This window comes from Taudactylus pleione, unplaced genomic scaffold (assembly GCF_031769625.1).
Source record: "Taudactylus pleione unplaced genomic scaffold, aTauple2 ptg000089l, whole genome shotgun sequence".
Taxonomy (NCBI): Eukaryota; Metazoa; Chordata; class Amphibia; order Anura; family Myobatrachidae; genus Taudactylus; species Taudactylus pleione.
The window spans coordinates 10039007-10111095 of NW_028284491.1; the positions used below are offsets into that span (position 1 = coordinate 10039007).

The window sequence follows — 72089 nt, forward strand, 5'->3', positions numbered from 1 at the left end:
TATAGTTGTATTATTTTACTTCTGTAAAATCTACAAATAAATTTGTTAAAAAATAAATAAATTAATTATTCTAAATCTGTAGCTATGAGTTTGACCGCCCCTCCTTCTTTGGTAAATTCTTTGAAACAATCCTTCTCCTTTACCTGGAGACTTAAATATCTCAGAGTCTTCCTGACTAAAGATCTATCCCAACTGTTCTCGAATAATTTTTTACCATTATTACAAACTATCTGCACTGACTTAGCCAAATGGCGTACCACTCGTTTATCCTGGATCGGCAGGATTAACGTAATCAAAATGAATTCCTAGCCAAAAATTCTATATTTAATGCAAACCCTCCCAATCCACATACCCCCGGCATGGTTTGCGGAAATGGAACGCCTTATTCGTAGGTTCGTCTGGAACACCTCTACACCACGCTTTAAACATGTTATCCTTTACCGCCGTAAACAAGACGGAGGTCTGCAACTTCCCCACATTACTAGCTATTATCAGGCCATAATGCTTAATCGTGTTCTTGAATGGACTCAAGTGAAGGGTTTCAAACAATGCATCATGTTGGAGGAGAGCAGCCTGGCTCAACCCATAGAAATTGCTCCATGGGTTCCCAAACTGCCATCTGTTCGACTTCCCACTATAACACCTACACTACGCGCTTGGCGGAATTGCAAAGTCTCCCCCACATTTCATCTAATGTTTCCCCTCTCTCTTCCTTCCTTGGGAGTCCGGACTTCCTTCCTGGGCTCTCAATGATGCCCTTCAAAAACTGGATGAGCAATGGTCACTTTCGACTGGGTCAGATGGTTTGTTCGTCGGGGTGCATCCGTTTACAGAACTCCAGGAATCCTGGCACCTCCCTAATTCCGAATTTTGGAAATACCTCCAAATACGACACTTTATCACCACTTCTTGCAAGCTCCCTGACCTCACCAGGACACTTACCTTATTTCAGTCTTTGTGTTCTTCCTCTCAGGCTCCATCCCATGCTATATCCAAATTGTATTCACTAATTATTGGAAATTTGTATAATCTTCCCCCTCAATTTACTGTGGTTTGGGAGAAGGAACTTCAGGATACAGTACAGGATATTGATTGGTAGATTGTTTTTGCTAACACCTTTGCCAGTTCTTCCTGTATAGCTACTCTTGAAACCCTCTACAAAGTTTTAACATGCTTGTATAGATATCCAGTACTATTAAATAAAATGTATCCGCAGGTTCCAAAAGTCTGCTGGAGATGTAATTCTGCACCAGATAGCCTTCTCCACATATGGTGGGATTGCCCCTCCCTGGCTAATTTTTGGTTGAATGTATTTGAATGTTCCAAGATAATTCTTGGGGGAGAGGTAACTAGAGATCCTGGCTTTTGGCTTTTAAACATAACCTCTTCTCAAACGGCTTCATACAAGAATTCATTGCTGAGGCACTTAAACAATGCAGCTAAAGCAGTAATCCCTGTGTTATGGAAGTCCACCTCTCCTACCTCCATTAAAGATTGGTTCAAGAGGATCGATTATTACATGGATATGGAGGATATCATATCCTTCTCTAAAGGTAGTCCCACCAACTTTACTGTTTTATGGTCCCCTTGGCTGTTATTCAAGGGATCTACACAATATTCCATGTTTAATGGTTCCAACCCAGTACCCGTATCTGTCTCTTCTTGATTCTGATATAATCTATTTGAGATTATGTATTTTGCCCCACAGATCACCCCCCCCTCCATTCCCCACTAGCTTCCTTCTTCCTCTCTGACCTCCCACCCCCTGAACTTTCCCCTTATATTGTTTATTGGTTGTCTATTTTATTACTATTGTCTACTGTTTATTTTATTTTATTGTATAACTTGCAATGCGATTTATTTATATTATATTAGAAATTTGATTGTATTATTTAAAATGGAATTTTCAATTGTCAATTGTTTGAATCTATACGCTTTTTCCATTCTGATATATCTAAAAGTGTTTGATTTTCTTTTCAATAAAAACAGTTTGTGTAAAAAAAAATATGCTCCATGTTCAACTCTGCATTAGCTTCTATTTCATACACAGCTACTTCCCCGAAACGTCAGGGAGACTCCCGGATTTCTGATGAGCCCCTCAGATGAGTAGGTGTCCTGCATCCCGCTTACTTACTACTAGAATGAGCGGAATGGAGAGCATAAAGACAAATTCATGGAGCCATGGGGAGGGGGTGGGGCCTAGTGAGACCCACGATTTACCACATTATGCTGTGATGGGGTGGTGCCTAATGGCACAATGTGCCTGGCCCTGCACACACCAGCTGACAGCTGCACCTTACATTACCTCAGGACTTCTCCTCGAGGGGAGAAATAAAAAGTTGGCAAGTACGTATGTTCTTATTACTTATATTACTTTTTTGTTTTTTAACTGTTACCATCACTTGGTTATATTGAGCTGCAGCGATATCAAAATAATACATTTCAGTCAGCTACAGTTTTGGCAGATTAACCAAAAGGACAGAAGTTAAAACAATAGATTTATTGGCTAATTGATGGTTAGGACTGCTAGGTTATTTCAGATAATTTCTTCAGATAAATATAGCCTATGATTTTGACGCCATTTTCTCATCTGTTGAAGGTATCTCTGTGGTTCTAAAAACTCATGAACAAACATTAATTTCTATGTTTATGATGTCTGTGATCCAGCGGTAGATACCACAAACTGCAAGCTTTGCATGTTATAATTTACTCTAAAATAAAGTTTGCAGGATGCGGAGTGATTTCCTTTTTTAAACTGCAAAGTGCAGTTGTAAAAGTAATTGCTTTCAGGCACTTAGAAATGTAATGTGACCAAAGTACATTATATATATTTGTCTTTTTTTAATCCCTCATATAAAATATTATATTTCAAAGACTCTAACTGGAAAACATAAGCAAATACATGGAGCATGAAAAACAAATTAAGAACTTTACCCTGGAACCTCTACTTCTATTAAAATCACGTAAATTTACTAAAAATCGATTTTAATCGATTTAAATCGATGTTGTATTTCAGGGTATATTCACACATTTACTAACAGAGTATTTTGCGTGATTTTATGGGGATGTAGTTAAAATACCGGCAGAAGGGATTCTGGTCGCCGATATACCGGCGCTGGCATCCAACCGTAGGCAAAATGCAGATGCTGCTATCCCGAATGGGATCAGGATGCCGGCGTCGGCATCCCGAATGATGGAATCCCGAACATCCAGATGGCGGTGAGTATGGTACAGACCCGGGGATGGGGGGTTTAGGATTAGGCACCCCCAGGGAGGGTTAGGGTGCAGGGAGGGGGTGTTAGGCACCACTGGGGGGATGTTAGGGTAAGGCACCCCCGGGGAGACTTAGGTTTAGGGTGCGGGCAGTGGGGGTTAGGTTTAGGCACCATTGTGGAGAGGTTAGGGTAAAGCACCCCCCAGGGAGGTTAGGGTAGGGAGAGGAGGAGGGTTAGGGTAGTTATCTCTCCTGCCGGGATCTTCACAGTCCGGGTTTCCAGCATCGATATTTGAACTCGTGGCTATTGAGCCGCCAGTATATCATACCCATTCCACATTAAGATGTTATGCACGCCACTCAGGGGGCGGATGCAGCATGTGGCACACTGGCACTCTGCTACGGGGCTGTCTGTTCTCCTAATGGGCCTGATAAACTCTCTATTGTCTGAAACCACTTCGCAATATAGTCACACACCATGCCTTAACTTAAAACTACAAGAAAGACACGTACACAATAATTGCCAGAGAAAGGGTCAGCTTTTTAAGCTTTTTATTAAAATAACCTATTTATTAAACTCTTTATTAAACTATTTAACTTAGATAAGCTAGAATATGGTGGTGGGGATATGAAAGGCCTAGCAGAAGCATAAATAACATGGAAAATAAATAACATTAAAATAATAAACCCGGGCCCAAACAGCCCACAAAGTGACAAGCATAGGGCCGGCTGCCCATCCTTATCTCACAACTCCCTTACGGGGACTATTAAAAATGAACAGAGGCCATCTGTCTCTTGCTTACAACTTGAGAAGCCATCCATGCAGCCGGGAAGGACAGGATCCACTAGGACTGGTGGTGTCCCTTACCACCCCTGAGCTCATGCCTTACACCAACCCCGCTGCATGTGCAACAACCCAGGGCAAACCCTAACTTAAAACCTGAGGACGTTCAGAACCAGGCTGCCAACCCTAAAACAGCCGACACCAACAACTGAAAACCCAAACAATGGATGGGGGGGTGGTCAACCTCAGAAAAAGAAAGACCGCCTAATCATTCCTCTCCAGCTAGAAACACTAAATCGCAACCCCTTAGCCTGTTCCCCCATACAACTATTGGCTAACCACAAGTTATAACCCCTCCCCATTTCTACACTAACCCTTTGTGTCCCTGAACCTGCGGAGTGCCAGATTGGAGATTTATAACACTACTGTCCTCCGTGTCCTTTCTGAGACACCTGCAAATCCAAGTGTAGCTGCATCTAGCGGTTTTTAGTATACTGCGCATTTAGCGCAAACTGCACACGTATCTTTGTGATTCAGTTTCATACCCATCTCAGTTATTTCTATTCTTAATCATGTGTATGCAAAGAGGATGCAAAATTCATACAGATCTCCTGCTGCCAGCATGGAGTAGATGTAAGTGCCTATGATAATGATGACAGCCAGGGGCGCCGAGAGGGGGGGGGAGCGGGTATTATTTAGCCGGGCCCGGGCTTGCTAGAGGGGCTCGGCGGGGGCCCAGGTCCGGCAACGCTCTCCCCCTCCCTCCCTCACTCCTCCCACCCGCACAGCAGCCCGTGGGCTGCAGTGGGAGACTGCTTGCGGCTGCTGAGCAGCAGCCGAAGCAGTCTCTTGTGCCTGTGGGGGGGAGCGATCACACTGATCGCGCCCCCCTCTGGCTTTGCGCCGGGCTGAGGGGCTCACAGCACCACCCTCCCAGCTCTGCAAAAGTGCTTTATTTTCCCTTTAGCTCAAGGGAGTGTGGCCACGCCTCCCATAATTAGGCCACACCCCCTTCCCCTGAGCTCTCTGCGCCCCTGATGACAGCTACTCTCGTGGACGGAACAGTGGGGTGAATGCATAAATGTGTACGATTCAAAATACTAATGGTATAGTCATATTAGTATTCTGTTTGCTTCAGCTGCCTGTTATTATCTACAACCCAGAATCAGGCCTAATAATTTTATGCCCAATTAGATCTACAAATGAGAAAATCTCCTTTGATTTAGCTTCTGGGGATATGATTAATTAAAGCTTAGTACAGCATTGTGATCTTCTGACCACGAAACCATGGTGTTCATAGTGAGTGAATGGCAAATGATGTTCTGCTGTAGCACCATGCAGCACTCTGACAGTGGAATCACTATGGTGACATGGGAACAGAGTTCCCTATTCACTTTAATGATATGCCGAGTACATTACCGCTTCTGAACACTTCTGTTTCCAGTTCAGAAAGTTGCGGCTTTCTAAAGCTATCATCTGAAAGGGCCATAAAGCAAGCAGGTTGGATACCTTTAGCCGACCAATGTCAGAAGGTGGAGAGAATGGTATGTTCTTCTGCATTAACCCACCAGGTTTTAAGGCCTCATTTATCAACGAATGATATTCTTGTTATCACTCATTAGTAATCTTTAATAGTGCTCCAACCAATCAGCTCCTGTCATGTGCTGGAAAAATGACAGTTATAGAAGGAGCCGTTTAGTTGGATCACCAGTAACGAGTGATAACAAGAATAGTAGGCACTATAGGCTCGATTCAATTCAATGCGAATTGAAAAGTGCCGGTAGGGAGCTCCCGGAGCTATTCAATTCAGTGTGCTGTATTGTCGGAGAATGCCGGTTCTAGCACCCCACACAGTGTTTAGTCGCGAGAACTAGCATTCTCTGACTAAACTGCCCAGCGCGATGCTGTTTTCGCGGCGCTAAGGGCAGAAAACAGCATCACGTCTGGAGTTTTGTCAGATTTCTTCTCGCGCCCCAGGAGGGATTTGAGAAGAAATCCTTAGCAGCGCGCTGAATTGAATAGCTCTAGGGGCTCCTTCCCAGCGCTATTCAATTCGCGTTGAATTGAATTGAGCCCTATGCGTACCTAAATATGTGAAAATAATATAATCCTAAACTGGGATCAGGGAACTTCAACACTGGGAGTGCCAGATACATAAGCACAACCCCAAAATGAATTATTATTACTATGCGTGAGTCCTTATAAATTAGTAAAGGTCAGTGATACATTTTAACAAACTTTAGATGACTGTGGAACACAACAGCATCTATAACAGCATCTATAACTATAAAGCTAGCCAAATATGCTTAGCCAAAGTATCGAAACACATTAAGCGATGTGGATGGAAGAGCGCCATTATCACTACCTGAGATTCAACATCTGTGAAGGAGGGTCCAACAACACCTGGGGAAGTCAGGGACTGAGCCATGTTTGCCCTCATTCCTTTTCACTCTGGTACGCAACCAAAAAAATCTGTAATATGTTTACACTTTGTTTAGAATATGTAAGTGCATTTCTATCAATATAAAAAAAACTATACAGTGTTCCACTAGAAATCTTTTATTTTTCTCCTTTCACATACATGGCAAATAGATACGCGGTGTTCGAAAACACAAGAAGAAAGATATGTTGAAATACTCACATTATTACAATCTAAAATAAGGGTATTTATTCTACATAAAAGGGTCTGTGATGTTGGACTTTTGGATCTAATAATTGAAAGAAGAGCTTCACCTAATTTTTACATTTCTGTACACATGGTTGTTACCTAAAATTGGCCCAGATTTATCAACGAGCGATATTCTTGTTATCACTCATTACTAATCTTTAATAGTGCTCCAACCAATCAGCTCCTAACTGTCATTTTTCAAACACATGACAGCTAAGAGCTGATTGGTTGGAGCACCATTTAAGATTAGGAATGAGTGGTAACAATACTATCACTCGTTGATAAATCTGGGCAATAAAATTAATGGTAATACTTAATTGTAAAAAGAGATTCCACAATAGTGTATCAATTTGTTTGAGAATAATTGAAAGAAGACTTGTACAAACAGCTCTGAAATAGTAAATATATAATCTTTAGCCAAATATGCTAAATCTTAGATTCCCATACTCCCGTCCCAGGTTGGGCTATTATATAAATTTTCTTGAGTGTGTTTAATGAATTAGCTGTTGTGGGCATTCCCGGGTACCTGAAATCCTTCCTATCGCTGCTACTGATCCACTAATCTCTTGATAGCTATGAAAGTCTCATTAGGCTATAGATTACCCTCAATCAGTTAATGATCACTGCTGAAATAATAACAGGGTTTATGGAAAATACCTGGGTAAGAACCCATTCTGACTTCATTTATAAAAGATAAAAACGTTAATCTGCATGGCACCAACATCTGTATATCCCACTCATAAATGATTTTATTTTTATGTCTTATACTCTTTTATTGCTATCTTTCTCCTTCTGGTTTTCCTTAAACTTCTGCCTTACTCATGTCAATAAGATTTTCATTGCCTTATTAAAAACTCAGATATTATATAAAAAGTTTATTATGTTACTGCGATGACCGGGCTGTCTCTGAGCTCGTGTAAGTGTGGAGTTTAGGAATCAGCCATACCACAATCATTAGTAAGAGCAATTCCATGTTAGGAAAAACACACATAAAAGAACACAGAAACATGGATTGCTGACAGCAGACTAAGGGCCTGACTCAGAGATGGGCGCTAATACGATTTTCACGCAGATGGAACGATTGTGTGCCACTGTGCATATAAGCCGCACTGTGGATGCGCCGCAATTGCACTGCGATTACGGATGCACATCAGAATCCATCGCACAGTGAGTGACAGGTCGTCAGCGTTTGGGGGTTGTGACGGGGGGTGGTCTGAAAACGCAAGGGAGGTCGTCCGTTTGAAACTCCTGGCATTCTTCTGTCTTATAACTAGGGGAGTGCACCGGCCACTTTTCGTGTTTTGATTTTGGATCTGGATCTTTCTTCATGTTTTGGATCTGGATTGGTTTTGCCAAAACCACCCTTCCGTGTTTTGGGTTATGGGTTTTGTGTTTTGGATCTGTATTTTTTTGATAAAAAGCATAAAAATAGCTAAAATCACAGAATTTGTGGGGTTTTCTGCTCGTATGCTATTATTAACCTCAATAACCTTAATTTCCACTCATTTCCAGTCTATTCTGAACACTGAACACCTCACAATAGTGTTTTTATGTCCAAAAGGTTGCACCGAGGTAGCTGGATGACTATGCTAAGCCAGGCTTTCCTACCCTCCCGATTTGGCCGGTAGCCTCCCGATTTTCGGGTGCCGCTCCCGGCCCCCCGGAAAGGCATGCAAGCCTCCCGGAAGCCTCCGACCCTCCCGTCCTCCCCCCTGAAAAGATTAGAAATCCCCACAGCGGGAGAGCCGGTGACCCCGCCCCCTGCTTCACACTGCCGAAAATAACGGCATTGTGAAGAGGGGCGGAGCCATGATGATGCAATCGTGCAGCTCTGCCCCCGGCTCCACCCCCAATGTACCACCTTCTGGCTGGCCCGCCCCCTGCTCCACCCCCAATGACCGCCCCCGCCCCCCCGCTGTTAGCCAACAATCAGCTCCCTCCCGGAAAGCTGGAGCTGATTGTCGGCAAGTATGTGCTAAGCGACACGAGTGGGCGGCACAAACACGTGGCCCATCTAGGAGTGACACTGCAGTGGCAGACAGGATGGCAGTTTGAAAAACTAAGCCCCAAACAGTACATAATGCAAAGAAAAAAAAGAGGTGCAAGATGGAATTGTCCTTGGGCCCTCCCACCCACCCTTATGTTGTATAAACAGGACATGCACACTTTAACAAACCAATCATTTCAGCGTCAGGGTCTGCCACATGACTGTGGCTGAAATGATTGGTTCGTTTGGGCCCCCACAAAACAAGCTGGCAATGAATCTGTCCCTGCACAAACTGGCTCTACGGAGGTAAGATGTCGTCCTCATCCTCCTCATCCACCGATTCCTCACCCTCTTCAGTGTTGTGTACATCCTCATCCTCACAGAGTATTAATTCGTCCCCGCTGGAATCCACCACCACAGGTCCCTCTGTATGTTCTGGAGGCTGGTCTCCCTGGAAGAGTTGATAATTCCTTTTTATGAACATCATCTTCTCCACATTTTGTGGAAGCAACCTCCTACGCCTTTCGCTGACAAGGTTCCCGGCTGCACTAAACACTCTTTCGGAGTGCACACTGGAGGGGGGGCAACTCAGGTAAAATAGAGCCAGTTTGTACAGGGGCCTCCAAATTGCCTCTTTTTCCTGCCAGTACATGTACGGACTGTCTGACATGCCTACTTGGATGCTGTCACCGATGTAATCCTCCACCATTCTGACAGTGGTGACAGTATCATATTCAGTGACAGTAGACATGTCAGAAATTGTTGGCACGTCCTTCAATCCGGACCAGATGTCCAAACCGGCCCTTGACTTATGACACAGGTGCACGCTTGGCGCTGCTGCTGTGTTGATGCACGTGCAGCTACTGCGCATACATTTCGCACACAAACACAGAAAAAAAAGAATTGTTTATTTTTTGTGGAGTGCGCTTTGGGGGTTACACCACCCTTTAACAGACTTATGGGACACAGGCGCATGCTTGGCGCTGCTCCTTTGTTGATGCACGTACAGTGCACACAATTCACAAACACAGAAGAAAATGTTTTATTTTTGTTGGAGTGCACTTTGCAGGTTACACCACCCTTTAACAGACAGACGCACGCTTGTCGCTGCTGCTTTGAGGATGCAGGTGCGGCTACAGCCCTCACAATTCACAAAGACAGAAAAAAAAAGAAGAATTTTTCATTTTTTGTGGAGCGCACTTTGGGGGTTACACCACCCTTTAACTGACAGACGCACGCTTGTCGCTGCTTTGAGAGTGCAGGTGCGGCTACTTCGTATACATTTCACACACAAACACAGAAAAAAAGATTATTTTATTTTGGTTGGAGCGCACTTTGGGGGTTACACCACCCTTTAACAGACAGACGCACGCTTGTCACTGCTGCTTTGAGGATGCAGGTGCGGCTACTATGCATACATTTCACACAAACACAGAAAAAAAAGATTATTTTATTTTGGTTGGAGCGCACTTTGGGGGTTACACCACCCTTTAACAAACAGATGCATGCTTGTCGCTGCTGCTTTGAGGATGCAGGTGCGGCTACAGCCCACACAATTCACAAAGACAGAAAAAAAAAGAATTTTTTATTTTTTGTGGAGCGCACTTTGGGGGTTACACCACCCTTTAACAGACAGACGCACACTTGTCGCTGCTGCTTTGAGGATGTAGGTGCGGCTACAGCCCGCACATTTCACAAAGACAGATAAAAAAGAAGAATTTTTTAATTTTTTTGGAGTGCACTTTGGGGGTTACAGCACCCTTTAACGGACAAGCCAGCCGGCCCTTTACTTATGACACAGGCGCATGCTTGGTGCTTCTCCCTTGTTGATGCACGTGCAGCCACAGTGCACACAATTCACAAACACAGAAAATAATTCCTCCACCATTCTGTAAGTGGTGACAGTATCATATGCAGTGACAGTAGACATGTCAGAAATTGTTGGCACATTCTTCAGTCCGGACCAGATGTCCAAACCGGCCCTTGACTTATGACACAGGCGCACGGTTGGCGCTGCTGCTGTGTTGATGCACGTGTGGCTACTGCACATACATTTCGCACACAAACACAGAAAAAATAAATTGTTTATTTTTTGTGGAGTGCACTTTGGGAGTCACACCACCCTTTAACAGACTTATGGGACACAGGCGCACGCTTGGCACTGCTCCTTTGTTGATGCACGTGCAGCCACAGTGCACACAATTCACAAACACAGAAAATATTTTTTTATTTTGTTTGTAGTGCACTTTGGGGGTTACACCACCCTTTAACAGACGAGCCAGGTGGCCCTTTACTTATGACACAGGCGCACGCTTGACGCTACTTTGTTGATGCACGTGCGGCCACAGTGCACACAATTCACAAACACAGAAAATAATTATTTATTTTGTTTGGAGTGCACTTTGGGGGTTACGGCACCCTTTAACGGTCAAGCCAGCCGGTCCTTTACGTATGACACAGGCGCATGCTTGGCGCTACTTTGTTGATAACCGTGCGGCCACAGTGAACACAATTCACAAACACAGAAAATACTTTTTTATTTTGTTTGGAGTGCACTTTGGGGGTTATAGCACCCTTTAACGGTCAAGCCAGCCGGCCCTTTACTTATGACACAGGCGCACGCTTGATGCTACTTTGTTGATGCACGTGCTGCTACTGTGCACACAATTCACAAAGACAGAAAAAAAAGAATAATTTATTTTTTGTGGAACGCACTTTGGGGGTTACACCACCCTTTAACATACAGATGCATGCTTAGCGCTGCTGCTTTGAGGATGCAGGTGCGGCCACTGAGCATACATTTCACGCACAAACACAGAAAAAAGGAAGATTATTTTATTTTTTTTGGAGCGCACTTTGGGGGTTACACCACCCTTTAACAGACAGACGCACGCTTGGCGCTGCTGCTTTGAGGATGCACGTACAGTGCACACAATTCACAAACACAGAAAAAATATTTTTTTTTGCACTTGGGGGGAGCACCCCTGATGGACAGAGCACCCCCTGGACAACACTACAGCACCCCTTTAGGACTGGGACACTGCACAGGACTTTGGAGGAGTGGACACAGCCCCTATGGACAACAGCAGCACAGCACAACACAGCCAGCCCCTATGGACTTTGGAGGAGTGGACACAGCCCCTATGGACAACAGCAGCACAGCACAACACAGCCAGCCCCTATGGACTTTGGAGGAGTGGACACAGCCCCTATGGACAACAGCAGCACAGCACAACACAGCCAGCCCCTATGGACTTTGGAGGAGTGGACACAGCCCCTATGTACAACAGCAGCACAGCGCAGCACAGCACAACACTACACTGCACTACACTACACTACACAGCCCAGCCAGCCCTAACTCCCACCCTCCCTCTTCACTGTCCACAGCCGAGTGAGAAAATGGCGCCGACGCGGGTACCTTATATAGAATACAAAACCCGCGAGACCCATAAGGCGGGATGATGACGTTTTGCCTCGATTTCAGATCCGAGTCAGGCGGGAAAAGTTGAGCCTGACTTGGATCGGCCTCGAGTCGTGGTGGCTCGGGGAGGGTTCGGATTTCAGAAATCCGAACTCACTCACCCCTACTTATAACGGATATAAATGCCCATAACTGTAGAGGCTGGCACATGACTGATTGGCAGCGTGGGCTGCACAAACCTAATTAATGAGTCCACAGAACTTGAGACAAGACTGAAAGTGAAATATTTGGAGAGAGTACTGCATACAAGCTTATTTTAATCCACAGTTCTAATAACTATAAAGACATACTAATAATCATACTAACGGCTGTGACAAATTATTATCCATTAAGTTTCTTGGGCAGTTTATGAAAGATGCCCATCCCGTAATGCCCACAACAGCTAATTCATTAAACACACTCAAGAAAAGTTATATAATATTGAAGAGAGCTCAGCTTGGACAGCATACAAGACATAGGCTTGAGCTGCGTAAAGACAGCTGTCACAGGATGCATTGTGCTGTTGACTAATTATGTCACATTTAGTCTGATCCGGGAGATTCAGGGTGACTGTATCATGTGCTCTTTTAATTCTCCTTGCTTCACCTCCCATATTTATTATATTTGTATAACATTCACAGCAGTGACCTATTTCTTGAAGTCATGGTTTGTAAAATCTGGTTGCTTGATTGTGAACAAGACACAGCATGCAATTATTTAATAACAACACAGCTCCTGAGCCACTACTTCATTTAGTGCAGAGTTTACCAATCTCTGCCATTACAGTCCATGTTTTAAGGATATCCATGCTTGAGCACAGGGGACTTACAGCCTGATTCATTACGCATCGCTATTGCGATCGCATCTCTGTAATTGCACACAGGTCTAATGAATGCAATCGCAAAGCCATCGCAGACCAACATAAAGACGCCCACTCTCCCTATCTCACATCTGTAATAACTTGCAATCCAGCAAAAACGTTGGTACCATCAAGTAACATCGGAGCCTCACGCACAATTACAACAGGTCAGACCTTGCTCAAAAATTGCTAACCTTTCTGCATACAGTGAGTTCAAAAAGCTGCATATACCGTCGCAGTGGCTACTTTATGCACGCCCATGTAACAGCGTATAAACGGTCAGGCACGCCAACCCCCCCCACACACGGAACCACCACCAAACGCTAACTGCCTGTCAATCACTCGGTGATGGTTCTCTGTGGATTCCGTGATCGCAGTGCGATCGCAAGACCTTCACGCATGTGAACTGTGATGCATACGCAGTACGCAACAATCGTCCGTATGCGTATGATTTAGCAGTTGCGATCCATGCTGAATCAAACCCTTAATTAGTACATCATTCAGTTTGATTTAACTATCTGGATTCAGGCATGGATATCTTTAAAACCTGGACTGTCATGGCAGAGTTTGGGAATCTCTGCTTCAGTGTGATCTCTGATGTGTCTTAAAAGATTAACTTCATCTTGTAAATACAATTTTAAGGTCTGGATTCCTTGAGAAAACGTTGCCATTGCCTATAGCACTGTATTAGGCATCAATGAGGCATGTGAAACACAGTCTATTAGTTCTGCACTCTTCAGGGGCGACTTAAGGGAGGAAAGGGCCTGTGTGCAGCCTCCTTGTGGGCCCCCTCCTTCCTGACAGCGCAATAAACTGTGGCTTGGTCTCTGGGAAAATGTTGCCTGCACCTTATTCCTGGGGACATCTCTACTGCGCATGCGCAAATCACTGGAAAGATGGTCGCTGCGCCATTTCCCTGTGATTTTTGCTGCTCTGGGTGGCCGGCAGACGCAGGACTCCAGAGACTGCTGAGAGGTAAGTATATATATGGGTGGTGGGTGTGCAGTATGCACCCCACACCCATTATAGATACATTATTTGCACTCTTCTTCCTATTGTGTTCACCCATATCCCCTATAGATTGTAAATTTGTAAGAGCAGGGCCTTCTACCCTTTTTCTCCTCTGCAAAATTATGCAATTTTCACACTTTAAGTATCTATCTATATGAATTTATGTACTGTCTGTATTAGTTTGAACATGTTTTTGTTGTCAGTTGTATCCCCTTGTACAGCATTACAGCATGCTTGTGGTCATTTATAAGTTACAGATAATAATAATATTGTGAAAGGAGCTTACCTTCTCTTTAGTCTGATATTTAGCATATACTGAGAATATGTATCAATAATACAAACCAATTTGACCTACCACAATCAGTGGCACAGTCTGTTAGATATTTATTCACATCAGGCTGTAGCAGAGAGGCTAGCCCCATACCCACAGTAAAATGACATAACGTCACTGACATTGACATCAATGACATTATATAGAATAATCAAGTAGCTTTATTAAAATGGGGTAGGAGGATATAGAGGATATAGATCCAGGGAAGGTCACTGTATGAAAAGACCATACATATAACAGGATATTGTACACAAAAGGGAATATAGGAATATCAACACAGTAGTTAGCAATTCAATAGTGAATAGGCAATGGCAATAACCAGTGGCGGATTCAGCCCCAGTAAAATCCACCACCGGCAGGGACTGCCTAGCAGTGGCAGTGACTTCTCATTGGAAGCACTCCCTGCTGATTACAGCCAGACAGGCAGTCCAAAGGGGAGGTGTTTTCTCCCACTGGGACCGAGGGCCTGATTCAGAGCCGGACGCTCTGACAAGAGCGCTCGCTCTGAATCAGGGCCCTCCTACCTAAAATTGGAGCAGCCTCCTGGCCGCTCGCATAGCTGTGGGTGACCACCCACAGCTTATGCGAGCGGCCAAAAAGATGGTCGTGATGGTCAAGACCATCGTGACCATCGGGCTTGCGATGAGACCTTGCGGTAGGGTCTCGCTGCTGCAAGCCCAGGAGTGCTTTTGTCTCTATCAGAGCCACAAGCACTCCCACTGACATCACTAGTGATGTCAGTGGGGCTGGCCCCAGATGGTAGGCATTCCCATGGGAACGCCTCCGTTTGGGGAGCAACGCCCCCGGCACGCCCACCAAAGGGGGCGTGCTGTCACTCACCATCGACAGCACGCCCCCTTTGGTGCGAGATCCATAGCGATGGCTTGGCCGTCACTATGCGGGTCTCGCGAATGCGCACGACGGAGCTCCCTCCGTCGTTCGCATGCGCACTAGGGCACCATCGACCCGCTTGTGAGCGCTCAGCACTCGTGAGCGGGTCTGAATCAGGCCCTGAGTCTGGATTGCAATAGCGAGAGAGTGCTTCCCATGGGAAGCCAGTCCCCTGCTATTACTGCAGCAATATCTGGCTTCTAGAGGCTGCAGCTCATGCTCTAGCCTGTCTGCTAGCAGCCCCAGGCTTAAATCATGCCCCCTCATTTAGGCTCCACCCCTTGTGACTGCCAGACTTAAGCCCGCCTGTGACATCAGCTGTCAATCACCAGGATGACAGGGAGGAGTGGGTTGCATAGGCTGCAGCCTATGATGTGCAGACCACGTGGCCAGACAGGTAAGGAGCTGCCGCTGACAATAACTCTTTCCAATAGTTAAACAGGCTTCTTTATCCTAGCTGCTGCAGCACCTCTTTGGCTATACCTAGGAAGAGGGCAGTTTCTCAGTTATCTCAAAACACTATACAATAAACACACATTACCTTTACAATACATGGTTAGACAGTAATAGCAACTATTACTCAGCAGATTTAGCGAAAAAATCTAATCTGTTCAGTATTTTATTCTAAAGTGCACACAAAGTTCTGTCATTGGAGTATTCTGTTGCTGGATGATCACTGACCTATAACATGCATGTATTTGTAATCCACAATTTGTTTAACAATATGCTTAGCATGTAATGCTGTTCTTTCCTGATTCAAGAAAACAATTGCTTTGGTTTTCCAATGACAAGGCACAATAAACACAGTTCCATTTGCAATATATCCCAGCTGTCTACAGCACTGCACAGTAGCAATAACTTAAGATCTGATTCAAAGATTTATGGAACTTTGACGCTCACACAAATCTCCAAATTTTTTTATCTGGTCCTGCAATTTCAGTCGCAGTGCTCCATAAGCCACAGCATGATTGATGGGACTGTGAAGGGGAGTGTTCCAAAAAATGCAGCTTATTGGCCTCATTTTCTGGGTGTGCAGAAGCCAGTGGCTGTATCCTTGGACACAGTTTCACTGTCCCCGGCAGTGTGGTTTTACTCAGATGTCCGTTGACCCCTTATGGTTACCTAGAGAATCCAATCTTGCGTCTTCAGATGCAGCCAGCAGATCACAGAAACTGGCAGTTTGTGTCTTTTAACACAAGACACCTCCTGCTGCTTTTTAGCACAGCCACAGAGCCTTTATTGTCCACATCTGAATCAGGCCCTCAGTTCCAAAGTGCTCTTAAACTCATCTCAGTATTCACATAAAATGACTGCCACTCTTTACATTGACAAACTCAGGAACTGTTTCTCTAGTAGCTCAAACAAGATGAATATCCAACTGTTTACTCAAATTAGTCTCTTGCACAAGTTAGGATTGCACAATACTGAAAGTATAGCAGATTTCAGGATCTCTTAGCATTTCCTAGTATTTGTTGAAACTTCTCAGTATCTCTCACACACTCTCAAGATAGCTCTGCATCAGTTCTCAGTAGCTCTTAAACAGTAGGAATGTCTCACTTTTACAGCTCTTTTACTCACTCACAGCCTTCAGGTATCTCAACTGCGACTCTCAGTGCTCACACAATGTCTCCGAGTTTCAGCTAGCACTTCTCAAGTGGTCACTCAGTGCACCATCAGCGGGTATTCAGTAGCTTCTGTCAACTCACTACTTCAATGATAATGTCTTGTCTAGTCTCTTGTCCATCACAGCAGACCTGTGGCAGCTCACCCCACTCTGCATCTCCCGGTCTTAACCGCGCAACAACCACAAACACATTGTTCTGTCCCTGATTTGTCTCAGTTTTGGGGTGTAATGGCTCCACCTGGTGACAGCCTCCTATATTTCAACATCCATTGGCTCCTGTCATAGCCATTGATATCACAGGAGGAATGAAGACTCTTTTGTTGGGGTGTCCCAACAAAAGAGTGTTCTTTCCTGCCTTCCAGTTATATTCTATTATATAATGTGCTAAGGTTCCACAGCTCCAACTGTCACTACTAATGCGACACAATGCAGGGAATGGAGACTGTCACTGCAGTCCTGTCCAGGGTTCAGACTGTATTCCCAGAGGGTCTGAGAGACAGATGGTAGGGAGATAGAGATGAGGGGAAAAGAGAGAAAGAAAAGAAGAGGAGGGGATGGCAGTGAGAGAAATCACTAAATAGGGGGGGGAGCTATTGGCAGGACCTATTGATGTTGATAGGTAATGTGTGATGGATGTGAGTCCACACTATGAATATCTTAACCAGTTGGAGGTTTATTAACCTACAGGAACTGGTGCAGGGTATCACAAGATTAAAAAAGTACACAGCAGGTATTCACAGTAACTGGCATGCACTTATAACAGATGCAGGCAGGCGTATGCACAATATATTTTCAATATAGCTAGTGATGGCAGCATTGGGGTCCGGTGCTGTTACAGTCGCAGCCCAGCATCTGTAGTACACTTTGCGGTCTATATACTAAGCCTTGGAGAGAGATAAAGTGGAGAGAAATAGAGTACCAACCAATCAGCTCCAAACTGTAATTTTTCAAAAACAACCTGTAAAGTGACTTTAACTCCATCCACTTTCTCTCTCTCCAAGGTTTAGTACATAGACCCCTTAGAGTGGTATTGAGCTGCATCTGTGATGTAAATAAGATGCAAAATTGAAAGAAAATTTTGGTATACTACACCCCTCGGAGCGTCCCAGTCGCACCGGGTGTCTCACGCCATATGGTGTATTGACACTAGGGGGTAAATTTACTACAGGTCGATTTAAATCAAAATCAGTCAACATCAATGTTCTGTTTAAGGGGCTAAATCACACATCTACTAACAGACACTTTTTTAGATTTTTTTTTGTATACATTTTTAAGTGTTAATAAATGTGCAATTTAACCCCTGTAACACAACATCAATATTGATCGATTTAGATTGTTTTTAATTGACATTTAGTAAAATTAACAGTAGGTGTATGAGGACACATCTTTATAAGCAACTAGTAGCAGAATGTTCCAGTGGCAAACGCAGGATTTCTAGAGGGGGTTTCCAAATGCTTGATTTTAGAGCGAGTGTGGCCAGTCCATGAAGAGAACAGAATTAGTACTCAACCACTTTTACTAAGCTTCATACTAAGTGTATTGTGTGTAATAATTCCAGCACATACAGGACCAGTGATCACAGTAAGTCATAAGATGAATCAGTAGGGCCATCCTGCCTGAACTGAACGTATTTATTTTAGATGTGGTCACCATTTCAGACCATGGGAGCAAGTCCAGGAGTCTGGGAGCAGCAGAAGAACCTAGCACTGCCCTGGACATATATGTACATATTGGGTTCTATAGCAGTGCATCCCTAATAGTGCATGTTTTCCAGATCTCCTAGTTGGTGCACATGTTATTTATTACTGTCTGATACATGTTAAAAGATCCACAGGTGGTGCTAATTATTTCATTTGTGATACTGAGAAGAACATGCAACACTAGCAAAATTCTATTATATTACTATTTCTACTGTGGTCATGTGTGTGCTGGGGAGGGGGTTTTCCAGGCAGACGGAACCCCACACTGCGTTTGGCTATGTGTTCTCTAAAGCTCATCACACCTTGGAATATAATAACTATACAGAGTAAATAGTTTTTTTTCCTTGGACTAGTTTATTGACAATTTGGACAATAATTCTCTAATAATAATCTGAGCAACATTCATTAGGATATGGAATCCTCCAACTTTTTCATAAGCAGAACTTGTCCTCCACAATGAGTTTTTGCTTCTGCCAGTGGCAGTGGTAATCAGCCAGTTCAGCTTCTACGTGTGTAAGCATGTCTGTGAAGTAAGTCGTGTGCACAAGTTTACAAGTGCATACAATGTGTAGATAGGATGCATTGACACCAACGTGTAACATTACTTGACTAGTTTTTTTGTAAATCGATTGAAGTGTTAAACATTAAAATGCAGGTTTCCACTGAAACTGGCAATAAAAAGTGTAATGTGAGGTATAGGGTGAAACAGTGATCTGTGCATTTCATTAATCATTGGCATGATGACCGAATAAGCACATAAAACATAGGTTAAGATACACTGGTTTACATTATCCAGGCTGTTTTAAAGAGATAAACAATGCCAATGGTAATTGTAATCACTGTATACTCTGCGCATAGGGACATGTCTATACTGCTCCTGTGAGTGAGGCAGGACAAAATCGGAATTGTTTAGTTTGAAAACGGCAAACTTGTTATACCAATTATTTTTTTGACAGTGTGGATAGTGCCATCTAGTGTCAATAAATGGTATGGCACATCAATAATGGCTAATGTAATCATTCTCCAAATGCAAGTAAAAAACATAATTTCCATAATACACAAAGGCAAACGCAGGGGGAGTTTCCGGTTGCCTGGAAATGCCCCTCTCCAGCCCACACCATGACCACATTAGTAGTAATATAATAGAATTTTACTAGTGCTGCATGTTCTTCTCAGTATTGCATATGAAATAATCAGAACTACCTGTGGATCTTTTAACATGTGATATAGAAAAAAAAGAGATAGTTGTATAGAGCACCAATCACATTTATATGAACTCATAAAGTATAACTTTTATTAATTTTTAAATAAAAACGTAATCCAAGAAATATGGTGAAATATTTTTATTACTGTTTTAAAACTTATATATAAAAGACCTGTAATGAGGTTTGTGTATTCAATACCCCAGAGATTGAAAATTATATGTTGCAGTAATTTCATGTATCATAACATTACTACCTACATGTTACGTTTCGACAACTTGTTTTGAATACTGCAGATACTCAAAAGATATTTTCTGAAGCCATCCTAAAGGGGCCTATCCATTAGCAGATAAATTTGAACAATGAACGATTTATCGTTCAGTCGTTCAATTTATCTGCTAATGGATAGGCTCTGAACGATGAAAATGCGCACTCCCGCGGCCGACAAATTTTGTCTTTTGTCTCTCCAACATGTTGGTCAATTATCGCTTATCACTGACAGATATTAGACAAATCTGTCATGTACATTACAGATATCTGTCACCGCAGCCCCAGGAATTTTCAAGGGATAATCTTTTATCTTGCATCTTTTGAAAAAGATCTGCTAATGGATAGGCCCCTTTACTCTATTTAGTACAGGGGTTCCCAACCACGGTCCTCAAGGCACACTAACAGTCCAGGTTTTAAGGATAACCATAGATGAGCACAGGTGACTTAATTATTACCTTAGTTATTTTGATTTAACCATCTGTGCTGAAGCATGGATATCACTAAAACCAGGACTGTTAGTGTGCCTTGTGGACCGAGGTTGGGAAACACTGATTTAGTATCTATATAAAATATTGATATAACAAATCTCTGTATTTAACTGCTCGAATAACATGCACATTATTACCCATACCGTGGAATAAAATGTATATTATGTATCATATACATTATCTGTGTCTATTATCTTACTTCCGGATACAGATATGATCTCTTATCACTAAAGTAAATTGTATTTTTGACTCAATTTCTCTATTGTGGAATGATTCAATTGCTCACTTATGGAGAGTCTATTGCAAATGTGACTGTCAATGATATAAATGATGTGGTTACAATTATTTATTGTGCTTATTTATTAACATGTAATATTAACCACTGATTTGCCACATTCAAAACTGTTAGTTGCTCCCATCAGGAGGTTTGCATGAGCACAAAGTAATTTATTGTCACTGTGGATATATTAGGTAATTATTCCTTGATTCAATTTGTATATTATACTTTACAAGTCCTCAGAATAATCCTGGATAATGATCATGCATTTGCTATGATAATTATTTAAGAACCACCAGTCATTCCCTTGTGACTGAATAACTCAGCATAAATACTCATTTATGTTTGCTGCAGCATGCATACAGCTTAATTATGCATTAGACAAATATTCTGATGGATTATTAAACAGCAATTGCTATTACTAATTTGCTACAGCATGCATTCAGCCTGATTGTGCAGTAGATAAATAGAGCTAGTAAATACAAACAAAGGAGATCAAATCAGCATATATTTTATTCATAGAAATGCTTTCACCATCTATGCTGTTTAAACTCAGCCACTGTTTGTAATAACATTGTCAGCCCGTCTAAGCTACAGCAGAAAATCGGCCTGATGTGTGTGGTAGTTTAACAGAGCAGGTGAGTAATCAATGGCACAAATGCATGTGTCAGTAGTTTGTAACATAACATGGAATCTATCACAGGTACACTCCACTGCTTTAAAATTGCATCAATCTTGTTTAAGTCGCGGCATACATCCAGCCAGATAAATGCAATGATAGACAAGATTGATTTAATAATAGACACAGTAAAAATAGGTATAGGGGCAACTGTTAATGCTAGATGAAACACATCCCCAGCTTTCACCTAAGCTTCCTCATGGAGTGAACTAGATGCCTGGGTTCACTGAAGTTTTATTCAGTAAACTCCTCCCATTCACATATGGTAGTCAATCTTAATTAATTACTATATTAGAAATTATTATTATTATTATTATTATTATTATCCTTTATTTATATGGCGCCACAAGTGTTCCGCAGCGCCTTACATAGTACATAGAACTAACAAGTGAACAAGAAACAAGTAACTTACAGTACATTACAGTGCAGGACAAGGACATAATTTATATACACAATAAGCAGCAGGGAGTTGGCAATCATGTGTTAGGTGCCCTAATTTGGAGAAAAGAGTCAAAGAAAATGTATAGAGAAGCACATGAGGGAAGAGGTCCCTGCTCGTGAGAGCTTACATTCTAAAGGAGATAGTACCATTCATAAAAAAAAGAAAAAGGGAAACATGTGTAAAAAGCATTGCGATCAGCAGAAGAATTGTAATACATTGATCTTTACTAAAACCAAACACAAATAGATATTGCTTGACATTATTAACATTAATTATATTTAATCCATATATGTACACATATATAAATTATTATTCACACACATATATCCAAAAAACCCTTAAAATAAAATAGTTAATTGTGTCTTTTTGTATGTCTCATAGTATCATTTGATCATAACAAATTCTATATCATATAAAGATATCACAATATAATTAGGAAAATATATATAAAATATTTGTATAAGTGTTGTAACAATTACTAAACTGTGCTAAAAAATATAATATAACTATATATAAAATAATGAAAATATATTAATGAAAAAAAGTGTACATATATTAATATAATTCTACCATGATGTATTATAAATAATATATTATGTAGCTAATACAAATTAATATCATAACCCACATTAACTACTGAATGTGTTTATGAATAAAGTGATCAGCAAATTATGTGAATATACCACATCATAATTGCAAATATTATGAAAATAATTAATGATCATGGGAAGTGTTCTAAATATTTTTAGTATGTGATAGTAATAAAAATAATGTGTGCAATTACAAGACTTTATTATAAAAGTAATAAAAATAATAATAAAATTAGTCTATTAGTGTGTTGGATATTTAGTTGTCCATAGAGGATTAAAAGTCTCAGAATGTAAATTAATATCAGAACCCATATTAACTACTAAACATAGTACAAAAAAGAAGTTATAACCTTTGTCACTGCACTCCACAAACAGCAAATAAAGGGCCTAATTCAGCCCCGCTCGCAAGCGGGTCGATGATGCCCTAATGCGCATGCGCACGACGGAGGGGACTCTTACAATATTCATGCTATGGATGGTTCCAGAAATCCTTCAGATGTAGAATTTCTTCCAAATGTTGATTCCAATATGTAAAAAACATGAACAAATATACAATGGTGTGATAAGGTTTAGAGTCCCAAATCTTTTACAATCAGATACAAATATCAGATGGCGCTGTCTGACAGCTGCTGGTTCAAGGGGGATGTCACTCTCCTAACTAGCTCCACATTGCATGTGGCTTGTATTCAACAATTGAAAACCTCATTGTGGTTTGTGGATTCCGGACTGGCTTCTTCCATTTTCTCCAACTACGGTGCTTCAGGTTCCTCACCATCTGTGGGTATATCACCTACTCGTCAGGACCTTTGCCTCCCTCCAGTTGGTAATTATTAACTATCATAGCTGGACATTATTCCGGATTCCATCTTTTGAGGAGTAACATTGATATTAACTACTGGCCCATGGACTGAGTTTTCTCATCTCTACATTTGTGACTTTATTTACTTATTATTATTTTTTTTTTCAACTTTTACATTATATGATACTGTTTCATTGAATTATTTGTGCACAATTGTGTTTTTATTGGCATGATACAACATGCATATTAAATTAATACAATTTTTACCGTCAGCCAAGCCTATATATTTATCTATTTATGATTAGTATACATGTCTTTTGTAATTTGAGATCTGTGAAGTTATCTTTTCAATTGACCTGAGTGTAGTGATATATTCATATTTACATCATTGTTTTATCATTTATTATGATTTATGAATGTGATTAATGGATTAAGATATAACCATCTGGTATATACATGATTTAGCGCAGGTTTTTCCAAAGTCTTTTACACCCTTCGTGTTAAATTCTACAGAAAGTGGTGAAATAGTTGACTATTTTGTATGTAACTACTAAACGTGTTTATAAATAAAGTGATCAGTAAATTATGTGAATACACCACATCATAATTGCGAATATTATGAAAATAAATAATTAGTGGGTAGTGTTGTAAATATTTTTAATATGTGATAGTGATAAGAATAATCTTTGTAATTAAAAAACTTTATTATAAAAATAATAAAGACAATAATAAAATTGGTCTATTTGTGTGCTGGATATTTAATTGTCCATAAAGGATTAAAGGTCTCAGAAAGAGGGAGATATGATATCCACAAATCATAGAAATTCTGAGTAGTTATTTCTTTCATTTAAACCGAAAGGTTGGGTACTCCCCATAAGGAAAATCATACGTGCTTCTCTCTTCAATAATTGACTAGTAAAATCTCCACCACGAATATCATTCTTCACCTGTTCCATTATAAAAGCTTTCAGGAATCGTGGGTTGCTTTGATGGCAAGACAAAAAATGTCTCACCACTGTGGTGATGATTTAAAAAAATTTCTGATCAGACTCCGCATTGTGTATGTTTCCCACATGTTCCAGGAGACACTGATGGTCTACTGGTCATTCCAATCTATCTTAAATTACATGGACAAACTAAATAATAAATTACCCCTTGAGATTTGCAATTTACAAAATCTCGAATTGGCCAATTTTGCTTGTATTTATAAAATTATTAGTAATAAACAGTAAAAGGACAAGCCTTACAATGGCCACAACTATGGAAACCTGTAACAGATAATTTCTGCTTTGATTCTGACTTGTAATGACTATGTACTAAGATGTCCTTGATGTTCTTAGATCTCCTCCAGCACATCTGTACTTTTTCTCCCAGCAGATTAGATAAATTTGAGTCCGATCTCAGGATTTGCCAGTGATTCTGTAGAATCTCTTTTATTCTATTTCCTTCTTTGCAGTATGTGCCTATAAATCTGATGGGCTGATTTTCTGATCTATTATCTTTATTTTCCATTTTTGGATAAATCAATGATTCTCTCGTTCTTCCTTTTGCCAGATTATAAGATTTCTTCAATGATCTTTTGCTATAACCTCTCATTGTTAATCTACTATTAAGTTCAGTTGCTCAATTTTCAAAAGTTTAATCCTCTGAACAATTATGTCTAGTCAGGTATTCTCCTTTTGGGATATCTGTAATGACTGGTTGAGGGTGCGAACTAGTCGCATGTAAAATGTTGTTCGTGGCAGTTGGTTTCCTGAAGATATCAGAAATCAGGCATCCATCATTAGTAATTGAGATTGATGAATCAAGGAAATTGATGTTTTTTTGGCTCATTTCCATAGTCAATTTTAAGTTGAGTTGATTAAGATTCAAAGAAGTAATGAATTCCTGGAATAGTTCCTTTGCTCCTTCCCATATAATAAATAGATCATCTATGAATCTTAGCCAAACTAAGACGTATTGTGTATATTGTTCATTGGCTTCTGTGAAGATATGTTCTTTTTCCCACCAACCCATGTACAAGTTTTCATAGGTTGGCGCACATGTACTTCCCATTGCTGTTCCTCTTAACTGCAGGAAGAAAATTCCATTGAATGTAAAATCATTTTTGGTTAGGACGAATTCCAAAAGTTGTAGGAGAAAATGGTTGAAATCATTGTTTGATTCCATTTCCAAAAAATATTCAATCGCCTTCATTCCATTAGTGTGATTAATATTAGTATACAAAGCCTCAACCTCACATGTGGCCAACCAAGTTTTTGATGTTACATGAAGGTCTTCGATTTTTGTAAGTACATCCATTGTATATAGAATAAATAGTAATAACAGTTGCGCAATAAACCAGTATTCTGCAGCAATTAGAACCATACAAGAGTGAACATCAATGCTCCTACATTCATAGAAAATAAAATAGGATGGATACAATTGCGCTGGTTACTGGAAAGATGTACTTAATTTTATTTAAATTCACAATTCAACATGAAATAAAGTGTCACAGTGCATAATCTCATGTGAATAAATAAATAAATATAAAGTGCAAAAAATGGAAATTGGTCCAATATTCCTACTAGCATGAAGGAAGGGACGAGATCATCCAGTTAACATATCTTTAGGATGAAAAAAGGAACATACCAAATGGGAATGGTGGTGTGTGAGAAAGTAGGTGTTGAAGGCATCCAGATGCAGATGCATCCAGATGCAGATGCACTTGAAAAAGGATCAAAATATCTGAAACGCGTTGGGCTTCATGCCTTGCTGTGGTACCTGGACTTCAAAAGGACTTATTGTTGGGCTAAGTTTGATGGTGTGTTGATGAATGGCCTAATTGGATGCCTTCAACACCTACTTTCTCACACACCACCATTCCCATTTGGTATGTTCCTTTTTTCATCCTAAAGATATGTTAACTGGATGATCTCATCCCTTCCTTCATGCTAGTAGGAATATTGGACCAATTTCCATTTTTTGCACTTTATATTTATTTATTTATTCACATGAGATTATGCACTGTGACACTTTATTTCATGTTGAATTGTGAATTTAAATAAAATTAAGTACATCCATTGTGTCACGAAGATAAGATGGAAGACTAGTGACAAATTTCTCAAGTGTTGATCCAAAAAATTACTTGCACTTTATGTTAAGCTGTTAATCCCTGATATTATAGGTCTACCTGGAGGTTTTCTTTAATTTTTGTGAATCTTGGGCAACATATATAATGTTGCCACTCTTGGATGGTCTACTTTAAGGTAATTATAATCACTTTGATTAATAATTCCTTGTGTTAAGGTCTGTTGTAAGAATTCATTATATTGTTTCAAAAAAACTTCTGTTGGATTCAATGGTAGTTTTCTATAACAGGAGGGATCGTGTAATTGTTTATTGGCTTCTTGAATATATAGATCTTTTGGCAATAACACCACGTTCCCCCCTTTAACTGATGGTTTAATCAAGATGTCTTTCCATTCTTGTATTTCAGCCAGTGCAGTATGTTCTTCTTTGCTAATATTGGATCCATAGTAATGTTTTTCTTGAAACAGTTTGTCCATGTCCTTGGAAACTAACTCAGTGAATATTTTAATATGTGGGTTAGTATTGATGTCAGGACATTTTTTTTATTTTTGTCTTTAAAATTGGTCTAGAAAACACAGACTGTGAAGATTCTTGGGTTGTAGAATCCTGTAACTCCTCAAGAATTTCTAGGGCTTCTACTTCATCTGATGTCTCTAATAAATGAGGTATAAGGAATCTCTAAATTCCTATTGGAGCTATATCCATATGATTAGGAGGTTTTGTCTTATCTTTATCCATAAAGAATTTTTTAAGAAATAATTTTCTAGCAAATAATTGGATATCTTTCTCAAATTCAAATCTATTGAGATATTGTGTGGGGGAGAAAGATAGACCCCAACTTAATATAATCTTTTGATGATCAGTCAAAATGTGATTAGATAAATTGATTATTTGTAGATTCATTTGATTTTCATTCAATATTTCCTCTTGTAAGTATTGGGTTTCTACCGTCTTCCTCCTACATCTCGTTTTCTTAGATTTTTGACCCCCTCTTCTGATCCTTTTATGTAGCTGATAGTGTCATCTCTGCTTCTGCCTAAAGAATCTCTATGATGTGGAGTTGGTCTCCTTGTTGTTATTGAACTATTAAAGTCATCCGAATCAGAAGATTCAATTTCAGAAGTAACATAACCATCACTGATGTTTCTAGTTCCTAATTTCCTCCACTTGTACACTTTGTTTTCAGCATAGTAATTTCTATCCCGCTGGAATTTTCTTTTTTTCCTTTCAATTATTTTTTGTTCCATATCTTCCACCTCCTGAATGTATTTAGTATAAGTTCTTTGAAAATTGTCAAGGCTTTCAAATGTTTTTAATTTTTCACTGATATGTGCAATTTCTTTATTACATTGTTTTGAGTATCTGTGCAGTATTCGAAACAAGTTGTCGAAACTTAACATGTAGTTAGTAATGTTATGATACATGAAATTACTGCAACATATAATTTTCAATCTCTGGGGTATTGAATACACAAACCTCATTACAGGTCTTTTATATATAAGATTTAAAACAGTAATACAAATATTTCACCATATTTTTTGGAATAAGTTTTTATTTAAAAATTAATAAACATTATATTTTATTTCCATTATTTCTTGGATTACGTTTTTATTTAAAAATAATAAAAGTTATACTTTATGAGTTCATATAAATGTGATTGGTGCTCCATACAACTATCTCTTTTTTCTATATCAGATACTAAACCATAGTGGGTAGCACCCCTCCTATTTGCAATAATAAATAATAGAAATAAATATTTCTGGAGGGTATATCACAGACTGGTGCGGTTGCTTTCTTTATCTACATTTTGTATGATCTTTTAACATGTGTCAGCCAATAATGAATACACGTGTGTACCAACTAGGAGATCTTGAAAACATGCACTGTTAGTGGTGCACTGCTAGAAACCAGTATAAATATATGTGTCCAGGGCAGCTATATGTTCTTCTCCTTCTCCCCCAGTCTCCCAGACTTGCTCCAATGCTCTGTAATGGTGCCCACATCTGAAATAAAAAACATTCAACTCAGGCAGGATGGCCCTGCTGCATTTAATGGTTTACTGTGATCCCTGGTCCTGTATATGCTAGCATTATGACCAGTGGGATATCTATAAATTTTGCTCCCCCCTGCCAAAAATGTTTCTGACGCCCCCCCCCCCATAATGATTGGTAAAATCATTACAGGGCCAATTTGGCTCCCAGTGCAAAAGTTAAAAATGTGCCCCCACCCCCCCTAGACAGTTTACAGTATTTTTTCTTCTTGTAATTATTCCCATTACACATTATGCCGCACAACGTAATGCCCCTTACACATTACTCCACACACCATAATGCCCATTAAACTTTATGCCGCACACTGTAATGCCTATTACCAAAGTGCCACTTACATATTTGCCCCCTGACACCATTTTATGCCCCACAGTAAGGTTTCTAATTACTTTTAAATTACCTGCTCGTTGTCATGAGTCTTATACAGTGCCCCCAGTAGTGCCCCTTATGCAGTGCCCCAGTAGTGGTCCCCCTATGCAGTGCCCCACGTAGTGGTCCCCCTATGCAGTGCCCCTTACATAATGCCCCAAGTAGTAGTCCCCCTTATATAGTGCCCCCAGTCCTAACACCCCAGCAGTGACCCCAGTAGTAGTCACCCCCAGCTGAGCCTCCAGTAGTAGTCCTCCCCCAGCAATGCCCCCAGTAGTAGTTCCCCACCTATGCACTGCCCCCAGCAGTAATCCCCACCTATGCAGTGCCCCCAGCAGTAATCCTCACATATGCAGTGCCCTCAGTTGTGGTCCCACCAGTGCAGTGCCCCCAGTAGTGGTCCCACCAGTGCAGTGCCCCCAGTAATAGTCCCCTCTCCCCCGCAATGCCTCCAGTAGTAGTCCCCCCAGCAACGCCCCCAGTAGTAGCCCCCCAGCAATGCCCCCAGTAGTAATCCCCCCCAGCAGTGCCCCAGTAGCAGTCCCCCCCAGCAGTGACCCCAGTAGTAGTCCACCCCCAGCAGTGCTCTCAGTACCCCACCCCCCAGAATTGCACCCAGGAGTGCACCCTGTAGTAGTCCTCCCAGTAGTGCCCCCAGTAGTAGTTCCCCCGCAATGCCCCCTAGTAGTAGTTCCCCCAGTATTCCAGCAGTGCCCCCAGTTGTAGTCCCCCCCAACAATGCCCCCCAGTAGTAGTTCCCCCAGCAGTCATGACGTCTCTCCCATCACTCACTGCAGTTCCCCCCTCCCCAGTCATGATGTCTCTCCCATCACTCACTGCAGGAGCTGGAAGCCCGGCTAAAACGAACATACAGTTGCCGGCGCCGGCGGCTGTATGTTTGTTGCTAGTAGTGTAGTGCGGACGGCACTTATGTGCCGTCCACACTACTGCCCTGCCTGGGTGACTAACAGATGCTAGAGGTCCAGTAGGACCTCTAGCATATGTCTCCTTCTAGGCGGCGGCCATTTTGGGAGGGCTGTTTTCTGCAATTACATGCGGACAGCTAGTCCGCATGGAATCTGCAGCCATCACGCCTCACAAGCCTCCGCGCCCCCAAGCCACCGTGGGGGCTGCGGGGGCGGTAGTTACGCCACTGATTATGACACACAATACACTTTGGGGTCTATTCATAAAGCAGTGAAAAGTACAGACTCCCTAAGGAAGGCCAGAAGGCTGACAAGCATTGGAGAAAGAGGTTTTAAGTAACTAACATACCAGGACAAGACACTCTGACAGCTCCAAGTCTCTTTCCTACCCAGTGAAGTTGAGCGCGCAGACACCCAGGAGCTCCGTTAATGACCAGACAGCACTGTACTGGCCAACGGACGCTGCTCCAGAGGACACTGCGGGGACCACACCGGTGGGCAACTGGAGCACGTATACCGGAATACGGCCTGGACGATCGCGGAGAAGCAAGAAGACAGAAGACATCGGACAGGTGAGGCCTCACCAGAGACTATACATGCCGGTCAGGCTACGGCCTTGTTGAAATACCACAGTGACGCTCTGCGGTGAGGGTGAGGGACGCCTCATAACCCACCGATCTCCATCAAGACACCTCAAATTTCAGTTGGCCATTAGAAACTCTGCAGTAGCCATTTATTTTAATATTATCACTTTATTCTTATCACCTTTCCAAACCCTCCCCCCTTTTGTCCCCATCCTATTTCATTAAACCACACAAGCAGAACAATTAAATTAATTCAAGCATGTGTCCAATCTATATTCCCTGAGCATTGTTACTCAAATAAAAGGGATTTCATTACTATTATATTTGTTGGCATCATTTCACCTGGTTCTACACTCACTCACTCATTACGTACCATGTTGTTTATCAGGTGCAGACCTCCTGTACATGTTTACATGTATGAATATTAAACCAGTAAAAAGTCCTGTTTAGCGGGTCTGACCATACCTGCTGCTCTGGGACACCGGCTGTGAGAAGCGGGCTCCCGATATGTCGGTCTTCTCACTGTTTTACAGGATTGCGGAGGGGCCGAACACCGCCCGAAGATGCTGGACAAGTAAGTGTACATGAATGGCTACTAAACATCACTAAAAATCGCATCGATGTAATGCGATATATAGTGATATTTTTCAGTAGCCACTTCATGTGCTACATGACTAGACCCCTTTGTATGATGCATATTAAAGCTGTTATACCCTCTTCATTGTGAGGTTCTGGTTTTATTGTGGACCCGGAGTGGTAATAGGAGCAGACACTGAAGCAGGTTTACAAGTAATAGCCTGGGGCTATCCCCGGCACCCCTGAGCGGTGGGTGTTGGGTTGATTGTGTGAAGTGACCCCTCTAAGGCACAATCAGCCCCGAGCTTTTCACAGCCAGTCCTGGTTGCGCTTAAATACAGAGGACAAATGACATAGGGGTCCCCCGTACCTAAGCACAACCACACCGGGCTAGTCAGAACCAGCCCTGGTTGCCAAAATATGTAGGACAAAAGATGTTGGGGTCTCACGTTCTTTGCGCAACCAGCACTGGGCTCTGATCCAATCCTGGAAATACAGGGGGGAAAAATGAGTAGGGTTCCCCTGTATTATCCAGAACCAGCACCAGACTTCTTCTAGCGGGGGGCTAATGCCACAGCCCTTTCACCGGGCCCCTGAGCCGAAGCATTAATCCTGACTGCTAGTCAGGCCAGGCCGGGGATCTGGGGACCCCACTCCAATAAAGGGGTCGCCCTCTCCAGGGCACCCCAAGGCATAGGCTGATAGCCCAGGGCTATCCCAAGCACCCCTGGGCAGTGGGTGCTGGGTTGTGTGTAGTGACCACCCCACCCCCCTAAAGCACAGCCAGTCCTGGTTGTGCTTAAATACATTGGATAAACAACATAGGGGTCCCCTGTACTTAAGCACAACCAGCACCGGGCTAGTCAAAACCAGCCCTGGTTGCCAAAATAAGGGGGACAAATGATGCATGGGTCTCCATATTTGCGCACCAGCACTGGGCTGTTCCGGTCCAGATTCTGGAAATACAAAGGAAAAACTGAGTAGGGTTCCCCTGTATTGTCCAGATTAGCACTGGACTTTTTCTAGCAGAGGACTAATGTCACAGCCAGCAGAGCCCTTTCACCGGGCCCCCCAGCTAAAGCAATAACCCTGACCAATAGTTGTCCCAGGCTGAGGATCCCTGGAGTACCCCCCAATAAAGGTGTCCCCCTCTCCAGGGCACCCCAGGCCTAGGCTGATAGCCCAGGGCTATCCCCGACACCCCTGGGCGGTGGGTGCCCAGTTGATTATGTATAATGTAATGTTATTTTGCTTTGCAGGTGAACCACAGGTCCCAGCAAACCTCCCCTACATGATGGTACTTGGAGAACCACAAGTACCAGGGCCCACTAGCACCTGCAGTCAACCTGTAAAAAAAAATATTAAAATAAACACAACACACTTTCATATTGTAATATTTTATTTTATAGGTCTTCACCTGGGGGACGGCCTTTAAGCGCTTTTATGTGGCTGCCGCCACCCCAGGGCTTCAACATCTTTGCCTGGCGGGCGCCAGCACAGCAGGGCTTCAGCGTCTTTGCCTGGTGGGCGCCAACCCGCCAGGGCTTTGGCGTCTTCGCCTAGCAGGCGCCAACCCGCCAGGGCTTCAGCGTCTTCACCTAGTGGGCAGCAGGCTGTTAGCTTCTTCGTGGCAGCCGCCCACTAGGACTTCCAGCGCCTTCACCTGGCGGGCGCCAACCCGCCAGGGCTTCTGGTGTCTTCACCTTCAGGGTGGCAGCCAATTAGCTCTTTTGCATGGATGCCACCTCCCCAGGGCTTCTGTTGTCCTCTTCACCTATGGGCGGCAGCTTTTGTCAGCTCTTTTACATGGCCACCGTCCACTAGGACTTCCGGCATCTTCTTCAGGAGCTCTCCTTTGCTCCCTCCCGGCCGTCAGACTACCATAACGCCTCCTCGCGCTGGCTTATACAAGCCAGCCGAGGGGGACGGGGCAATGACGCCGTGAGCCGTGATTGGCCCGCGGTGGCCATCATTGAATTTCAAAAATGGCGCTGAGGTACCATTTTTGAAATGGGCGCCACTGCCGTACTCAGCAGAATGGCTGGCAGGGACTGGATCCTCTTGGATTCAGGCCCACCGCCGACACCCACACAGACGCCGGGTCCCGCTGCTGCCAATGATATCACGAGCCACTGAGGTGCCATTTTTTGAATGGGCACTTCCTCAATACTCTGCGAAAATGGCTGGTAGGGACTGGATCCTCTCTGATCCAGGTCCGCCACCAACACTCGCACAGAAGCCGGGTTCTTCCACTGGCTGGTCCCGCTGCCGGGTCCTGAAGGCCGCACCATCACCACTGCTGCTGTAGCCCGCACAGATGCCCCTGCTGCCCGCTCCACCACCGCCGCTGAACCCCGCTTGACTGCCGCCGTGTCCCCGCTTATGCCCGCTGCCATTTCCGGGTTGGTCCACCGCTAAAGCCCACAAAAGGCAGCCATCTTGGTGCACCCAGGTGAAGCCACAGTGAGTACACCTTCTGAAGGCTCCTACTGAGGCTGCGCAACGAATTGAAACTTCCTATCTCTATAATGGCGGATTTGTAAGGTAATAGTTTAAAAACTGTAACTTTCTCAATTACCTGAACCCCAAAAAAGCCCTATTCTGGAACAATACCTAACTAATAAAACAAACCCCAAGTCTAAATTCGCCCCCTACCCTGAGTTATGACTTCCCAAAAATAGAGAACAGCAGAAAAGTAGTCCTGAGTGTCTGAAAAAAACTGACAGTTGGAACTTTAGGTTACTCCCAAATCCTAATTTTTTATGTTTGTGCCCTGAAATTTAGCATACAGCACCGAGCAACAGTTCTACCCACCCATGCCAAATTTCAGCTTGGTACTTCCTATAGCTATTGAGGTTTAGCCCCTTAAACGCCATGTTCCCCCCCTCCGAAATTCTCTATGGAGATTTCCATTTTTTTCGATTCAGCCTTAATATAAGGGCACGACTGTGCCCTTATAATATATATATATATAATGAGAAAAATGGAGCGCATACAGTCAATGCGTCAATCAGCAGGTGCAGGGTCAGATGAAAATCCAGAATATATAGACAGTCCCAAATATAAAAAATGGAACCAGAACCAGCACACCGCAATATGCAAAATATGATTTTAATAAGCCATGGTAAAAATCCAATGTACAACCATGACAGGTGTAGTAACCAACTGGATAAAGTATATGTAGATAATACTTAGCAATTCAGGCGATTCAGATGCACAAATAAAGAATGCCGGGGAGTCATGCTCCTAACCCGGGTCAGCCCCGACAGCCGTTTCGTCAACCTTCGTCAAGGGACTAAAGCCTAGTAATCCAGAACTGTACTATATAGCCAACAGTGAGAGTACCCACTCACCTCACCTGCATCAGCCATCAGCAGAACCGGGATCCCACGTGTGCGGCCGGGCCCAGGCCAGTCGCTCCAACGTCACCATCGACGCGCCCACTGATAACGCGGCGAGTGTAACCCAGGCAACAACAAGCCAGCACCCGCCGCACAACGAGTGACCCGCACAAAGCCTGACATGCCGTACTGACACAACATAGAACCCCTGCACATAATCACAATACATTACATATGAACAAACAACATGTAACACTAAAACAACACACTATACTCTTGATGTGTTGCAGTAGTCACGCAGATACTGCAACTATTACTAATACATATAATGTACTAAAAGAGATTTTTTAGAATGCTGGGTCACTTGACGCTACAAAAAGGAGTCAATTGAGAGTGCCAAACGACTAAGTTACAGTGAATATCTACCCAAATCAATGGAGATTAACCTAAAAAGGCAGAAAAAGTGAACTCTTCGTTTAGTCCATGGGGAACCATGGTTCCAAGCTTGTAGATCCAACTGCATTCCTGCCTAAGCAACATCCTGTGTCTGTCACCTCCTCTTTTAGGAGGAGGCACATGATCACAGGCATAAAACAAAAGTCATTGATGGAATGTGCACTGGCAACAAAATGTCTGGCCCCCGAAGGCGTATTGCTTTCTAGTTGTATATACGCTTTTTTAATCGACGAGCGATGCATGGATATGCGCTCCTTTAACATACGTATTGTTTTGCCCACGTATCATTTTTTACATGGGCATATTATGATATAGGTCACAAACTTGGTATCACAACACATCCTATGTTGGAGATTAAATACTGTTCCATTAGATGGATGAGTAAAGGTACTGCCAGTTCTCATAAATTTACAGTTGACACATCCTGTGCATCTGAACGCTCCATGGCTTTGTTAACAAGCCGGGGGCCAACATCAGCAGTGGATATATATATGTGTGTGCAGACTATTCCTAAATAATTCTTTATTAGTGTAAAATGAATGTGCACTGCAAGGTGACTTTTAAAACACTATTGCAGCAGTTTAAGTGATTTTATCCAAACAGGTGGTTTTAATGCATGCGACCAATCAGATACAACCATCGTCATCATTGTGCAACTTTCCCTCCAGGCAACTATAATTGAGACTTTTATACCAGCCATTTTACTCACAATTCACGACTACATGTGCTATCCCAAAGTAGTAAGGGTGATAATTGTGTAATGCGCATAGAGGCCCTGATTCAGAGCCGGACGCTCTGACAGAGAGCTCGCTCTGAATCAGGGCCGGCCTTCTTGTTTTTTAGAACGGCCTCCTGGCCGCTCGCATAGCTGTGGGTGACCACCCACAGCTATAGCGAGCGGCCAGGAAGATGGTCGCGATGGTCAACACCATCGCGACCATCGGGCTTGCGACGAGACCCTTGTGGTAGGGTCTCATTACCGCAAGCCCCAGAGAGATTTTGGCTCTGACAGAGCCGAAATCTCTCCCACTGACATCACTCGTGATGTCAGTGGGGCCACCCCAAATCGAGGCGTTCACATGGGAATGCCTCCATTTGGGCAGCCACTCCCCCGGCCCGCCCAACAAAGGGGGGCGTACTGTCACTCAACATCGACCCTTTGGTACGAGAGCCGGAGCGACGGTTTGCCCGTCGCTATCCGGGTCTCGCGCATGCGCACGACGGAGCCGGCTGTACTGTAATGACAGGCAGCCAATCTGATGTCACTGCTGCCAGGCCCTGGTGAGTATATAGAGCTGCCCCCAACACACTCCCTCCTGCTGGTAGTATATAAAATCAGTGTCTGCATTTCTTTGACTTCCCCACCACCATTCGCACCACCAGGTATGTCTGTCAATGCTTACAATTTTTTTAAATATATTTACTTGTCACTCTCTCTCTACCCAACCCCCATGTGTGCCACTGCCCCAACCCCCATATGTGCCTCTGCCCATCCCCCATGTGTGCCTCTGCCTAATCCCCCATGTGTGCATCCGCCCACCCAATGTGTGCTTCTGCCTGCCCCCTTCTGTCCCTCTACCAACCCTCCCATTATATGCCTCTGCCCACCCAGCCTTTGTGAGCATCTGCCCGCTTCCTCCTATCTGTGTGCCTCTGATTGGGGAGCTCTACTTGTTTAATTTCTAATGGACCCCACAGGAAAAAAAAAATTCTGTCTGCACCCACAGTGCTGCATCCAGGGCCAGTTCCATAATTACGCATGGTACGCAGCTGAGTAGGGCACCACATAGTGGAGGGCGCCCTGGCCGCAACTATGTTAATTTAATACACAAGGCAGCAGGCCACGGGCAGACTGTGTCACTGTGACACAGCTGCATCGTGCTTGTAGTGGATGGCCCCTTGCTTGTAAGGAGCGACGTGACGTCACGTCGCCGATGCAAACAGGGCTGAGGCAGGCCGCCGCAGTAGGAGCCGAAGCCCGCGTTTGTGGAGGGATCGGAGGCCATATTTCTGCTACAAGTGCTGCAGGCTGAACCTCCCGTGACACTGAGGTGGGCGCAGATGGGGGAGAGCAGTGCAACCAGGTCGGCCCTTTAATTATGCTGGGCACACAGAGGGGGCCGCCGAGGAGAGGTAATGCCCTCTAACCAGGAATCTCCAGCCACCTGCACACTCTGTTCTACCTTTCTGAATTGCTGCTGCTGCTCTAACGTTGAGATTGGGGCAAGCTGGGCCAGGGTGGAATTTGCCCCCCAGGCTGGTGCAATATTGGTACTTTGGGCGGCAGAAGTAGCTGTAGGGCGCAGGCAGCCTTCAACTGCCCTCTTCATGCCTGGACCTGGCGTCAAGAGGCTGTGCTGTAGTGGGAAGATACAGTAGCGCGGTAGGCTGAGACTGCATGCTGGGGCCAGCCCCTTCTGGTATGTGTAAGTAAAAGACAATTTCACATAAGATACACTGGAGCAGCCAAAGGTGATATAGTATTGATAACGAGAGACTGCTGAGTGTATGTGTGATCAGGGGCGCCGAAAGGGGGGGCGGGTACTAATTACCCAGGCCCGGGCTTGCTGGAGGGGCCCGGCACCGGTCCCCCCTTACATCACAGCAGCCCTGCAAACGCTTCTGTGTGCTGGGCTGCACTGGGAGACTGCTCATGGCTGCTAAGAAGCAGCCACAGCAGTCTCCTATGCCAGTGGGGAGAGCGATCAAGCTGATCGCGCCCCCCACTGGTTATAAGCCGGACTGTGGGGGGCTCAAAGCGCCCCCCTCGCCAGAGCCCAAATACTTTTTTCTTTTTACCTAAGAGAACGTGGCCACGCCTCCCACTATTAGGCCACGCCCCCTTTTACCCAGGTCTGTTGCAGCTCTTGGTGGGCCTGTGTGTGACAATAATGCAGGGTACACATGGTCAGATTTTCTGGAAGATATGAATGGTAACGAATGTAAAAATCGTTACATCGTTGATATTGTTGACATGTTTGGCATGCATCGATGAACGATGCGCGTGCCCGCATGTCAGATAACGATATCTGAAATCGACTGTGTTTGCAGTCAGATTTGGACGATATCATTCATTTAAATACTGTCAGAAATCGTTTATCATTGGTGAAATCCTTAATCATTATCGATGATCTAGCAAATCTGACATTGTGTATGCACCATTAGTGATTGTTGTGTTTGGGGCAATGGGTGACTGCTCTGTGTATGAGAGAGAATGGGTGGCTGCTGTGTGTGTGTGAGAATGGGTGACTGCTGTGTGTATGAGAGAGAATGGGTGGCTGCTGTGTGTGTGTGAGAATGGGTGGCTGCTGTGTGTATGAGAGAGAATGGGTGGCTGTTGTGTGTGTGTGAGAATGGGTGGCTGCTGTGTGTGAGAGAGAATGGGGGGCTGCTGTGTGTGAGAGAGAATAGGTGGCTGCTGTGTGTGAGAGAGAATGGGTGGCTGCTGTGAGAGAGAATGGGTGACTGGTGTGTGAGAGAGACAATGGGTGGCTGCTGTGTGTGAGAAAGAGAATGGGTGGCTGCTGTGTGTGAGAGAGAATGGGGGGCTGCTGTGTGTGAGAATGGGTGGCTGCTGTGTGTGAGAGAGAATGGGTGGCTGCTGTATGTGAGAGAGAATAGGTGGCTGCTGTGTGTGAGAGAGAATGGGTGGCTGCTGTGAGAGAGAATGGGTGGCTGCTGTGTGTGAGAAAGAGAATGGGTGGCTGCTGTGTGTGAGAGAGAATGGGGGGCTGCTGTGTGTGAGAATGGGTGGCTGCTGTGTGTGAGAGAGAATGGGTGGCTGCTGTATGTGAGAGAGAATAGGTGGCTGCTGTGTGTGAGAGAGAATGGGTGGCTGCTGTGAGAGAAAATGGGTGGCTGCTGTGTGTGAGAGAGAATAGGTGGCTGCTGTGTGTGAGAGAGAATAGGTGGCTGCTGTGTGTGAGAGAGAATAGGTGGCTGCTGTGTGTGAGAGAGAATGGGTGGCTGCTGTGTGTGAGAGAGAGAATGGGTGGCTGCTGTGTGTGAGAATGGGTGGCTGCTTTGTGTGAGAGAGAGAATGGGTGGCTGCTGTGTGTGAGAGAGAGAATTGGTGGCTGCTGTGTGTGAGAGAATGGGTGGCTGCTTTGTGTGAGAGAGAGAATGGGTGGCTGCTGTGAGAGAGAATGGGTGGCTGCTTTGTGTGAGAGAATGGGTGGCTGCTGTGTGTGTGTGTGTGAGAGAGAATGGGTGGCTGCTGTGTGTGTGTGTGTGAGAGAGAATGGGTGGCTGCTGTGTGTGAGATAGAATGGGTGGCTGCTGTGTGTGTGCAAGAGAGCATGGGTGGCTGCTGAGTGTGAGAGAGAATGGGTGGCTGCTGTGTGTGAGAGAGAATGGGTGGCTGCTGTGTGTGAGAGAGAATGGGTGGCTGCTGTGTGTGAGAGAGAATGGGTGGCTGCTGTGTGTGAGATAGAATGGGTGGCTGCTGTGTGTGAGAGAGAGAATGGGTGGCTGCTGTGTGTGAGAGAGAGAATGGGTGGCTGCTGTGTGCGAGATAGAATGGGTGGCTGCTGTGTGTGAGATAGAATGGGTGGCTGCTGTGTGTGAGAGAGAATGGGTGGCTGCTGTGTGTGAGAGAGAGAATGGGTGGCTGCTGTGTGTGAGAGAGAATGGGTGGCTGCTGTGTGTGAGAGAGAATGGGTGGCTGCTGTGAGAGAGAATGGGTGGCTGCTGTGTGTGAGAGAGAGAATGGGTGGCTGCTGTGTGTGAGAGAGAGAATGGGTGGCTGCTGTGTGTGAGAGAGAATGGGTGGCTGCTTTGTGTGAGAGAATGGGTGGCTGCTGTGTGTGTGTGTGTGTGTGTGTGTGAGAGAGAATGGGTGGCTGCTGTGTGTGAGAGAGAATGGGTGGCTGCTGTGAGAGAGAATGGGTGGCTGCTGTGTGTGAGAGAGAGAATGGGTGGCTGCTGTGTGTGAGAGAGAGAATGGGTGGCTGCTGTGTGTGAGAGAGAATGGGTGGCTGCTGTGTGTGAGAGAGAGAATGGGTAGCTGCTTTGTGTGAGAGAGAGAATGGGTGGCTGCTGTGTGTGAGAGAATGGGTGGCTGCTTTGTGTGAGAATGGGTGGCTGCTGTGTGTGAAAGAGAGAATGGGTGGCTGCTGTGTGTGAGAGAGAGAATGGGTGGCTGCTGTGAGAGAGAATGGGTGGCTGCTGTGTGTGAGAGAGAATGGGTGGCTGCTGTGTGTGAGAGAGAGAATGGGTGGCTGCTGTGTGTGAGAGAGAGAATGGGTGGCTGCTGTGTGTGAGAGAATGGGTGGCTGCTGTGTGTGAGAGAATGGGTGGCTGCTGTATGTGAGAGAGAGAATGGGTGGCTGCTTTGTGTGAGAGAGAGAATGGGTGGCTGCTGTGTGTGAGAGAGAATGGGTGGCTGCTGTGTGTGAGAGAGAATGGGTGGCTGCTGTGTGTGAGAATGGGTGGCTGCTGTGTGTGAAAGAGATAATGGGTGGCTGCTGTGTGTGAGAGAATGGGTGGCTGCTGTGTGTGAGAGAGAGAATGGGTGGCTGCTGTGTGTGAGAGAGAATGGGTGGCTGCTGTGAGAATGGGTGGCTGCTGTGTGTGAGAATGGGTGGCTACTGTGTGTGAAAGAGATAATGGGTGGCTGCTGTGTGTGAAAGAGATAATGGGTGGCTGCTGTGTGTGAGAGAATGGGTGGCTGCTGTGTGTGAGAGAGAGAATGGGTGGCTGCTGTGTGTGAGAGAGAATGGGTGGCTGCTGTGAGAATGGGTGGCTGCTGTGTGTGAGAATGGGTGGCTACTGTGTGTGAAAGAGATAATGGGTGGCTGCTGAGTGTGAGAGAGAGAATGGGTGGCTGCTGTGTGTGAGAGAGAGAATGGGTGGCTGCTGTGAGAGAGAATGGGTGGCTGCTGTGAGAGAGAATGGGTGGCTGCTGTGTGTGAGAGAGAGAATGGGTGGCTGCTGTGTGTGAGAGAGAGAATGGGTGGCTGCTGTGTGTGAGAGGGAATGGGTGGCTGCTGTGTGTGAGAGAGAGAATGGGTGGCTGCTTTGTGTGAGAGAGAGAATGGGTGGCTGCTGTGTGTGAGAGAGAATGGGTGGCTGCTGTGTGTGAGAATGGGTGGCTGCTGTGTGTGAAAGAGAGAATGGGTGGCTGCTGTGTGTGAGAGAGAGAATGGGTGGCTGCTGAGTGTGAGAGAATGGGTGGCTGCTGTGTGTGAGAGAGAATGGGTGGCTGCTGTGTGTGAGAGAATGGGTGGCTGCTGTGTGTGAAAGAGAGAATGGGTGGCTGCTGTGTGTGTGTGTGAGAGAGAATGGGTGGCTGCTGTGTGTGAGAGAGAATGGGTGGCTGCTGTGTGTGTGCAAGAGAGCATGGGTGGCTGCTGAGTGTGAGAGAGAGAATGGGTAGCTGCTGTGTGCAAGTGAGAATGGGTGGCTGCTGTGTGTATTTGTGACAATGTATGACTGCTGTGTGTTTGTGTGACAATGTCTGACTGCTGTGTGTGTGCATGTGTGACAATGTCTGACTGCTGTGTGTATTAAAGATAATGTCTGACTGCTGTGTGTAGCCATATCTATCCTCTGTAAAAAAATAAAAACAAAAGGCAGATAGCTGCTTTGAGTAAATGGTGAATAAATGCCGTGCCCATGTGCGCCACAACTATTCACTGGAGAGAGCATCTATGGGCATGCATCTTTTTGACAAAAATGGGCATGCATCTATGTGACAAAAATGGGGTGTAGCTCATGGGTATGGCTTTTCCCACAAAACCATGGCCTCTTAACTTTTTCGGGTACGCGCGACAATATGCCTGGGGGTGCCAAAAATATATTCTCTTACCAAAAAGTTTGGGCTAGGACCGGCCCTTGCTGCATCATTGTAACCTGGCAGCGCTGGACTTTTCCAGGTGGCTCAGACGCAGTCCGAACCCAGAGACGCTAATGCATCGACATGACGTTATGTAGTTGCATGTCGCCTCCCGCTACAGTGATGCAGTGACACAGCAGGGCAGGCTGCAGTTCAATGAAATTGAATCAGTGTGTCTCTTGTTTTTCCTGTGGGGGCCAATGTTTTTTTTTTTTTTTACTACCAGGGTCAATATGTTTGGTATCTTTTTTCCTGTCAGGGGCAATTGCGTTTTATTTTTTCCTGTGGGAGCCAAATTGTCTTTTTTGATTTTTATCATCCTATCGGAGCCAATCAGGGGTATTCAATATGGGAGCGATAAGTCAGTTTTTGCGTTAATATAGGAGGTATGACGTCATTATCGCAGGTTTTACTTTTACACCGTATTCAATTTCAGAGACTTATCGCAGTTTTGAAAAGTCTGTGATAAAAAACGGGGATAGCATTTCACCATTGAATAGGTGTCGAAAAACAGTGCAGAATTGGGGTTTAGGGGTGCTGGCTTAAAAAAAATAGCCTGCACCCCTGGGACTGACATTTAAAAAAGAACTGTGTCAAAAAAAGTAAAAAAAAAAAAAAAGGGACACCCCAAAAAAATAATTTAAAAACTGGGGTGAAAAAAAAAAATGGGAAAAAAATGATTAACAATAGGGAAATAGCTTCAGGGCTATTCTGCAAGTATGCGGCAGGTGTTTTCTAGAATAGATTTATAGCGGAAGGTGCACAATTGCAGAATTTTTAAAAACTTATTTTAGGGACTTAAAAATATGTTAGTACCCATTTTCATGTACCCCAAAATTGATGGGACCACTTAAAAAAACGAAAAAAAAAACCTAAGTGCTCTTCTGCAACACTTCTTCAATGTCGGGAAAAAAACACCTGCTCCGGCTATTTAAATCCCCAACTTTCATTTAAAGGCTAAAACGGGGGTACCCATAGTGATCCCACATGTTTTTGCAACTTTAGGGGGGTCTTACAATTTTTTTAAGGAAAAATTCGTAACTTTATGCAAATCCAACTTCGGAGGTTCCCGTTTTCGTTAATTTTATATTGAATACGGGGATAAGCGGGAGCGCGCCCGATACTTTAACGCAGGTAAAAACTCCGATATGAAACGTTAACTTCGGCAGTGAAGTTAACGTTTCATATTGAATACCCCTCAATGTGTGTTTTTCTTCATGTGGGGGCCAATGTGTTTGTTTTTACTCCTACTGGGCCAATGTTTGTTTTTTTCCTATCGGGGTGAATGTCATCTGCTACATGCTTCATGGGACCCAGAAAAGGTCAGGTAGTACCTCAGTTTTTTAAAGTGAGGGGTCCCTGGGACCCACATCAGTAGTTTACCCCTTCTGAAGATTCGCTTTTTGGACTGTAGCACATAGGGCAGTGGTTTCCAAACTTTTTAAAATCACGGCACCCTAGAGTATCAGCATTTTGCCCACAGCACCCCTGGGCCAAACGTTTCTAATTGAGAAATTCAGCAAAAATTAAGTGAAGTAAATTGTGCTTATAGTTCAGTTCAGGAGATTGCCAAAGATAGTGGTCATGGAGCCTGCAGCAGGTGTGCGGGTGTGCTTTAAATGCCAAGGCAGATTTTTAGTCCCAGTCCGGGTCTACATGGCAGCAATAAATTACTTTTTCCTTTCTGATATTCTGAGCTTCCAAGAAAATAGGTTGGGTATAAGAGACCTGCCACCTGTATATACTACACATATACAGGTATATATACATATATATATATATATATATATATACACACACACACAGTGCTATTTTTTAGGAACTCAGGGCCTGATTCAGAGCCGGACGCTCTTTAAGAGCGCTCGATCTGAATCAGGATCAGGGTGTTTTATTTTTTATTTTTGTTGCGGCCTCCTGGCCGCTCGCTAAGCTGTGGGTGACCACCCACAGCTTTTGCGAGCGGCCAGGTGATGGTCGCGACCATCAGGGCTTGAGACGAGACACTTGTGGAAGGGTCTCGTCCATCGCAAGCCCCAGAGCGGTGATGTCAGTGGTGCCTCCCACAAACGGCAGGCGTTCCTGTTTGTGTAGCACCCCTCCTCCCCACCTACAAAACAGGCAAGCTGTCGATCAACATCGACAGCCGACCCTTTTGTAGTGAGTCCCGGAGTGAGAGAATTTCTCTCTCGCTCCGGGGCTTGCACATGCGCGCAGCACCCCACCATCGACCCGCTCGCGAGCGGGTCTGAATCAGGCCCTCAGTTCCTAAAACTCTCATTAACTATGTCGTAATGTTTAGGGAAAAAATTTATTTTCAATAAGATAAGTTTTATTTTAAGTGCGGGGTGGGGGGGTGGCTACACAAACGGAGGCGTTCCTGACGGAACGCCTGCCGTTTTGTGGGCGGCCGCACTGACATCAGCAGTGATGTCAGTGGGGAGCTTCCTGGGGCTTGCGGTTGCCGAGACCCAACCTTAGGGTCTCGTCGCAAGCCCCGATGGTCGCGATGGTCTTGACCATCGCGACCATCAACTTGGTCGGTCGCTATAGCTGTGGGTGGTAACCCACAGCTTAGCTAGCGACCAGGAGGCCGTACTAGAAAAGAGAAGCGGCCGCCCTCATTCAGAGCGAGCGCTCGCTTCTTGCGACCGCCTCTGAATGAGGGCCATTGTATGCAGTAATGCCCGATGACTTCTCCATCTCCAGGAAAAAGAGTATGTCCACTATAGTGGAGAATCTAGAGCTATTGTTAACAGAGGGCCTGATTCAGACCCGGTCGCAAGCGCTGAGCGCTCGCAACAGGGTCGATGGTGGCCCAGAGCGCATGCGCACGACGGAGCCGGCTCCGTTGTGCGCATACACGAGACCCGGATAGCGACAGGCAATCCGTTGCTCCGGGTCTCGCACCAGAGGGGGCTTGCTGTCGATGTTGAGTGACAGCACGCCCCCTTTGGTGGGCGGGTCGGGGGGGGGTGGCTGCCCAGACAGAGGCGTTCCCTTGGGAACGCCTACCGTTTGGGGGTGGCCCCACTGACATCACAAGTGATGTCAGTGGGAGAGCTTTTGGCTCTGTTTGAGCCGAAAGCTCTCTGGGGCTTGCGGCCACGAGACCCTACCACAAGGGTCTCGTCGCAAGCCCGATGGCCGCTCGCATTAGCTGTGGGTGGCAGCCCACAGCAATTCAGAGCGAGCGCTCTGTCAGAGCGTCCGGCTCCGAATCAGGGCCAGAGTACCAGTCATCGTGCCGGGACCACACACTGGAGACAAAGGAACAAAGCATGTCAGGTTTTTAGGGCCTAATAAATATGTTGTTGTACATGCAGAGTTGTGTATTTGTCCAGCAGATGTGGTTACATTTTTGATGCTATGGAGATTTTGTCAGTTTTTACACTATTAAAATGCATGTATGATACAGCTGGTCATTATATGTGTTTGCAATTAAGTTCTGTTTTAGTATTTTATACCTTATAAGCAATATGTGAAACACAATATGTACTTTAATAATTTTTTTAATAACATTTATATTTGCACCAGCCCCATCCACATCTCCGAGACGGGCCTCAAGGCAACAGCTCAATGATGTGGATGAAGAGGGGGGTAAGCATATGCTCCAACCCTTCATCCAACATATTTTGTTAAAATATATTTGAATATTACATCAATTCTTTCCTTGTAGGCCCATCCACATCTAGGACAGCCAGACCAAGGAAGGCACCCCATCAGGAGCCACAGCATAGGCCTTCGCAAAGACAGGAGTAGACTGCTGGCGCACGCCCCACAATGCTTCCTGATGTGCACTGTATGCAAATAGCTAGATGTGGCTTCAGATGCATGTCATACATTGTGTTATATACTTATTCTCAGGTGGTTTGGAATCACAAGGGCTTTCAATGCAGGGGATCTGTGACATAGGGCCCGATTCAGAGGTGCACGCAAATCCCATTGCAGCTGCAATTCTGTCCACAGCAGTTATGTGAAAATATGCAAATGTCGAAGCCGCAAGAGTTTGCACTGAGACGCCCACTAGCAGGGTCGTAACAGGACTTAACAGCACCCTATGCTGGCACTGCCGCCTTTGCGGATGATGTCATGACACATGGCATGGTGCCTGTTTGTAGTGTCTAAAGGACAATACGGATGGTACTGCTGCGATACTGGCTGTAGGGTGCCGTTTCAGACACCCTGCTAGCCAGAACCAAGAGCCATTGGGCAGTGACGGTGCCGCCCAGAGCCCTGTGCACAGGTCGCACACCCTAGTTATGGCCCTGCCGTGTCAAATCCACCGCTTGTGTACAAAGATGCACAATTGGTTGCACCATTGGTCTTCGGAGCATCCCTATGGTCGCTAATGGTGTTCGTTGCAAGTAAGCTGTCGGAGCCTTTACCACTACGTACAAGTTCTCCTTCACAGGCTGAGACACGCCCCCAAAAACAATACTGACACTTCTGCGTTTGCCTTGTCTCCCCCTGCAGCCGCCCACAAACGCTCCCTGTCAATTACATTGTGTTCAAGTCCTCCCTGCGACCATTGTCAGCAATCTAACTTGGCGCATTGCGACTCATATGCATGTATAGAAAAATCGATCAGATTCGCAAGCATCAACTATACATGCACCTCTGAATCTGGCCTATAGAGGGGGAGTATAACAATGTATGCCGCCTGGTTTGCAGATTGAGTCCAACTATTTCACTGAGCTGTGCAAAAATATGCAAATGTCAGAGCCGCGGTTATTTGTATTGAGACGCTCACCGACGGCTTTGCAAATCCAGACAACTGTGTACAAAGATGCAGTATAGGTTGCAGATCGATTATTTGACTTCTGAGTAACACTATGGTTGCACAGAATGGTCACAGGAACAAAGACGCTGGAGCCATTGCAGTCACAGGCAGAGACACGCCCTGAAAATGGTGGTGACTCTCCTGTGTTTGATTTGCCAAACCTACGTTGCCGCCCACAAACTACCTGTCAATCACTGTGCAAATAAATACTCTCTGTGAGCAGCAACGAAAATTAAACTTGACACACGCACAATACAACTCAAATGCATGCGCAGACCACCGATAATCTCTCAACTGAGCAAAAATCTCTGAATCAGGCCCACTGTTCTTATCCTCTTTCCTCGGAAAAGCTGGCAAAGGACTTAATTATTTCATAATAATTACCAGTTATTTATATAGCGCACACATATTCCGCAGCGCTTTGCAGAGAATATTTGGCCATTCACATCAGTCCCTGCCCCAATGGAGCTTACAATCTATATTCCCTACCACATGTACACACACATACACACTAGGTATAATTTTGTTAGGAGCCAATTAACCTACCAGTATATTTTTTGGAGTGTGGGAGGAAACCGGAGCACCCGGAGGAAACCCACGCAAGCACAGGGAGAATATACAAACTCCACACAGTTAGGACCGTAGTGGGTATCAAACCCACGACCTCAGTGCTGAGGCAGCAATGCTAACATTACACCGTCTGTGCTGCCCATAAATGCATAGTAATACTTCCCGACATTCAGGCTGCCCCCTCAGGGAGAGGGAAGTCAGATTGGCACAGCAGTAGACAGTGAGCGGGTGTGGCACAGAAGTCCAGTGCGCGCCGACATGATTGTGTCATTGTGGCCACACTATACAATGCTGATTAGTGCTCGAAGTGGCATACTCCACTTGACATACTCCACTTCCCGCCACCACTTCATCTTTGCCACATTAGAGAATGTACCAGCACTGGGATTGCATATGGGATCCCAGCGCTGGAACCGTAGCGGCATTACATGGAGGTGTGTCACGCTGGGGACACATCTCATTCACATCAGCACTGCAGCGGCGCTAGCCTGGAGACGTGAGCTATACTGCAGTTAGCACCTGCCGCCAGGCAATCCTGGCTCGCAGACCGGCTCTGAATAAAAAGAGTTGGTTCTCTGTATTTGGCACAGGCTGCGAGTCAATCACGGCTTGCGGCCAGTCAGCCAATGAGAAGATGCCTTCTGAGACCAGGAACAGCCCCCTGGCCTCCTGCACGGAAACTTTGTTTCTCCTTCCCCGAGTCCTGTCTGAGAAGAGTAGACTAACTTGCCATTGTGCATACAACAGGGCAGGCTGCTGATGACTAGGACTCGTGTGCAGTCTGGTCCTATCCTGCCTGGGGAGAAGCAGTGTGACACTGTCAGGATACATGGCCTGGGGTAGCTTAGGCATCTAGGCTGGGGCATATGTGCCATTCAATGCCAACATGGCACTTGGACATTGCATATCGTACATATCTGCTCACTGGTGCCAGTCCACGTGCTGCAGTGTCACTGAGCAGGGTGCATTTTTTTCTATATTATTATTATAAATTGTTTCCAAAATATACATGCAAGTTGCATGTCTTCTTACATACATAATGAAGTGATCTAAAAATAATGCTTACATTACATTATGAGGCAGTGGTGTAGGGGGAATTAGAGAGATGGGTAGGGGTTGAGAGAGGGAAGCAGGCAGTGAAAAGGGAAGTCCCTCTATGCCCACGTGGATGACAGGTAATGACGTTGGACAGCTGATGATGTCAGGGCACAAAAACTGAAGGTGATCTACCCACTTCCGAAGGGGGAGAGGTGCAGGGGGTGATATGGAAGCAAGAGTGGAGTATATAGGGAGTAAGAGGGTTACCTAGGAAGAACATATGGACACAGGACGAGAATGACAGACAAAGGAAACAGATAAGAGAAAGCAGATGGGACACATGAAAGATATAAAAGAGGTGAGCAAGCTTTGTTCAACATATCCTGTTGATATCAAATCCCTAAAGCTTTGAGGGGGGTTAAGATTCAAAATTCCATACCCCCACCTGTAAATTCCCACTTCAAGCACTGATGCCGATATTAACACTATTGTAAATCAGGGGGCGTGGAAATAATACGTTATATAAGTTATCTTTATGATTTAGAAAAACATTTTCCATTGCTGTCTTTATTATCGATGAAAGTAAAAAATGCTGGAATCACACATTTCTTAATTGAAAAATTTTAAAGAAATGGACCTGGTGAAGTTAGTGAGTTTTGATTGACGTGGGTGGATACTTTGAGTTTGGGGGGATCAGAAACTCACACATGACAGCTGGAGTTACATTGCGTGTCCATTTATGTGTCAGCTTCACTCAGAGCCAGAATAAGATCTGTGGAGGCCTCAGGTAAGTAACTTGTGGGGGTTCGCTACAGTCAGCTCCTTCATGCGCAGGTAGGGAGAACACTGCCCTGTGACTGCCGCTAATGCAGCCTAGCCTTGTGAGAGCGTCAAATGGGGAAAAGCGCAGCTGGAATCTGCACCATAACTCAAACGGCAAAATAAATGCAGCCAAGGCGATAAAGTCACCAATTGCCATAAAGTTACCCTCCATGCGAAGGGAATGTAGACACTACCTACTCTATAGTACAGCCCGCAACTGCCCGACCCTAGCACGATGAGGGGGTCATGTGATCTGGACTGATCCATCTTCTGTATTCGCTGTTCCCGGAAGCGGAAGTGAGGTGAACGCTGAGTTCTCCAGTGATGAAGGCGGAACGAGATGTCAAGCAGGAAGGTGAGTGAGTGTATGACTGTGTACGAAGGAGCTCAACTGACAGGGTGGGACAGTAAGCCGGGGGGCGATAAATACCAAGCCCACCAGGTGTAATACGGTTCACACATGATATAGAGTCATATTGACCTGCTCAGCCTTTGTCCCCTGACTGCTGGGGAACCTGCAGCTTCATCACCCAGGCTGCACGTACCTGTAAGGGAATCTGGTATGTGTCATGTGGATATATATATATATATATATATATATATATATATATATGTGTGTGTGTGTGTTATGGGTGAGATGTACTAAGCTCTGGAAAGTGATAAATTACCAGCCACTTAGCTGCTAACTGTCATGTTTTAGGCTGTATTTGAAAAATGACAGGAGCTGCTTGGTTGGAGTGTGTCACTTTCCAGAGCTTAGTACATCAGCCCCATAGTGATCTATCCTTATGTGAAGTATAGCTAATGTATGTGTATTGTATTGGTTATAGATGACCTTGCAGCTGAAGTTTTGTTACAACAGTTACAGATTTGAGAGCTAAATTGTATGTAGTGCAGATTACGTTGCACAGAGCTGTAGACCAGTTTTTCTCTGTCCTGTAGAGCACCTTTAACTTGTTTGTTGGGTGTAGGACATGCACAGAGTTAATGCTCCAAATCACAAGGTGCTGCTGTGGGAATTCCAAGTGCATTCGCTACCAAGTCTACTCTTGTGCAACCTTATTTTGAAATCTTGTTCTAGAGGGGCAACTGGTTTGTTTGCTGCCATGTTTCTCCTGAGGTTCATCTAAAATCTCAAGAGTGTATTTGCAAATGTGCAGCAACCATACAAAATATCTAATTTGTGTTAGATTGGTCATGATGGTTTACTATGCCAATAAATGACTCTCACTCATTAAGACTGATAAACTGGGAGGGGATGGGTACATAATGCCGGCGCTCGGGATCCCACAAGTCAGAGTCCTGACGCCAACATCCCGACACTTGTCTGTCAGTAGTCTAACCCTCCCCGTCCCTACTCTAATGCTGCATACACATGGTACAACCAAAGATATCGCTGATAGATTTCCCTCCAACTTTTTGTAGTGCAGGGCAAACGATTTTGGGTGTCCACACTGATAGATATCTATGATCGATATTTCAGTGAAGTCATATCTTTACAGGCAAATCTTGACTAAATCATCCAAGTTGGCCTGCATGTACGGGACCATATATATCGTTATCGTTCATGCGGGAACGCGCGTCGTTGGTCGATCGTTCACTGCATAAAAGTGAAAGATTTATCGTTGAACGATATCTTTATCGTTCAGGAAAATCGTCCTGTGTATGCAGCATAGCCCTCCCTCCTGCCTGAACCTAATCCGCCCCTCCCCTTATGCCTAAACCTAACCTCCCCCTCCTTGCACCCTAAACCTAACCTTCCCCCCTTACTGCCTAACCCTCCCCCTAACCCCAGTACTTAGCTTTTCGGGATCCCAGTGGTTGGGATATTCTGACTACTGTCAGGATTCCGGCGTTGGCATTCTGACCTCCGGAATCCCCGCGGTCGGGATATTTACCACAACCCTACTGTGAGAGGTAATATGTGATATTGCAGACTTTTTAATTCTATCTTGTTTGTTTACATGTAGTATCTTTTTTTTTTTTTTTAAGCTACATTTTGTTGTGGTATTTCCTTACGATGCATGTGCAACTGTGAAAGTGGTCAGTAACATCCCGTACTAAAACGAATGAGATTATTTCACCACTTTTAAAGATATAATGTATACATATATGTTTTAGTTTGGCTTAAAATGACAAGGGAGGTCTTAAATTGCCCTTATAGATGCAGAGCCATGCTAGTGCATAACAAGTTGTTTTCTTTATAAATATTAGTTGCCTTTTTTTCTCATTACAGCTTTCAACGCTCAGAATGCCATTTCGATGATACATTATGTTGATCACTGCATATTTGGTTCTCGTTGGGCTTCTGGCTCTGTGGGCAGTGTTGGAGTTTTCTGCTTGCCATTCTAAACCTACATCCACCAACAGTGCATTAGGCAACCCAGCTTTCCGAAGTTTTCAACATGACTTCTTCAGAGCCTATTTTCCTGCTTTGGCTGCAGACTGGTTACAAGGACCCTACCTGTACAAATTGTACCAGCACTACCACTTTCTGGAGGGACAGATTGCAATAATTTATGTATGTGGTTTTGGGGCCAGTGTGTTGTCAGGTTTGGTGAGTGCTCCCCTGACAGGACGACTAGGTCGCAGGAAATCGTGCATACTGTTCTGCCTTCTTCTAGCTGGATGCTACCTGTGCAAACTGTCTCAGGACTACTTTGTTCTTCTGACTGGCCGTGTGCTGGGTGGATTTTCCAGTTCGCTGCTGTTTGCCTCCTTTGAATCCTGGTATGCTCATGAACATGCTGAACATCATGATTTCCCCAAAGAATGGCTTCCTCACACCTACTCCCAAGTTGCTGCCTGGAATGGGGGCATTGCTATTGTGGCAGGAGTAACTGCAAATGCTTGTGCAGAGTGGCTGGGGCTGGGGCCGGCTTCACCCTCTGTGCTAGCAGTGCCACTGTTAGGTCTGTCTGTAGCTCTGGTGATACGGGAGTGGGATGAGAATCATGGACAGCGCATCAGCTTTACTCGAAGTTGTGGTGATGGACTAAGATGCCTTCTGCGGGACCGTCGAGTATTACTGTTAGGCGCCATACAGGCATTATTTGAGAGTGTGGTTTTTATTTTCATCTTCCTCTGGACTCCAGTACTGGATCCTCATAATACACCACTTGGGATCGCCTTCTCCAGTTTTATGGCAGCCAGTGCAGCAGGTTCATCACTCTACCGTCTTGCTACGTCAAAGAAATATCATTTGCAGCCAATGCATATCCTGTGTCTGTCAGTACTTATGGTTTTCTTCTCCCTCTTCATGTTAACCTTTTCCACCGGTCCAGGACAGGAACGGCCAATAGAGTCGTTTCTCGCATTTCTTCTCATTGAACTAGCTTGTGGCCTCTATTTCCCATCGATGAGTTTTCTAAGGCATCGACTAATCCCAGAAAAAGAACAAACAGGTGTAATGAATTGGTTCAGAGTGCCCCTGAACCTTCTTGCTGGGCTAGGTCTTCTTATCCTACATGACAGTGATTATAGTAGTGGCACTAGGAACATGTTTACTTTGTGCACTGTCACTATGCTGCTTGCACTGCTTAGTGTGGTCAGCCTCTTCTCCATGGTAAGGAATGACTCTGATCTACGTTTGCCAAGTTCAGAGGTTGAGCCGAGCGGTTCTGAACAGTAAATATACTTTTAGACACATGCTGGAATCAACAACCCAACCAAAGCTGAGACGGGTGTTACATTTCTAACCAATGCACTGAGGATTAATTGGCATGTGTCTGAGTGTTTGAGATCTCTTTATGAACAGTGACACATGGTAACCAGTGCTATGTAATGTTTATCATTCCAAATGGAAGCATGTCCTGTCCATTTATATACACCCTCATTTCTAACCCAAGAGCAATATTTGACATCTTCCACCTTTGCAGGCTAGAAATGTGGGTAACTGTATGGATCCCGAATTGCAACTGCAGCAGGGTCACAAACTTTTGTTACAAAATATTAAAAACCTGTGCTAAAAGCACTTGTGTTAGCAGCGGTCATCCATGAGTGTAATACCACTTTGTGGTTGAAGACTCGTTGCAGAATTCCATATTATGCTATTTAGATAGAAATTCTAAAAAAGTGTATGTGATAACCACTTCTCATTGTTCCCTTGTTTTAATGTAAACTCTTCTTGTATTTTCAAAGATAAACTGTTCATAAGAAAAAAAAAAAAAATTGTGGTTTAAAACAAGGTGACTCTTTATTGAATGGAAAATAATTAGCCATGGTTAATGGCATTATCTACTTTGGACAATTCCAAATGGCTATGATCATAGGTAAACGCAGGGGGGGGTTCTGTCTGCCTGGAAACCCCCCTCCCCAGCCCACACAATGAGCACAATAGAAATAGTAATATAATACAATTTTACAAGTGCTGCATGTTATTCTCAGTATCACAAATGAAATAATTAGTACCACCTGTGGATCATTTCACATGTATCAGCTATTAATAAATAACCTGTGCATCAACTAGGAGCTCTGGAAACCATGCACTGTTAGGGATGTGCTGCTATAGAGCCCAATATGTACATATATGTCCAGGGCAGTGCTAGGTTATTCTGCTACTCCCAGACTTGCTCTAATACACTGGAATGGTGCCCACATCTAAAATACAAACATTCAGCTCAGACAGGATGGCTCTACTGCTGGATCTAATGACTTACTGTGATCGCTGGTCCTGTATATGCTGGAATTATCACTCACAATACACTTTGTATGACACATATTAAAGCTGGATAAGTGCTAATTCTGCCCTCTTCATGGACTGGCCACACTCACTCTAAAATCAAGCATTTGGAAACCCCCCCTCTAGAAATCCACTGATGATTAGACTGAGCACTGCTTAAGTCAGAGAGAGCTCTCCCATATAGTGTTCATTCTAGCACCCTGCACCTGTCATAACCCATGCAGTTCCTCTTTCCTGCCTGGGGTGTCGCTCTCTGCTTTGTATGTATTGGGAGATTCCAAAGGGCACCAATTTCTCTGCTATGTGTGTGGCAAAGGATTGATTGAAAAGGGGTTGATTTGTTAATATTGGCAACAACTCCACTTTATCTTTATAGAAGTTTTAGCCGTCATCGTTGGTTTTCCATGCGAAAAAGTAACGCGCGCGTCCCTGCTTATCCCCATATTTAATTAGAAATCAGCGAAAATGGGACCCGCCAAAAGTGTAACATGCGAAAAGTACTGTCAGATTTGTGGAAATCAGCCTGACACCCCCCAAAATATGCACTGACATTGGGGATCACTATAGATACCCCCAAATAGGCCTGCTGCAGATATTTGGGGTACTCAAATGATCTCATTAGCTGCTATTTAGTGTCTTTGCATAAGTGGTGAAGAATAGCATTTAGCAGTGTGTATTTTTTTTTGGTGAAAATAAGTAGGCCCAGCAAATTTGGGGTACATGAAAATGGGTGCTAGCATATTTTTAAGTTGCTAAAGTGTACTTTTAAAAAACGCAAAAAATCCACCTGACACAACCACCTGCAAACTTAAAAACACCTGGGGCATACTTGGGGGGGGGGGGGGGAGGGGAGACACCTTTTTGCCCCCAAAACGAAAGTACTGTTTTGGGGTGATCTAAAGTTTGGGGTTTTTTTTTTACTTTTTTGGACGCAGTTTACCTTTTGGGGGACTGTCCCAAGGGTGCAGGGGGGGTTTTCCAAAGTTTGCACTCAAAACCCCAATTCTGCACTTTTATTCAACACCTATTGATAGGCAAAACTTTTTCGCCGGTTCCATTGCATTGAGTTTCTGCACTGGCGAAAAGGATTTGAATATGGAGGAAACTTTTCACATGGCGAAATTACGTCAATCGCGATGCTTTCTCGCAGAAAACGTCTTTTCGCACCTAATTGAATATGTTCCCTGGTATGGAGTAGATAGGTATAAAACTACACTTTAACTACTGGGCTGGTTATTAAATAATTTTTTTTTTTATATATATCTTTTTTTAAAATTATAATATTTACAATTGGGAACAAACCCATTATAAATCGAGACTCTGCAAGAACGGACAGACAAAGAGGTACGGGTGTGTCCAAATAGCCCTGTTTGGTGCACAACGGACTTTGCAGCTAAGTCTCGTCATGTATCTTGCCTCAATCGAATTTGCGTTTTCTTATCACTAATACAACAAAAGTACAATGCACGGATTCCCTGGACACTGGCATTGCAGGCAATAGCTGTTGCGACTTGCACACTAACCCATGTAAAACGACTGAGGACCGATAGAAGTGAGCTGCGCCATGGGTTGTGCCATGCAGCGTTGTGCCCAGGAAACTATAAATGACTTTGGCTGTAGCTACGATGTTTCAAAGACGGTAAATTCAGAAACTAAGTTTGAAAGGATAGGAATCGCTACTTGTGTCGGAGAGCCGAAGTCACGCCATTGGTCTCACGCCATATGGCACAAATAGGCTAGGAGTATGAGGCTACTCAAAAGCTAACAATCTATAGATTAGGACCGATCACTGACTTTGGCACAATGGCATGGCGTAATATTGGTACACTTTTTTTATGTCCCTGTCAGTTCATGCACGTTCAACTGCGTGTTTTTGTTGTTTTTTTATTTAAAATAAACAAATTTATCCAGGCATTAAAATAAGATCCTACTTTTTCTTCCATTTTACAGAGTGCAGCTTGAGGAAATAACATGCCTATGACTTTTTCTTGCAAGAGAAATGAAACACATAAGTATGTACCTTAGGTAGCAGCTGGTTTGGAATTGGTGTCATGATGTTATTGGTGTACATTCATTTGCGACGGCTCATCCATGTTAAGCAGTGATTCGCAAACTCTGTCCTCCGGACCCCACACAGTTCACTTTTTCCAAGTCACCCACCAGGTGCACAGGTGTAGTCATTACTTACTGATACATTTTAAAAGATCCACAGGTTGGGCTAATTATTTTTCTTGTGATTCTGTGAAGATACCTGGAAAACATGCACTGTTTAGGGTCCTGAAGACCGAGTTTGAGAACCTGTGATGTAAAGTATTAAAATCCTCTCTGTAGCTTTTTCTGAAAAACCTAAAGGTAGATGTACTGGATTATTCCTTCTTTGTCCCAATTAATTTTGCCATTTTGTGCAGTCATCATTGTTTATGTGGTGTGTTGGCTTGGCTGTAATGCAGACTCTTTAGCTGGCTGGTATACAATCTTATATTTGTCATTGGTCAATAACGTTTTGACTTGTCACTGAATGGTACTCAGAGCCATATTCAATTAGAGATGAAAAGCCATTTTCGCCTGTTTTTTTTTGCGAAAATTTAGCCTAAAAAAAATTCGCCAAATTCAATTCCAGGACAATTTCGCTAAAGCGGAAATTGATTCTCCAATCAATAGCAGGTGAAAAGAAATGCAAAATCTTTATTTTGGGGTGCAAACGTGGGGAAATGACTCAGAAACCTTGGGACAGCCCCCCAAAGGACAAATCTGCAAAAAAAAAACCTAAGAACATCCCAAAAAGACATGTCATTTTTGGGGTGAAAATTTAAAAAGTGGGGGGATAGACATAAAAAGTAGCGAAATAGACTTCTTGGGGGTCCCCAAGTATGCGTCAGGTGTTTTTGGGATTGCAGGTGCATGCAGCAGGTGTTTTTTTAATGTTTTCAATAAGTTCACTTTAGAGACATAAAAACATGCTAGCACCCATTTTCAAGTACCCCAAATTTGACAGGAATACTTATTTTCACCAAAAAATACAGCTTTATGCCATTCTTCACCAATTTCACAAAGACGCTAATAGCAAGCAATTGACACAACTTAAGTACCCAAAATAGTCTTATTGGGGCTATTGGTACACATCGATATTGATTCCCTATGTTAATGTATCTTTTTCTGGGGTACAGACTGATTTCCCCAATTCTTTCAATACTTTTCGCCTATTTCCATTTTCGCCTGTCTTGCAATTGAATTAAGTGAAAAGCTGGGACGAGCACGAATGAATTCGCCTCTGAAACAGGCGAATGAAGCGAAAACTTCGCCTCTAATTGAATTCCCCTCTGTCTCTATTTGGCACTGGAGGCTGTTATTATCTATATTTTTACTTTTCAATTTCAAAACAAAATTATATAATTACAAGAGCTTTGTATATACAAGCTAGGTAATCTATCCCATGCTTTAAGGGCTGCCAGCATTGCTTAGATGGCAACAGTGTGTATGTGTGTATGCTCAATGTCGTTCCTGACATTGTATATATTGAAAATAGTATGAAATCTGTTAAGCCAGAAGGGAGGCAGAATTCTGGGAATGGAATTATTATCCTTTATTTTTATGGCGCCACAAGTGTTCTGCAGCGCCTTACAGAGTACATAAATAAGTGAACAAGAATCAAGTAACTTACAGTACATTGCAGTGCAGGACAAGGACATGGTTTATATACATTGCTGCAATAGCGATTAAAACACTCACAATAAGCAGCAGGGAGTTAGCAGTCAAGTGTTAGGTGCCCTTGTGGGGAGTAAGGAGAAGCACATGAGGGAAGAGGTCCCTGCTCGTGAGAGCTTACATTCTAAAGGGGAGGGACAGATGTGACACAGAAGGGGTAGATAAGGAGGAAAGAGAATGAATTGGGTTAGGATGAGAGCTGGAAGGCCTTGATGAAGTAGTGGGTCTTGAGAGCCCATTTGAAGATTTGTAGAGAGTCTGAGAGGGAGAGATTTTCAAAGGTAGGGAGCAGCACGGGCAAAATCTTGGAGGTGGGAGTAAGTAATCAGTTGGCAAGAGAGGCGGCATACATTTGTTGAGCGAAGTGGGCGGGAGTGTGACAGGAGAGGTCAGAGATGTAAGTGGGAGAGGATTGAGTGAGGGCTTTGTAGTCGAGTGTAAGAGCCTTGAATTGGCATCTGAAGGGGAAGGGGAGCCAGTGTAGGGCTGGAAGGAGAGGAGAAGCAGATGTAGAATGTCTGGAGAGGAAGATGAGCTGAGCAGCAGCATTGAGGACAAATTGTAGTGGAGATAGGTGGGAGACTGGGAGGCCAGCTAGGAGAAGGTTACAGTAGTCCAATCTGGAGATGACCAGTGAGTGGATGAGGGATTTAGTAGCATCCAGGGTGAGTAAGGGTCTAATCCTGGAGGGGATAGGGGGCAATCCTGTCTACACCCGCATTTCTCAATCTCAAATTCTGAGATTAAAGGAATCCCCTCTTGTTACCTGATTATTGTCGAAGTCAAATAATTGGTTATGATCGGTGAACAATTATTATCTGACGATCTAGTCGTCTATGGGCTGATAAAGAGTAAATCGGATGCTACTCTGCATTGGTGCAATCTGATGCGCCCAAATGCGTATCAAGGTTTAGTCAGTGTATGGGAAACAGGTTTTTGTATGTCTGTAACAAATAATAAAAATGCACACAGATACTGGTATGCGCAGAGGAGTGTTTTAAATGCAGAGTTAAAGACCACTGTCAGAAGACTGAATATCTTTAGCAATTGTATGCCTTTTGTTCAATGCTACTGTAACTAAGAGGAACTGACATTTACACTCCAAATAAGCAGAGGAAAACCTTTGATGAGCTATCAGACTTTATGACTGCAGCAAACATCTGCTGGTCACCACTGAACAGAACCACTTTATTGTCTATGACACCTTGGAATTTGGTACAGGCAAACATAATATTAAATATGTCAGTTAATGGATAAAGGCCCTCATTCAGAGCCGTACGCTCTGAGCAGAGCGCACGCTCTGAATGAGGGCCGCCCACCATAATTCTGGAGCGTCCTCCTGGACGCTCGTATAGCTGTGGGTCACCACCCACAGCCTATACGAGCGTGCAGTTTGATGGCCGCGATGGTCGTGACCATCGCGACCATCGAAACTGCGAGCCGGAGCCTGCGGTTGAGGTTTTCAACCGCAAGGCCCGGGGTGATTTTGGCTCTATCAGAGCCAAAATCACTCCCACTGACATCACTAGTGATGTCAGTGGGCCGGCTTCTGACGGTAGGAGTTCCCTTGGGAACGCCCCCGTCAGGGAGGCACACCCACCAAAGGGGGCGTGCTGTCAATCAACATCGACAGCACGCCCCCTTTGATCAGACACAACGAGCGAAGGACTTTCCTTCGCTCGTCGCGTCTGGCGCATGCACACGACGGAGCTCCCGCCGTCGTGCGCATGCGCAGTGCACAACATCGACCCACTTGCGAGCGGAAAGCCGCTTGCGAGTGGGTCTGGATCAGGCCCAAAGTTAGGGGTGTGTATATATATATATATATATATATATATATATATATATTAATCCATTACACATACACTGATGCACATAACGCATACACATAGATGCTCGTATGTGTATCCACATACGTACAAATAGACGCTCACATGCGTACTCGCATACATACATACGGACATTACACGGACGCACATATGCAAATGCATATGTATATGCATATGAGTTCCCATTTCGCAATAGTTAATAAAAAGGGTTACTAAAGGTATTATTAATTAATAATTATGATGTAATATGTACTTAAGTGAGAACTAAGGTTTGGAACATAGTAGACATGTCATGTTTGGTATCATACTAAATCCCTGTTTACTTGCAGACTTCCGTACCTATCGGCAAAGAAGTCACATCTTGCGTCTGCTAGTTATGGATGATAGGGATTTATTACATATTGTTATGTAGTGTTGTAGCTAGTTGTTAGGTGGGAAACTACACAATGTGACCATTTGAGGACTGAGCCATCCCCCTGATGACACCGTATGAACTAACCAATGACCAGAGTGACCAGATGCAAGAACCAGTGGAAACCTGCCAACTTGTCCCTTTGTTCTCTCTGTAACCTGTACCGAATATAGGCTGTGAGCTGGTCTCAATGTTCAGTCATTTCTCAATTTCTTTGGGTGACGGTGACCGCAGGGTTCAGCATTGAAATACTGCATACTGGGACCAGTAGCACATGCATATGTATTGCCTGTACTTATATATATCTTATTGCTTTTTATTCTCATTGTTAAATCTTTCCCTGTTTACATCAATAACTTTGTGCTTTGGAACCACACGATTGGACTGGAAAGCAATTCTTTCTTAAGCGACTTGAGTGCTAAATTGCGACTATTAGGAATCAATATTCTGTATGGTGAAAAGCCATAGGGGGGGAATTCAATAAACCGCGGTAACTTACTGTGGGCTAATTGATCCCCCGGTTCTATTCAATTAGCACCGAAATCAGCCTACAGCACTGCACTTAACGTCTATTTCTTTTCGGGTTTGAGCAGATAATTGGCCTGTTATCTGGTGCAAACAGTGGGTTAACACATAGATCAGGGAACTTTTCCCGGATTCTATGGGCCGAATTCAATTCAATGCGATGTTGAATGGCCGCCGGAGGGAGATCCCGCAGCTATTCAATTCAATGCACTGTTCGCGTTGTCGGGAATGGGTTTAAGTCTGAGAATGCCGGTTATCGCGACTTAGCCTAGTCTCTGACTAAAGCGCCGGGCACTCGGCTATTAGCACCGTGCTAAGCCGACAACCAGCTGTGTGCCCGGCGCTTTTATCGGATTTCTCCTCTCATCTCCAGGGGGGTGCGAGAAGAAATCCTTTAGCCACCCAAACAGCGTGGTGTATTGAATAGCTGCAGGAGCTCCCTCCTGCGGCTATTCAACATTGCACTGAATTGAATTTGGCCCTATATGTTAAGACTCGATAACAGATTATTTATCGGGCAAGAAAAAAGGGCTGTAATTGAATAGCCCCAGGCGATGAAGCCAGAGGCTACCATCTTTTTTCACCCCTGATAAATTATCTGGGCTAATTGAATTCCCCCCCAATAGAGTGTCAGGAGAAATGTGATTATGCCAACAAAGCTGACTACGTTGGCTGGGTGTATGCAGCACAACATGCACTACTATATGTTACAATCTGCCAATCTTCTAGTAGTGTTTATACTGCAATGCTTATTGCCAATTACTGCTATTCCCTGGGTTAACACGGGTGTGAGCCTCTACGGTTATCCCTGCTGTTGTATCTGTTGTAGCATTTCTAGAATTAATGGCGGTAAAAGGCAAGGCACAATATTTGTATGTTTGAGTATTATATCCTGGAAAGTGTCTGTCTGTTTTGGGGAAGGGCTGTATGTTTTTTCCATCAACTCGTTTTGTCTATTGAGCAATACAGATACAAGAATAATTAACTAGGGAATTTACAGAAGCCTTGAAGATATCATGAAGCATTTTTTTTATTTAATGCAGTATCCACACAAATTATACTTTTTTTTTTTCCAGAAGACTTTGGGGTAAATTTAGTAAAGGTTGAGTTTGCATTTTGGTAGTTTTTCCATCGGATAAACAATTATGGATTAGAGGTCGGCGCTTGGTGTGGTACGTAAAACTGACACAGTGGATGAAAGTGTAAAAAGGGATTTATTTATTAATTAATAAGATTGGGGCTCACAATGCCCCTTACGTATATAGCTTGTTGCAGAGTATTGAATCTCAGTAGGGAACTGGAATTCGGGGCAGAGTATATATAAGATGGCGGTGAATCTCAGTAGGGGAACTGGTTATATATAGGATGGTGGGGGTATATATCAGCTGGGATACAGAGCAGTCAGTGATACTACCTGGGGTAGTGTACCATGGAGAGGTGTAGCTGTGAGTCAGTCGAAGTCCTAAACGCGGGGTATCCAAGTCTGTGTCTGGCGGGGCGGCGTCCCGTATCCCCCAGGTGCACAAAACTTACCCTCGACGTGCTTGTCTATTCACCTCCGGGCGAATGAAATCCTCTTCTCCCGTCTGCGGTCCTCTGGTCCTTGGCTCCGCTGTGTAGGGCAGCGCGTGTCAGGATGCGCCGCTGGTGAGCGGTGTCCCCACCGGCGGTCCGCGAGACTTCCGGGTGTATGCACTCTCGCGAGATTGTGCAACTCCTGGGCTCAGCAGACACTGCACGGTGGCTCGACTCGTTGCCGCGAGGAGACTAAGGAGTGGGACTCCGCTGTGGTGATGAGTCTCTGATCAGATCGGTGTGTGGTTCCCAACGCGTATCGGCTTTTGCCTTCCTCAGGGGTACCACACCAAGTGTAGCGCTGACCTCTAATCCACAATTGTTTATCCTATATAATTTGGGGTGGGTATCCCCAGAGAGGTCCGCAGCAAGCACTGCAACATATACAGCCACATAATTATCATAGCACAGGTCTCCACCATTTCCTTGATATTAGTTTTTCCATCGGTTTTGCAAACCGTCCATTTACTGAAGGCAGAACCAATGGGAAAAAAAACAAAAAACTGACTTTACCATACCAGTTATCAATTATTTTACATAGCCAAGTATACAAACCAGAGACTGACTTGGCATTGGCTCATAAAACAACTGCAAACCTGCCCAAACAATAGACCTGGGTGAAGCACTGCACCGATCACTACGATCTGTGCAGGCTTTGTTTGTCCCATCCTTCCTGCCAATCTATAGCCAGACCTCTGACTCTAGGCTGGCACTGGTAAATAGGAAGGGAAGGGAAGGGGGGGGTAACCCTTGCATTTTGTATTTTGGCCATTAACATTTTAAGCAAATGAAGTCTGCACAGATCAGTGTTCTGTGTTGGGCCTCCACTCTGCAGTAGATTGACGGTGGGTTTGTCATCAGATCTGCTGCTGATTAGGGGAAGAAATACCATTGACGTCGCCTTTTAAATGACCTTTAAAATGGATGCATACTAAATACTGGGTTTTTTTTGGGGGGGGGGGGTTTACAGCATACTGACGTATATACCCATCGTCCTTCGATTTTGGAAATGAGTCAAAGCAGATCTTTAGTAAACTTACCCCTTTGCCTTTTCAGGAAATATCACTAGTGTTTTTCTCATTGTAACCAAAGTCGGCAAAAGTTTTGTTTTTTAATGGAATTTTTATAAAGTGAATCAAAAGTAAGCAGGTGTTTTTTTTTATTTTTTTTATACATACCGTAAAGAAGTACTTTGCGGTTCTTGTTTCAACATTAATCCACTTATCCAAAATAACAAACAGTAGATTTACAACAAAAAATCAGCATATCTCCAATATGGGGCACAATGTGCCCTTCCCCCTTCTATGGAAAACTTATTTTTTCCGTAGCGCTGGGCAATATTGTCTGGTGGTCACAGGTTATCAGCAGACAATAGCTGCTAAAGCAGCCACATAACTTGAAAGAGGGGACACCTTTCTTTAATATGTTTTTGCCCCGCCGTTTACAGATTTAATTTTGGGCGTGATACCCCCCACCAATGAAGCTGGTTGCTATGAGCAGCTTGCATATCCCCCTGGGAGAGTGTGGAAGACCTCACAGGACTCCTGTCCCGATCAGTGGCTGGTGCGCATGAGGTCGGGAATCCTTTGGGAAATGGTTTGTATAATTTCTAGGAATACCATACCTAATACATGGTCATCGCTGTTGTGTAGCTGGTGTTTACTACCAATCCTAATTCATCCCCAGCCATGAAGCAGCTGTTCACAGGGCCATATTCCTTACACACCTACGTTGTACTGGTTGGGTACAGAATCCTGACGCATGTTACTGAGTATTCTAACCCACCCCTCCTGCAACCTAACCCTAACTGTCCCCTTTGGCAGTCTTAAGGTTAAGGTGCACATCCACTAAACGATTTTAGCCCTGTCCAACCTCTAAACGATTTTCCCTTGAAATTTGATCTTCCAATCTGAACGATTTGCAAACGATTTGTAAACGATTTTCAAAAGATCTAAGGATAAACGATGTCGATTCAAACTGTGATTGACAGCTCTCAGCTATAGTGGGCAGATATTTTAGAGGGGTGGGCGTGGCTATACTGAGGGAATAAATAGCTGGCGGCCATTTTACTCATTGCATTTATGCTCTGTGGCTAGTTTGGTTTGGTTTATACCTGCTGAACGCTGTTGCATTGCTCATTTGCTGTGGTTTGTTTTTGGCTTGTCTTTAAACAAACTGTACTTATTTCTCTTCCTCATGGATCCTTCTTATCGCTATCGTGTGATGACAGCATATGCTGGAGTCGTGCTTTTAGCTGATAGGGAGAGGTCTGAGAGACGGAGAAGGGTGCACTCATGCTGGACAAGGGAGTGGTTGCTGCAGAGGGATACTCTGTCGCACATGCCACTGCTGATGGGACTACGTGAGAACAACCCTGATGATTTCCGAAACTATCTGAGGATGGATGATGTCACCTTCCAGGAGTTATTGAGTTTGGTGACGCCCTATATCGAGAGGCAGGATACGAGGATGCGAAGGGCCATACCCCCTGAGGAGAGGCTGATCGCTACCCTGCGGTTCCTGGCGACTGGCAGATCCCTTGCTGACTTAAAGTTTGGCGCCCTCATCTCTGCGCAAACTTTAGGTCGCATCATTCCGGAAACCTGTCGAGCCATATTTATGGTTTTGAAGGCTGAGTATTTTAAGGTAATCACATTTTATACTGTTCATTTATTAAGTGATCCAGGAACCCATTACCCCCCTCTCCCTTCAGAAATGTGTATGTGCAGGACTCCTAGTATACACATGCAGGTCCCCGCAGTCTGCCCTAATCTTTCACACATCATGTGCTGCCCCTCTACTATATGCTGCAGGACCCCAGTATTCCCCCCCCCAAATGTGTATGTGCAGGACTCCTAGTATACACTTGCAGGTCCCCGCAGTCTGCCCTAATCTGTCACACATCATGTGCTGCAGGACTCCACTATTCCCCCCCCTGAAATGTGTAAGTGCAGGACCCCACTATCCCCCCCACCTGAGATGTGTATGTGCAGGACTCAAGAGTAATTTTATTTGCTAAAAAACACTTCACATACCCTATTTTAAAAATCTGTTTTAAATTGGAATATAATGGGGTTGATGTATGAAGCTCAAAACCTACCGCTTCTCCCCGATGTATGATCGGGGGGTCTGGACGGTAATTGATAGGGGCACTATGTGCCTCTGTCATTATTGGTGCTGCTATCTACAAGATAGCAGCGCCGAGCATAAGGGCCATACCGCATGACCATTCGTCTGGCTGTAGCTGGCGTTATGGTCAGCTACAGCCTGGCGCTAGCCTATGCCCACAACAGGGACAGCGCTGTCCCTTCTGGGGCTGCTGCCGGCTCTAGGGCTGCACATGGGGATCTCGCGATACTGGCGAGAGCCGGCCGGGACAGACACAGTGCATCAGCACTAGGCTGATGCGCTCTGCTCTCCAGCGGTTAGTGCCGGAGGGGGGATTTAAGGCTCCCCCTTTCCGTCCCATGAGATGTTCTTACGTCTCATTGGTAGTGCTTCCTGCTTCGCCTCGGAAAAGAGGCGAAGCATGAAGTGGTACAGGGGCACGGTAAGTGCCGCTATCATACATCTACCCCAAAGTGTTTAAATCTCTTTTTGCATTTTTTTTTTTTTTTATTTATATTATTTTGTTTTAGTTTCCATCTACCGTGGAAGAATGGCAAACAATAGCTCAGCAATTTGAAGATAAGTGGAACTTTCCAAATTGTGGCGGGGCAATTGATGGGAAGCATGTGCGCATTGTCCCACCAGCTAATAGTGGCTCGCTCTACTACAATTATAAAGGTTATTTTAGCCTTGTGTTGATGGCCATTGTCAACGCCAACTACAAATTCATTTTTATAGATGTGGGTAAAAATGGCCGTGCATCAGATGGTGGATCATTTAAGGACACTGAATTTTACCATCGTATGATCTCTGGAGCCCTCAATTTACCGCCTGTTTCACATTGCAAGCATCAATTGAACTTTGTGTTCGTAGCTGATGCGGCCTTTGCCTTAAAGGAGAATGTAATGAAACCCTATCCCCAAAGGGGTTTAACCAAAGAGCGGCGTATCTTTAATTATCGCCTTTCAAGGGCTAGGCGTACTGTGGAAAATTCGTTTGGCACCATGTGCAGCAGGTTTAGAATTTTCTATACACCTATTAATCTGGAAATTTCTAAAATTGAATAGGTAGTAATGGCGTGCTGTGCTCTACACAACTTGTTACGGCGTAAAGCTACATCGCAAACACACTTACCTACCTCTGTTTTGGAGCGGCCCGAACAAATGGTGAACAATGAACTCTTGCCATCAGTATCCCAATCCAGAGTCCCTCAGGTTGCGTCAGGGCATGCAAAAGCAATAAGGGAGGAATACCTCCATTTCTTCAATGGTGTGGGTGCCGTGGAATGGCAAGATAATTACATATAATTGTTTATTTTACCCATACTTAATATTTGCAAAATGACAATAAAAGTTTTTTCAAACACTGACTTTTTGGATACTTATTTGAATTAAATTTACTAAAATGTCATTAGATCATGTACCAAAATGTTCCTAATTTAAAGTTGCTTATGCTTTTAGATAAATTCATTTATAATTATTGTGTTATTTTTTTTAAATATTATAAAGTGTTTTTTTTTAATAAGATTTTGTTTTGGTTTTACAACAACATCTGGATATAATATGGGTATAAAGCAATGATTAGGTGTGAAAATTGTGGCCCTGATTCAGATACGGGCGCTCTGATAGAGTGCTCGATCAGAATCAGGGTTTTTTTTATTTTTTTTAATTAAGTGGCCTCCTGGCCCCTAGCATAGCTGTGGGTGACCACCCACAACTATTGCGAGCGGCCAGGATGATGGTCGCCATGGCGACCATCCCGCTTGCAATGAGACCTTTGTGGTAGGGTCTCGGCCATCGCAAGCCCCAGAGAACTTTCGGCATTAACAGAGCCGGAAGTTCACAAGTGATGTCAGTGGGGCCGCCCCCAGACGGCAGGCGTTCCGGCAGGAAAGCTTCCGTTTGGGCTTCCACCCCCCCAGCCCGCCCGCCAAAGGGGGGCGTGCTGTCACTCAACATCGACAGCACAACCCCTTTGGTGTGAGACCCGGAGCGACGGATTGCCCGTCGCTAGCCGGGTCTGGCGCATTTGCGCACGACGGAGCTGGCTCCGTGGTGCGCATGCCCAGTGGTCAACCATCGACCCCGTTGCGAGCGCTCAGTGCTTGCGACCTTGTCAGAATCAGGTCCTGAATTCACAAATTATTCAGGGTCAGTATACATAGGATGAATGGTACACATATTCAATTCACACACATTGGTTAATGAAAATCACACCCACAACCAAACATTTATTCTACATGAATGTACCATCAATAAAGAAAAACACAAGACCAGAGTATTGAAGTTGACAATTTTTATAAGTATAAAAATTAAAAAAAAATGGACCGGATTCATTGAATATTACCAGGCCAATGAGTGCCTCCTCAGCAGGGACTACTCCAAACATGAGAAGCTTCAGGCACTGAAATAAGTGTAATATACAGTCGGGAGCTAAACAGTGATGTCAACATAAGCAGGGTGAAGAACAAGAAATAGGGTTCAAAAACAGTGTCCATGGGAGCACAAGAAGTATGCAGAAATCAAAACGTTCGGAAAACAGGTGCAATTGAAGTACATTTGCCAAAGTTAAGGCACTATGTACATGCTCAAATTCAGCCTTGACAAAGAACCAAAGAAAAAGAAGTGTCAAATTTTTGAATCACTTAAAAAAACCGAACATTAAAAAATATCTAATAATTAAAATAAATCTCATCATCGGCCTCCAGCATGGCATGTGCACTCATCCATGATGAGCGCACTTCACTGCTGGATGTGGTGGGAATGGGAACTGGTGTCTGTGGGGCGCCCGACGCATGATAGGTGAGGGGATGTGACGGAGGAGGAATTGGCCTTAGTTGGGGTGGGATAGGGAAATTGTCAGAAGACAATGGGGTGGGCTGCGCCATCATATATGACCCTATGTTACTATGCTCGTCCAATTTTCCATCGTGAGCTAGTAACAGAGCGTTATATATAAGACGCTTGAAATGATGCAGCTGGTTATGAGCCATGCTGTCCATTTCGTTGCCGATGTGAGCTGCAAAAGTTTGATTTGGACCGGGGGTTGCATGTAATACCTCCTCCGCGTGACTCAAAAATCTGTCACTTCTTGACGGGCCAGAGGATGGAGTCCTGGAAGCCGTCCTCCGCTTCTTGGCGGGTGCTGCCACTGCCGGCCTCTCGATTCTAGACTCCATAACCTCTGTGGTCTCGCTGGTTGAAGGGACAGGATTCACATCCAGGACTTCCTCCTTTGCAAAAATGACAAACAAATAATAAAAGTATTTAGCTATTAACAAAATAAACATACATACAGTGCCTTACAAGTTGTTTTTTAATTAAAAAATCACAACATTTGGAGCATCACCATCCTGTCCATCCTAGCAAAAAATTATACACTATGGGCCTGAATCAGACCCGGACGCAAGTGGTGAGCGCTCGCAACGGGGTCGATGGTGGCCCAGAGCGCATGCGCACGACAGAGCCGGCTCCGTCGTGTGCATGCGCGAGACCCGGACAGCGACGGCCACTCAGTCGCTCCGGGTCTCTCAACAAAGGGGTCGTGCTGTCGATGTTGAGTGACACCACGTCCCCTTTGGTGGGCGGGCCAAGGGGGTGACTGCCCAAACGGAGGCGTTCCCATGTGAACGCCTACCGTTTTGTGCCGCCCCACTGACATCACGAGTTATGTCAGTGGGAGAGATTTTGGCTCTGTTAGAGCCGAAATCTCTCTGGTGCTTGCGGCCAAGAGACCCTACCACAAGGGTCTCATCGCAAGCCCGATGGTCGCGATGGTCTTGACCATCGCGACCATCATCATGGCCGCTCGCTATAGTGGTCCTGATTCAGAGCTAGCAATCTGTCACAGCGAGCGGCTCTGAATCATGGCCAATGTCCAATTAAAAAATACAATAGTTTAATGGCATACCTGGTCCTGCCCCTCCACATTCTCCACGAGGGTCTCTTCTTCCTCGGGAACCAGCGAAGACCGCGCCCGTGTCTTTGGCTCTTGGTCAAGGACGAATTTGAGCAAGTCATAGTACCATAATTTTGGCTTTACGACTTCATCTGCACCTGCTCCCGAATGTTTTGAATCTTCATACTTCTTGTGCTCCTTCAGGAACACTGTTCTCAACCCCTGGATCTTGTTCTTCACCCAGTCTATGCCAACATCACTGTCGCACTCCCGACTGTATGCTAACAACTTCTTCAGTGCCTGAAGCTTGACGTCACGATTGGAGTAGTCCCGATCTGCGTGCTTCCAAAGGCACTCATTGGCCTGGTAGATCTCAATGAACCCGGTCACAAACGCTCTGGATTGAGTTCCAGTCATGTCTGCAAGTGAGAAAAAAAAAAAAATAATGCATTATCCTATGCAGCCTCCCCAATATGCCCTTTATGCAGCACCCCCATGCCCTTTATGCAGCCTATGCCCTGTATGCAGCCTCTCCCCTATGCCCTGTATGCAGCCTCTCCCCCCTATGCCCTGTATGCAGCCTCTCCCCCTATGCCCTTTATGCAGCCTCCCCCCTATGCCCTGTATGCAGCCTCTCCCCCTATGCCCTTTATGCAGCACCCCTATGCCCTTTATGCAGCCTCTCCCCCTATGCCCTTTATGCAGCACCCATATGCCCTTTATGCAGCCTCCCCCTATGCCCTTTATGCAGCACCCCCATGCCCTTTCTCCAGCACCCCCCCCCACAGTATGCCCTTTACACTGCACACCCCCAAGTACCTCTATGCAGCACCCTCCAAGTGCCACACCCCGTTTGTGTGCCCCCTCTTTTACCCCTTCCCAGTGCCAGTCCCCAAGGAGTGCTACATTGGTGAACAGTGGTGTACAAATAAATACTTACCGATCTTCTATTTGGGATCCGCGTGGTCCTCCAAATGCTGCCTCTTGTCAGACGCTCCGTCAGGGCAGAATAATAAACAAAATGGTGGTGTGGGAGTGTCAGGGAGTGGTTCATCGTTTGATCGTTCACCCTGAACGATGTGCAAACGATCTACAAGCGATATAGAAGCGATCAAGTGAAATTGACCTGCATGTTCACTCGATGGAGGAGACGATCACACGACCAGCGGGAGCGCGCATCGTGCATCGTGAGAAACTATTTCTGCACGATGTGTAAACGATTTGTAAACAATTTTTAAACGATTGAACGATATCATTATCGTTCAATCGCCTGCTAAAATAATTTAGTGGATGCCCCCCATAACCGTTCCCTCCTGTAGCCTAAACCTAAATTTAACCGTGATACTCACCGTCTGGATTCTGGAGCTGATATTCTGACGACCATCAAGATTCTGGAGCGGGTATTCTGATCGCCTGGATCCTGACTACACCCCTGTTTGTACATGCCGCCATATTTCCCATAGAGGTGGATTAGGATCACATTGTGCACCCTCCAATAACTATGATTCCCCTAAAACTCTTTACAAGAGCTTTACTTTCTAAAGTAATCTACAGTACACTAAAAGATTTAAAGCCATAAAAGATGCACACAAGCCAACAATCGTCTGCTACATAATGATCAGTTATTCCTATGGTAGTATAATACAGGTAATATGTCTTCATTTATTATCACATTTGTTTTGGCTTATATGTTGTAACACCTTACTTTGAAGCAGTGGCGTAACTAGGGTATTTGGAGCCCAGGGCAAATTTGAAAGCGGAGCCCCCCCCCCCCACTAACACACCGATATGTGCGCGCGGTGAAGGCGCGTGCGGAAAAAAATGGACGTGGTCACTTAAAAATGGGGCGTGTCAACATGACACACCCCTATATTTTCACGCTGAACATTCCTATCCATATGCACCTTAACCCCAGTAGTACCCCTTATACAGTACCCCCAGTATGCAGTTGTCCCTCTAATGCAGGCCCATAGTAGTGTCCCTTATACAGTATCCCCAGTAGTGGTCCCGCTTATACAGCCCCCAATTAGTTCCCCTTACTCAGTACCCCCAGTAGTGGCCCCCCAAATGCAGTGCCCCACGTAGTGTTCCCCCTTATGCAGTGCCCCCAGTAGCAGTCCCCACAATGCAGTGCGCCCAGTAGCAGTATCCCCTTATGCAGTGCCCTTTATATGGTGCCCCCAATAGTAGTCCCCCCCTATGCAGTGCCCTTTATATAGTGACCCAGCAGTAGTCCCGCCCCCCCATGCAGTTTTCCCAGTAGTGGTCCCCCCTATCCAGTGCCCCCTGTAGTGGCCCTTCCTATTATTTCCCCCAGTAGTGGTCCCCCGAGTGCAGTGCCTCTAGTAGGCCCCTTTTATAATGCCCCCAGTGGTAGTTCCCCCCCCAAGTAGTAGTCCCCAGTAGAGTAGGTCCTCCCAATGGTGCCCCCAGTAGTAGCCACCCCTCCCCCAGTAGAGGTCCCCCCAGTAGTAGCCACCCCTCCCCCAGTAGAGGTCCCCCCAGTAGTAGCCACCCCCCTCCCCTGTTGTGCAGATAGGTTAAAAAAAATATAGATATATATCTATATCTATAAAAATATACTTACCTGAATCTCTGGTCCTGCTCTCGACGCTGCTCCCGCCCGGGCGGGCGCGCTCAGCATTATGGGACAGACGTCATGACGTCAGTCCCATTACCCACTGCAGGAGCCGGACGGAAGTCCGGCTCTTGCAGTGGGTGCTGCAGCAGTCAATGAGAGTCTATCTGACTCTCATTGGCTGCTGTTTAACACACGCATCGCCGCCAGCGCTGGCGGCGATGCGTGTGTTATGCACAGCCTGAGCCCGCCTCCTGGCGCTGTTGGGCAAGCGCCCAGGGGGAGGGAACGGGCTCAGGCGTGCAGCACAGGACCGGCGCTGGAAGCCTAGCGCTGGTCCTGTGTAAATGTGTAGTGCTGACCGCACTCACTGTGGTCAGCGCTACACTGGCTAACTAGGGTGGACGGGCCGGTACTGTGGCCGGCGGCGCCCCCCCCCGCGCCGCCGGTCCAACGGCGCCCAGGGCACAAACCCCGCCCGCCCTGCCCTAGTTACGCCACTGCTTTGAAGTGAGATATTGTGTGTGTAGTTTTTGTTCAGCAAAGTAAATTTCATATGTGTCCAGGTTGAATGCACAAATGGTCTGCAGTGAGAGATAGAGTGAGCTGGGTACACGCGTATAGATTTTCTGTCCAACCGTCCACCACGTTGAATCGTTGGAATGAAAATCTGGTAAGGTATGAAAGCAAATGACAATCAGCAATTTGCTCCCAAACGCCGGAAAATGGACAAAAACTGTTGTTTGAACAAATTGTTTAGAACAAACATTTAACAAATTTGTCTGAATTACCATTTCATCTGTTTTCTGGCATTTAGGAGCAAATTGCTGATCATTATTTACTCCCATACATTACCAGATTTTCATTCCAACCAATCAACTAGTTGGCTGGTTGGACAGAAAATATTTACGTGTGTACCCAGCTTAAGAGATACATGTTTATGAATTAGATTTAGAAGCATGCCGTGTAAAATGTAATGAATAGTTATGTGAAGGGACAATCATTTTAATGACTTTACGCTAAATTTACCCTTTTTATTGAGACACAAATATATATTGTAAGTTGCAACCATATATGGTTCATTAG

At 44.6% G+C, this 72089-nt stretch overlaps 1 protein-coding gene across 3 annotated transcripts; it reads left to right on the forward strand.

Annotated features, from left to right (window-relative positions):
- Window positions 1-48046: 48046 nt before the first annotated feature.
- Window positions 48047-52873, forward strand: SLC61A1 (solute carrier family 61 member 1). 3 transcript variants are annotated; one of them, XM_088469272.1, is made up of 2 exons: window positions 48047-48229; window positions 50930-52873. In XM_088469272.1, exon 2 carries the CDS (start codon window positions 50966-50968, stop codon window positions 52322-52324), a length of 1359 nt encoding a protein of 452 aa, XP_088325398.1. In that variant the 5' UTR covers window positions 48047-48229; window positions 50930-50965; the 3' UTR covers window positions 52325-52873. The 3 variants fall into 3 exon arrangements, with proteins under 3 accessions (XP_088325398.1, XP_088325396.1, XP_088325397.1); XM_088469270.1 differs by lacking the exon at window positions 48047-48229 and adding an exon at window positions 48551-49048; XM_088469271.1 differs by lacking the exon at window positions 48047-48229 and adding an exon at window positions 49069-49253.
- The last annotated feature ends 19216 nt before the right edge of the window (window positions 52874-72089 follow it).

Bases quoted from the DNA above. Each gene is read 5' to 3' on its own strand.
- SLC61A1 (XM_088469272.1), top strand. From the start codon at position 50,966: ATGTTGATCACTGCATATTTGGTTCTCGTTGGGCTTCTGGCTCTGTGG.